Raw genomic sequence first — 72,089 nt, forward strand, 5'->3', positions numbered from 1 at the left:
ATACACTGGACCAAATAGATTCACAGATATATACAGAATTTTCCATCCGAATGCAAATGAATACACATTCTTCTCAAGTGCACATGGAACTTTCTCCAGAATAGACCACATACTGGAACACAAATCAGGTCTCAACCGATACCAAAGGATTGGGATCATCCCCTGCATATTTCCAGACCACAATGCTTTGAAACTAGAGCTCAATCACAAGAAGAAATCTGGAAGAAACAAACACATGGAGGTTAAAAAACATCGTACTAAAAGATGAATGGGTCAACCAGGAAATTAGAGAATAATTAAAAAAAAATCATGGAAACTAATGAGAATGAAGATAAAACCATTCAAAATCTTTGGGATACAGCAAAAGCAGTCCTAAGAGGGAAATACATTACAATACAAGCCTTTCTCAAAAAATTGGGAAAAAAAACAAAACAAAAACAAATAAACAAGCTAATCTCTCATCTAAAGAAATTGGAGAAAGAACAGGAAATAAAGCCTACACCAAGCAGAAGAAAAGAGATAATAAAGATTAGAGCTGAACTCAACGAAATAGAGACCAGAAGAACTGTAGAACAGATCAACAAAACCAGGAGTTGGTTCTTTGAAAGAATTAGTAAGATAAATAAACCCGTAGCCAGCCTTATTAAAAATAAAAGAGAAAAGACTCAAATTATTAAAATCATGAATGCAAAAGGAAAGATCACCACCAATACCAAGGAAAAACATATGATTTTAAAATGTATTATGAGCAATTATATGCCAACAAATTAGATCATCTAAAAGAAATAGATGCATTTCTGGAAACCCACAAATTACCAAAACTGGAACAGGAAGAAATAGAAAAGCTGAACAGGCCAATAACCAGCAAGGAAATTGAAGCCGTCATCAAAAACCTCCCAAGATGCAAATGTCCAGGGCATGATGGCTTCCCAGGGGAATTCTACCAAATGTTTAAAGAAGAAATAATACTCTTTCTACTAAAGTTCTTTTAAAAGATAGAAAGAGAGGGAATATTTCCAAACTTGTCTTATGAGGCCAGCTTTCCCTTGATTCCAAAACTAGACAAAGACCCCACCAAAACGGAGAATTATAGACCAGTATCCCTGATGAACATGGAGCAAAAATTCTCACTGAGATATTAGCCAATAAGATCCAACAGTACATTAAGAGGACTTCACCAAGGTCAAGTGGGGTTTATCCACGGGATACAAGATGGTTTAACAGTTGTAAAACAATGTGATAGATCACATCAATAAGAGAAAAAGTAAGAACTATATTATCCTCTCAATAGATGCAGAGAAAGCATTTGATAAAATACAGCATCCATTCCTGATTAAAACTCTTCAAAGTGTAGGGAGAGAGGGAATATTCCTCAATATCTTAAGCCATTTATGAAAAGCCCACAGTGAATATCATTCTCTGTGCTGAAACACTGGGAGCCTTTCCCCCAAGATAAGGAACAGGAGAGGGATGTCCACTCTCACCACTGCTATTCAACATAGTACTAGAAGTCCTAGCCTCAGCAATCAGACAACACAAAGAAATAAAAGACATTAGAATTGCAAAGAAGAAGTCAAACTCTCCCTCTTCGTAGATGGCATGATACTGTATGCTGTTTTCTATAAAATCAAAAGACTCTACCCAAGACTGCTAGAACTCATACAGCAATTCTGCAATGTGGCAGGATACAAAGTCAATGCACAGAAATCAGTGGCATTTCTATACACTAACAACGAGACTGAAGAAAAAGAAATTATGAAATCAATCTCATTTGCAATTACACCCAAAAGCATAAGATACCTAGGAATAAACCTACCTAAAGAGGTAAGGATCTACACCTTAAAAACTACAAAACACTTCTGAAAGAAATTGAGGAAGACCCAAAGAGATGGAAAAACATTTCATGCTCATGGATTGGAAGAATAAATATTGTGAAAATGTCTATGCTACCCAGGGCAATTTACACATTCACTGCAACCCCTATCAAAATACCATGGACTTTCTTCAGAGAGTTGGAATAAATCATCTTAAGATTTGTGTGGAATCAGAAAAGACCCCAAATAGCCAGAGGTATATTGAAAAAGAAAACCAATGCAGGGGGCATCACAATGCCGGATTTCAAGCTGTACTAAAAAGCTGTGATCAGCAAACAGTGTGGTACTGGTACAAAAACAGACTCATAGATAAATGGAACAGAATAAAGAACCCAAAAATGGGCACTAACTCTATGGTCAAGTAATATTTGACAAAGCGGGAAAGACTATCCACTGGAAAAAGGACAGTCTCTTCACTAAATGGTGCTGGGAAAATTGGACAGCCACGTGCAGAAGAATGAAACTAGACCATTCTCTTACACCATACACAAAGATAAACTAAAAATGGTTGAAAGATCTAAATGTGAGACAGAATCCATCAAAATCCTAGAGGAGAACACAGGCAACTATCTTTTTTAACTTGGCCACAGTAACTTTTTGCAAGATATATCTATGAAGTCAAGGGAACAAAAGCAATAATAAACTATTGGGACTTACTCAAGATAAAAAGCTTACACACAGAAAAAAAAAAAAAAACAGTCAAAAAACTAAAAGACAATCTACAAAGTGGGAGAAGATATTTGCAAATGACATATCAGATAAATCACTAGTATCCAAGATCTATAAAGAACTTATCCAACTCAACACCCACGAAACAAAACAATCCAATCATGAAATGGGCAGAAGACATGAAGAGAAATTTGTCCAAAGAAGACATACACATGGCCAACAAGCAAATGATAAAATGCTTTGCATCACTTGACATCAGGGAAATACAGATCAAAACCACAATGAGATACCACCTCACACCAATGAGAATGGCAAAAAAATAACAAGACAGAAACAACAGATGTTGACAAGGATGTGGAGAAAGGAAAACCCTCATGCACTGTTGGTGGGAATTGAAACTGGTACAGCCACTCTGGAAAACGTGTGGAGGTTCCTCAAGAAGTTAAAAATAGAGCTATCCTATGACCCAGCAAGTGCACTACTGGTACTGATACTGATGTAGTGAAATGCTGGGACACCTCAGCATTTCATAGCACCCCAATGTTCATAGCAGCAATGTCCACAGTAGACAAACTGTGGAAGGAGCAGCAATGTCTTTCAACAGATGAATGGACAAAGAAGATGTGGCATATACATGCAATGGAATATTACTCAGCCATCAGAAGAGAAAAATGCCCACCATTTGCTTTGCCATGGATGGAACTGGAGGGTATTATGCTGAGTGACATAAGTCAATCAGAGAAAGACATTTATTATATGGCTTCACTCATATGTGGAACATAAGAAATAGTGAAAGGGATTATAAGGGAATGGAGGGGAACTGAGTGGGAAAAATTAGAGAGGGAGACAAACCATGAGAGACTCCTAACTCTGGGGAAACAAAGGGTTGTGGAAGGGGAGGTGTATGGGAGATGGGGTAACTGGTTGATGAGCACTGAGGAGGGCGCTTGATGGGATAAGCACTTGATGGGATGAGCATTGGGTGTTATACTATATGTTAGGAAATTGAATTTAAATTAAAAATGTAAAAAAAAATAATTAAAAAAAGAGATAATAAATAGGCTACAGATTGGGGATAAACAGTTTCTAATCAAAATACCAAAAAGTTCTATTGTGGAAACTGACGAGCTGTTTTTAAAAATCTATACATAAGTGTAAAATAAATAAAATCAAGAATTTGAAATTAATTTTAAATAAATAACTGATCTAAAATCAGAAATGTCCCTCCCTTGGTGTGAAATTTCTTTGACAGAAAATAGTGGTTTAAATAAAATGAAAGTCATTGAACCAAAGATTTACAGTAATGAAATTTCATATTTTACTGAGAATCAGCTGTGGAAAACCTAATCAAATGCTGAAGAAAAGCTTAAGCTAACTTTATTTGATGGCAACTACTGACTTGAATAAATTGCCAAGGTTATGAAGCTACAATCATTTCATGTTTTTATAGAAATAGCCACCAATTACTTCAGATAGTTATATTTAAATAAGCACCGATAGAGTGCTACAAGCACAAGAATATGCATGCTTAGTGTAATATCTTAATTTACCTTGGCAAATAATTATTAGATATTTTATTTTTAAATTACCTTTTAATCTTATAAAGTATGATTTTTGCTTTAACTGTATGCTCACTATATCAAAACCTTGACTGAGCTTGTTCTTAGTGAGAAATGTAAGTAAAAACAAAATGTCAGAACATAAAATTTAAATATGCTTAGGAAATGAGAGAATACCTTCATTTAATAATGGTCAATTATAACCAATAACTCTTAGGTAAGGATACATATGATTATTTTTAAAGTGCAAAATGCAGAATACTTCATGATTCTCTTACTTGATTTCAATGTTATGGATAGCAGATCATAATTTAATACCTGTTTATGACCTACCATGTTAAACAAAAGTATTCTAATGATTTCCTTGATATGCTAAGTAATCATAAATGTATGTTGGATTAACCAGAAAAGTTTATCAGGTATACACTAGTTAAACATTTTTCTTTCTTTTTTCCTGAGATAACTTAAATACATGAAGTTACTGCTCAATTATCTGATGATCAAGTAACCTAAAATAATGCCTTTATTGTATAGAGATATATCTATATCTCTATATATGTATATATACACATATATACATAATATTTCTCTTTTCCAAGCTAGACTCCTTTCTTGGTGTACTATCTTGAAGGTCAGACATCATCTGCCAATACCATAACCATAAATTTCAAGGCTTCCCCTTTGATAAATTTCACAAATTTTCTGAGTTTAAGTTTCTAAAACAATAAAATTCATGTGAAAGTCTTTCTCTATACTTGTAGTGCTAACATTCAATATAATTAGCATATTATTTGGTATGCACAATATATCAATTGTGTTTATACTTTCTTGTCTCAAAACCCATCCTGCTCAAGTTCTATGGATTTATTTCTTTTAATTCTGTCTTCACATCATCCTTATTTTTTTTTAAATTTTCTAATGAGGGAAACTTCATTTAAAATCCACAAGCTGTCTCTCCAGACAGTAGCATATTTTGGCAGAGGGGCAAAGCAATGTTCTAAAGAAAAGTGATGGAGATCCAAACACTCCCCTTTTGAGGTTAACATGAACCATACGGTGATCATATGATTTTTTTTTTAGACTGCTGATGTGATAGATTACAGTAATTGATTTTTGAACGTTGAACCAGCTTTTAATGAGATGAATAGTAAATCTTTACATAAAGTGAATAAATACTTATAAAAACCAGGCTACATAAAGAAAATGTAATATTAATTGAAAGAAATGTCCACTTAAAAAAATAAATTATTCTAAAAGTTGAATACTGATAACATCATCTCAGTTCATTAGATAAAAATGTATATTTTTTCATGACTATATATATATGTATGCACTCAACTTAGATTGAAAATCTTATTAATTTATTTTATTATCTCTCAGTTTCTTTTCTCTCTCTCATTTTTTACTTTCACGAAATGTTTTCTTCAAATTAGCATTTCAACTTTTTTTTTTTTTTTTTCTGGAATGAAAGTTTCATCTCCATCAGGCTCTTCCAAAATCTATTTTATAAGATTGATATTATTCAAACTTTGTAAAACTTCTTTAATATATAATGTCATTGCTTGAAAACATTCATTGGCATTCCAGGATACTGAAAAATACTTAAATCTTAGGTTTCAATATGTCTGAGGTTTTTTTAATACTTTAGCTCCAAGAAGTATCCCTAATATTGTGACCATTTTCTCTTACTAAACTTTATTCTAATCAAGCTACTATACCTTTAATTCATGGGTCCTGAATTACTCAGCAATTAACCCAAGTTTTGTACTTTACTCCTGCTGTAATAAAGTATACTTAGCATTTATAGTTCTACTTCTTAACAATGTGATCTCGATCAAGATAGTTAACAAAAATTCAAAACTATCAAGCAGTTAACTCTTAATAGAGATAATGAAGGTATATTCCTTACAAGATTTTGTGAATATTAAATATAGGAATAATACCCAATATAATTTTTTAAAAAAGATTTTATTTGAGAGAGAGAGTGAACGAGGGTGGGGATGGGCAGTGGGAGAGGGAGAAGCTGATTCCTTGCTGAGGAGGGAGCCCAAAACAGTTCTACCTGAGATCATGACTTGAGCCCAAGGCAGATGCTTAACCAGCTGAACCACCCAGGAACCTCCCTAATATAAATTATCTAATTAAGAAAGCAACATGCTGATGTATCCCCATTTCACAGAAAGCAAAACTGAGATATAAAGTTGTTGTTGTTGTTTAAATTGTGCCCAAGCCATTTAAATAGTAACTAGTCAGATCAATCCGGTTCCAGGATCTGAGCTGTATTATTTGTACTGTCTCTCATTCTTCTATCTTTGCTTTTAGTTAAGTGCCCAATACTTTGCAGCTGCTCACAATGTATCTGACATATATGATGAGATAATAATGATGATGATGACAATGGTGATGATGATGATATGTGGAATGACTGAGGGAATGAATCCAATAATATGAATAGATTTCAAATGTCTCAACTGATTTTACAAAGTTGGAAAACATTTACATTAATCAAACAATTTTTAAAAAAACTTTACCATTTTTTCAAGGAATGCATAACTGTTTCTTAAGTTATTATTAAGAATGGAAACACTGAGGAGGGGCAAGATGGCTGAAGAGGAGGGTCCCCAAATCACCTGTCCCCACCAAATTACCTAGAAAATCTTCAAATTATCCTGAATATCTACGAATTCGGCCTGAGATTTAAAGAGAGACCAGCTGGAATGCTACAGTGAGAAGAGTTCGCGCTTCTATCCAGGTAGGAAGACGGGGAAAAAGAAATAAAGAAACAAAAGGCCTCCAAGGGGGAGGGGCCCCGCGAGGAGCCGGGCTGAGGCCGGGGCGAGTGTCCCCAGGACAGGAGAGCCCCGTCCCGGAGGAGCAGGAGCTGCACCGACCTTCCCGGGCGGAAAGGGGCTCGCGGGGAGGTGGAGCAGGACCCAGGAGGGCGGGGATGCCCTCGGGCTCCCGGGGACACTAACAGACACCTGCGCCCCGGGAGAGTGCGCCGAGCTCCCTAAGGGCTGCAGCGCGCACGGCGGACCCGGAGCAGCTCGGGGGGCTCGGGGGCGGCTCCGCGGAGGGGGCTGCGGGGCGGGAGCGCGAATCCAACAGCGCAGGCCCCGCAGCACTGGGCGCCGGGACACAGCCCAGGATCCGGCCTCCCCCGGGACAGGCAGAGGCCGGGAGGGCCCAGGACAGCAAGGACGCTCCTGCCCGGAGCTGAGCAGATCAGCGGCCCCGCCCCGGAGCCTCCAGGCCCTGCAGACCGAGAGCTCTGTAGCCACAGCGGGGGCTGACTCCAGGGCTGCAGAGCTGGCCCCGCCACTGCGGTTGTTCCTCCTGGGGCCTCACGGGATAAACAACCCCCACTGAGCCCTGCACCAGGCAGGGGCAGAGCAGCTCCCCCAAGTGCTAACACATGAAAATCAGCACAACAGGCCCCTCCCCCAGAAGACCAGCTGGAGGGACAAGTTCCAGGGGAACTCAAGGGACTTAAAGTACACAGAATCAGAAGATACTCCCCCGTGGTTTGTTGTTGTTGTTGTTTTTGTTTTTTTGTTTTTTGTTTTTTGCTTTTTGATTTGTTTCTTCCCCCCACCCCTTGTTTCCTTTCTTTCTTTTTCTTTTTTTCTTCTTTTTTTTTTCTTTTTTCGCCTTTTTTCTTTTTTCTTTTTCTCTTTTCTCTCCTTCTTTCTCTCCTCTCTTCTCCTTTTCCCAATACAACTTGTATTTGGCCACTCCACACTGAGCAAAATGACTAGAAGGAAAACCTCACCTCAAAAGAAAGAATCAGAAACAGTCCTCTCTCACACAGAGTTACAAAATCTGGATTACAATTCAATGTCAGAAAGCCAATTCAGAAGCACTATTATACAGCTACTGGTGGCTCTAGAAAAAAGTATAAAGGACTCAAGAGACTTCATGACTGCAGAATTTAGAGCTAATCAGGCAGAAATTAAAAATCAATTGAATGAGATTCAATCCAAACTAGAAGTCCTAACGACGAGGGTTAACGAGGTGGAAGAACGAGTGAGTGACATAGAAAACAAGTTGATAGCAAAGAGGGAAACTGAGGAAAAAAGAGACAAACAATTAAAAGACCATGAAGATAGATTAAGGGAAATAAACGACAGCCTGAGGAAGAAAAACCTACGTTTAATTGGGGTTCCCCAGGGCGCCAAAAGGGACAGAGGGCCAGAATATGTATTTGAACAAATCCTAGCTGAAAACTTTCCTAATCTGGGAAGGGAAACAGGCATTCAGATCCAGGAAATAGAGAGATCCCCCCCTAAAATCAATAAAAACCGTTCAACACCTCGACATTTAATAGTTAAGCTTGCAAATTCCAAAGATAAAGAGAAGATCCTTAAAGCAGCAAGAGAAAAGAAATCACTGACTTTTATGGGGAGGAGTATTAGGGTAACAGCAGACCTCTCCACAGAGACCTGGCAGGCCAGAAAGGGCTGGCAGGATATATTCAGGGTCCCAAATGAGAAGAACATGCAACCAAGAATATTTTATCCAGCAAGGCTCTCATTCAAAATGGAAGGAGAGATAAAGAGCTTCCAAGACAGGCAGGAACTGAAAGAATATGTGACCTCCAAACCAGCTCTGCCAGAAATTTTAAGGGGGACTCTTAAAATTCCCCTTTAAGAAGAAGTTCAGTGGAACAATCCACAAAAACAAGGACTGAATAGATATCATGATGACACTAAACTCATATCTGTCAATAGTAACTCTGAACGTGAACGGGCTTAATGACCCCATCGAAAGGCGCAGGGTCTCAGACTGGATAAAAAAGCAGGACCCATCTATTTGCTGTCTACAAGAGACTCATTTTATTTTATTTTTTATTTTTATTTTTATTTTTTTTTAATAATTTTTTTTAAATTTTGTTATGATAGTCACACAGAGAGAGAGAGAGAGGCAGAGACATAGGCAGAGGGAGAAGCAGGCTCCATGCACCAGGAGCCTGACGTGGGATTCGATCCCGGGTCCCCAGGATCGCGCCCTGGGCCAAAGGCAGGCGCTAAACCGCTGCGCCACCCAGGGATCCCAAGAGACTCATTTTAGAGAGAAGGACACGTACAGCCTGAAAATAAAAGGTTGGAGAACCATTTACCATTCAAATGGTCCTCAAAAGAAAGCAGCAGTAGCCATCCTCATATCAGATAAACTAAAATTTACTCCGAAGACTGTAGTGAGAGATGAAGAGGAACACTATATCATACTTAAAGGATCTATCCAACAAGAGGACTTAACAATCCTCAATATATATGCCCCGAATGTGGGAGCTGCCAAATATATCAATCAATTAATAAGCAAAGTGAAGAAATACTTAGATAATAATACACTTATACTTGGTGACTTCAATCTAGCTCTTTCTATACTCGATAAGTCTTCTAAGCACAACATCTCCAAAGAAACGAGAGCTTTAAATGATACACTGGACCAGATGGATTTCACAGATATCTACAGAACTTTACATCCAAACTCAACTAAATACACATTCTTCTCAAGTGCACATGGAACTTTCTCCAGAATAGACCACATACTGGGTCACAAATCGGGTCTGAACCGATACCAAAAGATTGGGATCGTTCCCTGCATATTCTCAGACCATAGTGCCTTGAAATTAGAACTAAATCACAAGAAGAAGTTTGGAAGGACCTCAAACACGTGGAGGTTAAGGACCATCCTGCTAAAAGATGAAAGGGTCAACTAGGAAATTAAGGAAGAATTAAAAAGATTCATGGAAACTAATGAGAATGAAGATACAACCATTCAAAATCTTTGGGATGCAGCAAAAGCAGTCCTAAGGAGGGAAATACATCTCAATACAAGCATCCATTCAAAAACTGGAAAGAACTCAAATACAAAAGCTAACCTTACACCTAAAGGAGCTAGAGAAAAAACAGCAAGATGGACCCTATACCCAGCAGAAGAAGAGAGTTAATAAAGATTGGAGCAGAACTCAACGAAATTGATACCAGAAGAACTGTGGAACAGATCAACAAAACCAGGAGTTGGTTCTTTGAAAGAATTAATAAGATATATAAACCATTAGGCAGCCTTATTAAAAAGAAGAGAGAGAAGACTCAAATTAATAAAATCATGAATGAGAAAGGAGAGATCACTACCAACACCAAGGAAATACAAACGATTTTAAAAACATATTATGAACAACTATACGCCAATAAATTAGGCAATCTAGAAGAAATGGGCGCATTCCTGGAAAGACACAAACTACCAAAACTGGAACAGGAAGAAATAGAAAACCTGAACAGGCCAATAACCAGGGAGGAAATTGAAGCAGTCATCAAAAACCTCCCAAGACACAAGAGTCCAGGGCCAGATGGCTTCCCAGGGGAATTCTATCAAACGTTTAAAGAAGAAACCATACCTATTCTCCTAAAGCTGTTTGGAAAGATAGAAAGAGATGAAGTACTTCCAAATTCGTTCTATGAGGCCAGCATCACCTTAATTCCAAAACCAAACACCCCACCAAAAAGGAGAATTATAGACCAATATCCCTGACAAACATGGATCCAAAAATTCTCAACAAGATACTAGCCAATAGGATCCAACAATACATTATGAAGATTATTCACCATGACCAAGTGGGATTTATCCCCGGGATGCAAGGCTGGTTCAACACTCATAAAGCAATCAACGTGATTGATCATATCAGCAAAAGAAAAAACAAGAATCATATGATCCTCTCAACAGATGCAGAGAAAGCATTTGGCAAAATACAGCATCCATTCCTGATCAAAACTCTTCAGAGTGTAGAGATAGAGGGAACACTCCTTAGCATCTTAAAAGCCATCTAGGAAAAGCCCACAGCAAATATCATTCTCAATGGGGAAACACTGGGAGCCTTTCCCCTAAGATCACGAACAAGACAGGGATGTTCACTCTCACCACTGCTATTCAGCATAGTACTAAAAGTCCTAGCCTCAGCAATCAGACAACAAAAAGAAAAAAAGGCATTCAAATTGGCAAAGAAGTCAAACTCTCCCTCTTCACCGATGACATGATACTCTACATAGAAAACCCAAAAGCCTCCACCCCAAGATTGCTAGAACTCATACAGCAATTTGGTAGCGTGGCAGGATACAAAATCAATGCCCAGAAATCAGTGGCATTTCTATACACTAACAATGAGACTGAAGAAAGAGAAATTAAGGAGTCAATCCCATTTACAACTGCACCCAAAAGCATAAGATACCTGGGAATAAACCTAACCAAAGAGGTAAAGGATCTATACCCTAAGAACTACCGAACACTTCTGAAAGAAATGGAGGAAGACACAAAGAGATGGAAAAATATTCCATGCTCATGGATTGGCAGAATTAATATTGTGAAAATGTCAATGTTACCCAGGGCAATTTACACGTTTAATGCAATCCCTATCAAAATACCATGGACTTTCTTCAGAGAGTTAGAACAAATTATTTTAAGATTTGTGTGGAATCAGAAAAGACCCCGAATAGCCAGGGGAATTTTAAAAAAGAAAACCATATCTGGGGGCATCACAATGCCAGATTTCAGGTTGTACTACAAAGCTGTGGTCATCAAGACAGTGTGGTACTGGCACAAAACCAGACAATACATCAATGGAACAGAATAGAGAACCCAGTAGTGGACTCTGAACTTTATGGTGAACTAATATTCGATAAAGGAGGAAAGACTATCCATTGGAAGAAAGTCTCTTCAATAAATGGTGCTGGGAAAATTGGACATCCACATGCAGAAGAATGAAACTAGACCACTCTCTTGCACCATACACAAAGATAAACTCAAAATGGATGAAAGATCTAAATGTGAGACAAGATTCCATCAAAATCCTAGAGGAGAACACAGGCAAAACCCTATTTAAACTCGGCCACAGTAACTTCTTGCAAGATACATCCATGAAGGCAAAAGAAACAAAAGCAAAAATGAACTATTGGGACTTCATCAAGATAAGAAGCTTTTGCACAGCAAAGGATACAGTCAACAAAACTAAAAGACAACCTACAGAATGGGAGAAGATATTTGCAAATGACGTATCAGATAAAGGGCTAGTTTCCAAGATCTATAAAGAATTTATTAAACTCAACAGCAAAGAAACAAACAATCCAATCATGAAATGGACAAAAGACATGAACAGAAATCTCACAGAGGAAGACATAGACATGGCCAACAGCACATGAGAAAATGCTCTGCATCACTTGCCATCAGGGAAATACAAATCAAAACCACAACGAGATACCACCTCACACCAGCGAGAATGAGGAAAATTAACAAGGCAGGAAACCACAAATGTTGGAGAGGATGCGGAGAAAAGGGAACACTCTTACACTGTTGGTGGGAATGTGAACTGGGGCAGCCACTCTGGAAAACTGTGTGGAGGTTCCTCAATGAGTTAAAAATGGACCTGCCCTACGACCCAGTAATTGCACTGTTGGGGATTTAGCCCAAAGATACAGATGCAATGAAACGCTGGGACACCTGTACCCCGATGTTTCTAGCAGCAATGGCCACGATAGCCAAACTGTGGAAGGAGCCTCGGTGTCCAATGACAGATGAATGGATAAAGAAGATGTGGTTTATGTATGCAATGGAATATTACTCAGCTATTAGAAATGACAAATACCCACCATTTGCTTCAACGTGGATGGAACTGGAGGGTATTATGCTGAGTGAAGTAAGTCAGTCGGAGAAGGACAAACATTATATGTTCTCATTCATTTGGGGAATATAAATAATAGTGAAAGGGAATATAAGGGAAGGGAGAAGAAATGTGTGGGAAATATCAGAAAGGGAGACAGAACGGAAAGACTGCTAACTCGGGGAAACGAACTAGGGGTGGTAGAAGGGGAGGAGGGCGGAGAGTGGGAGTGAATGGGTGACGGGCACTGGGTGTTATTCTGTATGTTGGTAAATTGAACACCAATAAAAAATAAATTAAAAAAATAATAATTAAAAATAAAAATAAAAATAAATATTAGCCTGTGATCAATCCCAGACTTAAAAAAAAAAAAAAAAAAAAAAAGAAGAAGAATGGAAACACTGCTCAGCTCTCTCAAAGCCCAAATAAACTTTTTGGAAATTAAATTTGTAATTAGATCATTTTCAGTTATATCTATTGACAAAAATATCTACTATTTGTAATAATTGGTAAACTCATAGGGAAAGCATCAGATGTTTATAAATATATTAGGAATATTTTATTAATTTGTGTAATGGTTTTTAAATATTTTATAAAATATTAAATATTAATTATTTTAATAAAATTTAATATTTTAAAAATATTTTTCCTATACAAAAATACATTGTAATAAAAAATATGATTTCAGGTAAATATGCAAGATCTGACAAAATATACAAATAGACAATTGCCAGATGATATATAAAAATAAAATACAACTTGCAGCAACCAGCCCAGGAAGCCAACATCTCAGGAAGCCAACCTACTGTCTATAGTAACCAATCTAAGAAATCAGACTATTATCCTAAGAAACCAATCCAGGAAGACAAACAATAACCACAACTACCATCAGATCAAAACAACCAGGGCTTAACTAATAAGTGTCAGCCCCCCTAATTTTTACCTCCAGTTCAACTTCAGATCAACTAGAGAAAAACAATCATATATAATGCGCCACTTACAGTTGGTCTGACTAAAACTTGTCCATGTCAACAACCTCCAGTCAAGGCATAGCTGAAAGCTTCCCCCTTTTTCTACTATAAAGTTTTCTTGCACTTCTGCATTACTTTTGAGTCTCTACCAAACTCAAGTGATAGTGACTATCACCCTTGCTATAGCAAGTTCTGAATAAATAGCTTTTGTTTGTTTTTATTTTACTGGTCTTCATTTATTTTTATAGATCTTTAGATTACAGTCTTTCTATTATAAAACTTTCAGATAACTTACTTAACCATGTAGTCATTCAGATTGTGTTATGATTGATATACATTGAGAATAAAACATATTCTTTAGATATTCTTTAAATATACTTTCTTATGGTTTTAGTCAAATACATACCAAAAAAAAAAAAAAAACTAAACTTACCTGATTTTTGGAAAGGAATCTAAAATTTATAGCATAAATAAAATTTATTTTTATTTATTTATGTTGTTGATCACATAAATAAGTGACTGAAGGGGTGTCTGGTGGCTTAGTGAAGTACCTGACTCTTGATTTCAGCTCATATCATTATCTCAGTTTCCTGAGATTGAGCACCCCATGAGCTCTGCACTGAGCATGAGTCTGCCTGAGATTCTGTCTCTCTTCCTCCTCTTCCACCTCCCCTTCCACATTGTTCCTACCAATTGTTAAAAAATGATCCCTTGTATATTCTACATTTTTGAAATAAGGACAAAATTTATAGATTAAAAAAAAGGAATCAAATATCAATGATGGACTTCAAGGCCTTTATAGGAAATTACCATAAAAACTACTATAGAAACTTACGTATTGTGCTATGTATGTTGCTATATTAATAGTGATCATCTTTAACACCAGGTAAACAATGTGATATTGGAGCTTAAAAGATATGGACACATGTTTGTACCCAGAGTCAGTTGTGCTATTGCCTATTTTCCACAGAGTAGATAATAGCCTATATTTAACTAAATCTAAAGTTTTTTCAGCCAACAGATTTTGATTTGCTCCAAGTCCCAAGGATGCTAAAAGCCACAGATACTGCAGGGATAGGTCCTTGTAACTTAGGTAAAAATGTAAATTATTGATAGTACATGCAATCTATGGTGACAATGAATTACTTATAACAACAACAAAATTGCATGTGAGATCATTATCCAATAGTATTTTAGAGACAGTGTGTTATTATGGACTAAAATTTATGGATGATTATAACATAGTCTCTCTCTCTTTCTGATTTATGCAGTAAGTGACGTAGAAACTCAGTTCAACAAACTGAGCTTTAGAAAATTTAACTTTAGCCAAAACCACATGTTTTCAAAATTACAAATGGCCTTGCCTATCTAGGTACACAATTTAATTAGGCTTATTAAGAATCTACAATAAAATACATTGTTGGTAACATGCTAAAACGTTCATTATTCAGGAATTTATATAGAAATATAATTAAACTGTACATTTATTAGGGAATCCAGCCACACATAAAAACAACAGTAAGCAGTGATAAGCAGTACTAAGCTCATTTGTTCAATTCTTACAAAACAATGACAAACTTAAAAGCATACATATACTTTACACTTATACCTAATTTTCCATGTACTCTAAAATATTTAAATATAATTTTCTTAGTTTTAATTTTAATATTATAAAATAATTGTTCTTTTCTTTCTCAGGAGTAATCAAATCATAGGAAGAATATACTTTTTAGACTGAGATACAGCTATAAATTGAGACAGGTTGTGTCCCAGGTATGGATTTTTAAAAAAATGTTTGCTTCAGGCTTGTAATCTACTGAATGATGGGTTATGGGCTTACAGGATGAGATTAAATTGATATCATGTCAACATGTTATGCTTCATCTTATATTTGCTGAAGAAGTAAGACCTATTGGTCCTTGAAAAATATGTGACACATTTACTGGGAGACATTTATATTGGCCAAAAATATCAATTCAGTTTTAAAACATGAGCTTTCTGACCATCATACGACATTTAGAGAGATTAGTAACTTGTCTTAGACTGGTTTACATTATTTTGACTGATACACTGAACACAGAAATCCCCTGTGTTTATACTCCAGTCAGGTAAGATCCATATCAATATTTCCAATTTTCAAAATTTAATTAAAACAATATGAATGATTCTGTGCATATATAAAATATGAGCTACACATGCTATTTAGATTTGGAAAAAGCCATCTAGGTACTTCTCTGTCTTTTGGTAAAAATCCCTTAAATCAGAACTTAAATAGAAATAGAGTAAGTAGTATAAGATAGTTTCTTCAGATTTTCAAAGTCAATTGTTTCAGTCTGTGCCCTTACCAAATTTGAAGGATGCAACAAGCAGAACAGACACTGCTCCTTACCACTGTTTCAACTTAAGAGAACCCCAGCATATGCTTTGGAGATGGTCACAGATATGGTTTCAGAAGAAAAAAATACCTGAATGCTTAAAAGCAAACTTGAGAAATAACTCATGAAATCATATAGCTTAGCCTAAAGGCCAAAAAAAAAAAAAAAAAAAAGAGTAGGGATACCTGGGTGGCTTAGTGGTTGAGCATCTGCCTTTGGCCCAGGGCATGATCGTGGAGTCCTGGGATCAAATCCCACATTGGGCTCCCTGCATGGAGCCTGCTTCACTTTCTGCCTATGTCTTTGCCTCTTTCTCTCTGTCTTTCATGAATAAATAAACAAAATCTTTAAAAAAAAAAAAGAGTATAAGATGAAAAATGAGATAACCAATATTATCAGTTTTGTTAGGGTTAGAGCTATGAGAAAAATCAAATTTCTTTTATTCCTGATATTCAATCCAGCTGCCTTACACATTCTCATTAGTTACATTTGCCTTTTTCAAATTTTAAAAATAAGGGTGGCCCTGGTGGCACAGTGGCTTAGCGCTGCCTGCAGCCTAAGGTGTGATCCTGGAGTCCCGGGATCGAGTCCCACGTCTGGCTCCCTGCATGGAGCCTGCTTCTCCCTCTCCCTGTGTCTCTGCCTCTCTTTCTCTCTGTGTCTCTCATGAATAAATAAATAAAATCTTTTTAAAAAAATGCAAAAATAAGTTTCCATAAAGAAATATTATCATACTTAAATTTAGATTTATTTTCTCCAAAAATTATAGCAAGACCAGAAAAAAAATATTCTTACAGAGTTTGACTGTCTATTTAAGTTAATAAAGACTACCTTTTCTTATTAATTGAATAGTTAATTATTACATATCTATTGATAACTTAACCATGCAATTTGCTTTGTCATAGAATAAAATGATGAATTGAAGATTTGTGCATCTCTGAAAATGGAGACAGGCTAAAAACATATACAGAAACATACAAACATAAAGTATGAAAAAAATGAAATTAAAAAGGTTATAGAGTAAATGATGAGCAGCAAATATTTTAATGTAGATTTGGGCAGGAACCAAAGAGATGAGAGACAACTAGTATGTTCTTAATGAAGCACCTCCTTTCCAGAGGGAAATACAAAAGTGATGAAGCAGATATGAGCTTGGTAGGTTTGAACAGCAGCCTAGTTAAAGAACTGAAAGTAAGACAAGAGTTTCATGTATACAGAAGATGGTGCTGGGGATGTAGGCAAGTGTAGTAATATGCAGGACATAGTGCCTAGATTTTATTCTAAATTTGATGAAAATCTATCAAATTATTTTTTTACAAAGTGCTTGCTATGATCTGTTGTAGATTTAAAAAAAATAATAACTATAAGCTGAAAGGTGGTTCCAGCAACCATTCAGTAAGAATTGATGGTGGTTTGGAATGAAGATGTACATAAAAATGTGAACAAAATTAAGGTGTTTTTTAAGGTAACATAAATAAGAACTCTTGATGAATTTTGTAACATGTGTGGCACTTTAAATACACACACTGCATATGTTAACCTATATCTCATTTTACTAATTAGGATGTACTTTTTTTTTTTTTAAGATTTTATTTATTTACTCATGACAGACAGAGAGAGAGAGAGAGGCAGAGAGACACAGGCAGAGGGAGAAGCAGGATCCATGCAGGGAGCCCCACGTGGGACTCAATACTGGGTCTCCAGGACCATACCGGGCTGAAGGTGGTCCTAAACTGCTGGGCCACCTGGGCTGCCCAATTAGGATGTATTATTAACTTCTAGTCCAAGGCTTGGAAATATTTGAGACTATTGAGCTAAATTTATCTTGCTTATCTCTTTCAGGTTTTTTTTTTTTTTAAGATTTTATTTATTTATGCAGGAGACACACAGAGAGAGACAGAGACATAGGTAGAGGGAGAGACTCCCCACTGGGACCCTGCTGTAGGACTTGACCCCAGGATCCTGGATCACGACCTAAGCCAAAGGCAGGCAACCACTGAGCCAGCCAGGTGCCCCTCTCTTTCAGTTTTCAATTTAATTACATTATTTCACTTTACAGATCATCTCACTTGTTTTAAAATCGAAGCCACTGAATAGTTTTGAATGTCTGACAAAATTTATTAAATTGGGGCAGCCCCAGTCGCCGATTGGTTTAGCTCCACCTTCAGCCCAGGGTGTGATCCTGGAGACCGGGGATCAAGTCCCACTTCAGGCTCCCTGCCTGTGGAGCCTGCTTCTCCCTTTGCCTGTGTCTCTGCCTCTTTCTGTGTCTGTCATGAATAAGTTAATAAAATCTTAAAAAAAAAAAAATTTATTAGGGCAGCCCGGGTGGCTCAGTGGTTTAGTGCCGCCTTCAGCTCAGGGTCTGATCCTGGAGACACGGGATCGAGTCCCACATCAGGCTCCCTGCATGGAGCCTGCTTCTCCCTCTGCCTGTATCTCTGCCCCTCTCTCTCTCTCTCTCTCCCATGAATAAATATATAAATATCTTTAAAAATGTATTAAATTGGAGAAATTTAAATAGCTTAAAGTTTAATTACAGTTACAAATTTTTTTTGACCACTGAGCTGCCAGAGATTTCTGTAGACCAAATCACATATTGTTTCTTTGTCCATCTCAAAATCTTTTTTTAAAGTAGGTCCCATGCCTAACATGGGGCTTAAACTCACGGCCCTGAAATTTAGTCACATGCTCAACAGATTGAGCCATCCAGGTCCCCCCATCTCTAAATCTTACTGAAACTTTTTCTTCCTCTTTCTTATTCCCCACCTATTGTCCAAGTGCAATTACCCAGGGAACTTCTAAGTTTTGTACTTTTATTGTACATATCCATTTACTTCCTTCTAATTACTCCTTCTGAATTCAGTTCCTGAACCACTTCACATATTCAAAACTTAGGGGAGAATGGATTTATTTTTAACAAAATGGTCATCTAGTCCACATCCTTCATGAAGAATAGGCAGACAACCTGAGGGTTTGTTTGGGTCGGACTCTCCACTCGGATTTTAGCAGTTAAATATAAAATCCTGGGCAGCCCCCGTGGCTCAGCGGTTTAGCGCCGCCTTCAGCCCAGGGCCTGATCCTGGAGACCGAGGATCAAGTCCTGCGTCGGGCTCCCTGCATGGAGCCTGCTTCTCTCTCTGCCTGTGTCTCTGCCTCTCTCTCTGTCTCTCTCTCTCTGTGTCTTTCATGAATAAATAAATAAAATCTTTAAAAAATAAAAAATAAAATAAAAATAAAATCCTCAGAAATGGAAATCTAAGACAAAATTAATTTTGAAAAAAAAAATTGGTTTGTGTTGTTTTCCTAAACTTAATGTATAAATTAATTATTTATAATTTAAAACATAAAATGTTCATAAATACAAAGTCTGTGTGTATGTGGTAGTCCTTTATTCCAAAGACAAAATTTTATGGGATCCTGGAAAGTATAAAATGGACCGTCCCACCATTTCATTTAAAGGATATATTCATTGTGCAAGAAACAAATTACTTCAGTAGAACCTCCCCTTTCAGATGTTTCACAATTTAAGAACCAAGAATGTTTGGCAGAAGCCCTGAGTCCTCTCTATGGGTCCTATTGTTACATTTTCAGTTTTCATGCAAAAACAAAACAAAATAAAACAAAAGCTCTGCCTTGCCTTTCACTTTTAATAACAATGCATGAAATCTCTGCATTTTGCTGTAATACAGAATATTTAGCTGTACACCAATAATTCATTGGCACGATATTGAAAACTATTGTTAATATATTTCAAATGCGAGCTGAGAAGAATATGGAGGGTTTTTTTTAACATATTCTAAAATATCTTTCTAGAATAAATCAGAGAAATGTGTACAAGGAAAATCAGTGCTTTATTAGTCAGCTGTTGTCTTTACCAAACTGTGTTTTGGATAATTATCCCTACATATGATAGAAAAGAGCAACTTTCACCTCCTTACCTTGGACTATATAGATCTAGGAATAGAGCTAATATAGTATAGAAATTATAGCAGTAGGAATTATTAATTTTGGCAGGAGGAAATTCAATTTCTTTAATATATAATTTCACAATGAAAGTGATACTGTCCCCAAAAGGGTGAAAATTTGTTCTAGGGGAAGAGAGGCCCCTCAAAAAAATCTTACTATTTTATGTATAAATCAGAGGTATACATATAGTACATAAAGAGATATACAGCACATCTGTGTAATTAAAGCTTTCAGTGGAGGGCAATAATGCAAATGAAAGAAGGGGGAACACTATTCTAATGAATGTTAACCCTGAACAATCTAAAAACTAAACTCTTGAGTAGTATAGGGAATCATAACTTAAAGAATGCACTTGCTCTCATCACTGAGTATGATTCTAATTATTAAACTGTTCACTCACTCTGACAGATACAGTGGGACAAGCCATTTATTTCGCAACAAGAAATAGCCTTATAAACCCTATTGCTATTTTTACTGGATGAGTTATTTTGAGGAAATCCATTCATTAAATTATATAGTACTTTAATGTCTAGGGCTTTTTATTTTATTTTATTTTATTTTATTTTATTTTTCAGTAATCTCTACACCCAACATGGGACTCAATCTCACAACGCTGAGATCAAGAATCGCATGTTCCTCTGAGTGAGCCAGCTAGACATTGCTCATGTTTAGGACCTTTGAAAGAAACATAGCCAGGGCCTCAATCCTGAAAATAATCATTTTCTTGAGCATATCTTTGTTTGTCTTATAAACCTTATGGAATCTATAACTGACTTCATTTTCCTCTTCACATTGACTAATCAAACATAATCAAAATTTTGTCCCCAAATATAGAAAGTATAAAAGACCTGAAAACATCTATTCATATTAACCTAATTTTGATAGGTATTTATTGTTTTCTGGAATGTTTTTCTTTGTCTCATTTTTTAATCTATTTTTTAAGTTTATTTAATCTTAAATGAATCTTTTAGTAGTTTGAGCTACCTGCCACCATTTTTGTAATATGAGAGCTATAAATGTAAAAGTAGTTTTGTTTTGTTTTTTAATTTCAGATTAAACTTACCAGATACCTTTCAGAATTAAAATTCCAAGTGAGTAAACTCAGAATTAAATTTGTCATTTAATAAGAATACTTTTATTCAAATGTAAACATCATCTTTTATGATTTTGAGAATGCACTCTTTGTGGGATGAATGTGTTTGTGTGCATATTCTAAGCTAGTCCATTCAATTTTTAAAAGAAATTTAATGAAGAAGTTGTATATTCCTCACCCCTTTTTTGTTACAGAACAGACTGACAGGAAAAAAAAAAAGTAGTCCCCATATAATGCACACTCACACTGTAATGGAGAACTGTGATTTCAACCATATTAGCATAAACTCACTGAAGGATGAGTGGACAATGACTGAGAGTATAAATATACTTATAAGAGAAAGACTTCTGTGTAAAGAGATTTCTATTTCTCAGCTATAAAGTTAAAATGACCTAGATTTAAAATATCATCTTAAATTAAACCTTGGAGGCTACAGCACATGGTTACTCTTGCTTGTGCAATAAAGTGACTATTTTTGGACCAAATAATGTAATTTAAAGAGTCATTATTGTCACAAGGCCCTAACTTCTTAACACATTATCTTGAGAACTGGAGGGCTATGAGTGTTATTAAAAGGGGGCATAAGTTGTATAGAAATTGGAAATATTAAATGAAAATTTAGAGTCTCAGTGTCCTAATCATTAGAGTCAAGTGAAACTTACAAAAGATATAAGGCTGGTGCTATAGCACCTATGCTCCTTGCCCCCAATCAAACTGATATTTGGCTTTATGTTTTTATAAACTATAAATTCAGTTGATTCTGTTAGGGTTTTATTTAGTTTGCTTGAGTAGTTGTCCCTTATTTTGAAAAAAATTCTTTACAATTCTTTAAAATTATCTTTTAAATTCTCTTAACAAAAGAAAAATTCTCAAAAGAAATCAAAATTTCTCAGAATTGAGTTGCTAAATTATATAGATATATTTTTAGATTACACAGTAATCAACAATAGCATTTTTTGTAGTGATGAATCAAGTGCTCAAACTTAAGCTACATGGTTCTTACCTTCCAGGAGGGGTTCTAAAGAAACATGTTTCATAATTTGAATTCATATTAGGTGCTTAATCACAAGACTCTTAAAAATCCTCTATTAAAGCAGAAAATGATAGCCATATGTAAGGAAAGGATACACCACAGTTTAGCTCAAATTGTATAATATGTAGAATATATGTGAGTTTTTTTTTTTTTTTTCTTAAGTCCAATTTAAGGGGTTCCTGGGCAGCTCAGTCAGTTAAGTGTCTGCCTTCTGCTCTGGTCATGATCCCAGACGACTGGGATCCAGGCCTGTGTTGAACAGAGACTGCTTCTCCCTCTCCCTCTACGCTCCCTTGCTGCTCCCCTACGACTTGTGCTCTCCCTCTCTCACTCACTCACTCTCTCTCTCTCTCATAAATAAATAAATAAATAAATAAATAAATAAATAAATAAATTATAAATCTAATTTAAATATCAGCATTACATTTTAGTTGTAGTTCTGCACTTCAATGTGGTAATCATGTTGATGTCACCTTTGAATAGATTTTTAATGTAAACTGCCATTTCAAGCTAGTCAATGAAACCTAATGCAAATTACCTCAGGTGATAGAAAAACAAAAAACAAAAACCTTTGTGTTTCTTTTTCCATTTAGTAATTGATAACTTTTACCTCTATTTTTCTAGTGAAATGCTGTGCCTTCTAAACTTTGAAAATATCATTCTAATAATTCTCCAGTATTTTAGCATTTGAAGAAAAACTAAAGTTTTATTCATGGAATAGAGCTTTTATGTCATGCAATGGTATAAAATGTTTTGATAGCACCTGTTCTTATTTTATAACTCTACTTTGTTATAAAACCACCTAAAATGTTACCTGGATAATAATTTTACCTCTAAATATCACAACCATGAAAAACCAGATGATTTTACATTTACAATTTATATCATATAGAAAAGAAGTAATTAAAATATTTGATATCTAAGGATAATTTCTTTGAAGGAAGACATTTTTAGGTATTTCTGTTCAAGGAACTTGTAAATAGTAGTGTTTGAGAAACATAGCTTCATATAAAAGCAGAAGGGCTTGACAATATGTTTCTAAAATTTTTCATATATATATATAATTTCCTCCAATTTTAATGTATATGTTTACATATATAGATATATCTTTAGATAACTAGAATATGAATTTATTAATATATAGTAGAATATTCTCAACATGGTTTCATTTTAATTTTAGTTTATGTAGAACAGCATATCACAGAATAAGGGTAAAGTTTCAAGACAAGATAGCCTAAGATCTAACCCATATCCATTGTTAAGCCTCAGTATCCAACTGCATCTTATTACAGAGCTATTGTATATATTAAATAAGACAACTGTGTCTCTGACAATATCTGTTTATTAATGCCAATTTTTCCTCCCTTTCTGTATTAACATTCATTTACTCTAGAAGTATCTTTTGGAATTCTAGTCTGTAATTTGCCCTCTAATAGAACTGATGCATAAAATTTTCCTTTAGTTCTGAAAATAAACAGTTCCTAATATCTCATTAAAGTATTTTAGTTATTTATTCAACTGAAAATTTTATTCAGAAGTAAAAAAAAATATTTAGAAGAGACAAATTTGTATTTTTTTATGTTAGTGAAGCAAATCAACAAAAAAATATTTTATTTGTTATATATGCCACTTGGTAAAAATCTGAGGGCAAACAAAAGTTATTCATATTGATAAAAATTTTAATTACATTTTTTTTGTGTGGATACCTTCGGACCAGATTCTAAATCAAGGATTCAGTTCAGGCAATTTATGGGAGGTGCCAGAGTAGGAGAAGAACCAAAAACAGGTAAGGAAAGGCAATGATAATGACTGGTTACATAGTGGAATATGAAGAATACTCCTACATATATAATCCCCAGTATTACTAATGAAGAGGTATGGAAGCTGGTGCATTTATATACATTCACTGACCACTCAGTGATTAAGGATTTCCCACATTGGGAACATCTCAAAACACATCCTGAGGACAGATCAATGCAAAAGGTATAGATGCTGGCTCTTGGAAGTCAGGCTGACATACATGGAAGTGGTTAGATGCTACTTCTGCTACACTGACTGAATCTACTATAAATGCTACTAAAAAAAAAAAAAAATCCAAGTACTTTAAAGTATAAATCTAGGTACTAGGCATTCAAAATAATTTAAATTTAATATTATATGTTTTAAAAACTGAGTTGGATAAGAAGTTTTATTACTCAAAAAACTTTAAGATCATATATATTTCATTTATTTATTTATTTTAGAGAGAGAGAGAGAGCATGTGTGAGTTGTGGGGGCATGAAGGACAGAGGAAGAGGGAGAGAGAGAATTTTAGGCAGGCTCCCTGCCCAGCACTAAGCCTACCATGGGAGTGATCTCATGACCCTTGAGATCATGATCTAAGCTGAAATCAAAAGTTGGATGTTTAACCAACTGAACCACCCAGCACCCCAAGATTATATATATTTTATTAAAATAACAGAATAATAATTGTGTTTTTTTATAAAGACTAGAAAATATAGATAAGGAAAGTCAGAAAAGTGTGGACATAATACTACGAAGAGATAACCACTGTTAACTTTTTATATATATCAATATTTTTTCTAGTACATATCTATATTGCTAACTATAATAGGTATTTAAAATTATTTTTATTCAAGTGTAATTAATATACAGTTATATTAGTTTCAGGTAAATAATATAATGATTCAGCACATAATATATAATCCATGCTTTCTACTTGGTAGCATCAAAGTTCCAAAAAAGACAAGAAAGTCCCAGTTCATAAAGACTTTTCAAGCTTTAGCTTACGTCATAATTGCTAATGTTCTACAGAATAAAACAAGTCACAAAACCAGCCCAACATTAATGTGAGATGGTACAATTAAAGAGGATGAATAGCAAGAAGGTAATAAAATATTATAAAATACTATCCTATATAATTCAATAAAAAAACTATTCTTAAGAAACTCACAGTTTAGTGGAAAGGAGAGAGATAGGGATGACTGGATGGCTCAGTGGTTGAGCGTCTGCCTTCAGCTCAGGACGTGGTCCTGGAGTTCTGGGATCCAGTCCCACATCGGGCTCCCCTCAAGGAGCCTGCTTCTCCCTGACTATATCTCTTCCTCTCTCTGTGTCCCTGATGAATAAATAAATCTTTAAAGAAATTTTTAAAAAAGGAAAAAAGGAAAGGCAAGAAACAAAAACATAGTGTAACTTTAAAAGTTATCATAGTAAAGTTATTGAAACTGACCAAGATGGCCATATCATTCTCTTTAGCTCGACTAAACTTACACAGCTTTCTTTCTGACTATAGGCTCCTGAATTCACTTTCCTTAGAGCATTTACTTTAGAAAATTTGCAGTTGTAAATTCTTTCTCTGATCCTTTTAGATATCAATCTTCTCTCAGTCTCTTGCCAGTTTTACAACACAGGAATGTCTTTCTCAAGGACATCCCTTTGAAATGTAATCATCAAAAACCAAACAAAAAACAAAAAACAAAAAAAACCCTGATCTCCGTGGAAGAATAGGAGCCTAAATTCCATAAGCATCAATTAGCATAACACAGATGATCTAATGACATTAACCAATCTTCCCCTTAACTTCCTTCAGTACTTTTTCACTGCTCTCTTCAGCACTAAAAAATTCCTTCTTTTGTTTCAGTAGAGCTCAGTATATCTCCCTGATTGCAATTGCAATAGTCTTCCTTTCTTAACTTGTCCAGTACATTTTTCTTGGCAGAACCAAGAAGGAAACTAATCTGTCACAGACAGAGGAGTCAACTATGAATCAGGAAAGATTTCTGGTGTAGGTATTGCCGGAGTTCATTGCTTATACTTTGGACTACCTTGGAAACAAGATATGATCTTTCCCTTGAGAGAATCTATTGAATAATGTCTGGGTTTCTTAATTTTCCACAAAAAAAGAAGCAATGATCTGGAGTTTAAAGAAGATATTGCATAATTCTATCTTAATACTTTCAAATCTTATGAATTAAAAAAAAAATCTTGTGAATTACTTTGCATTTTCATAGGTATCTTGATACTAGTAATGGTATATCTTCACCAGGGAACATGCATTTAATTTCCTTAATATTTATTATAAAATTGGAAATTGATACTCTAGCATTCTAATCATACTACTATGAATTTTGATAATAAAAGAGGTTTGAAAGATGCTTCAACAATTTTGTAAGAGCAGATTTTCTAAGAGTGCTACAAACTTTCTCAAAACTAATCCATTCTTTAATATGAGGTTGAATTTTTTCCCCTGATGCTAATTAATTTTGATGTTGAGAAATTCCATATTCCATGTGGCTATGGTCTGTATTTTTGCATCCCTGCAAAAGTCATATGTTGAAGTCCTGATACCCAAGGTGATAATATTAGGAGGAGGGGACTTTAAAAGGTGGTTAGCTTATGATGGTAGAACTGTTATGAATGGGACTAGTACTCTTATAAAAGAGACCTTATGGAGCTCCCTAGTCCCTTCCACCATGTGAGTACCCAGTGAAAAGGTGCCATCTAGGAAATGGGCCATACCAAGCATTGAATCTTCTGGCACCATGATCTTGGACTTTCCAGTTCCTAGAACTGTGGAGAAATAAATTTCTGTTGTTTATAGACAACCTAGTGTATAATATTTTGTTATGGCAGTTCAAAGGGACTAAAATAAAATATTTTAAGAATATTAATAGCCTTAAAGACAGATACAGATGTTGTGTTTTATCTACCATCTTTTGTGTTTATTTGTTTTTGTTTGTTGTTGTTGTTTCATGTGTAGGATTTGGTGATTCATCACTTATTTACAATACCTAGTGTTCATCACAACAAATACCTCCTAATATCCATCCCCCGTTTAGTCCATCCCCCCAAGCAAACCTCAGGTTGTACTCTATAGTTAAGAGTCTGTTTTATTGTTTGCCTCTCTCTCTTTTGTTTTTTTTTTCCCCCTGTGTGCCTCTGTTTTATTTCTTAAATTTCATATGTGAGTACCATCTTTTAAACACATACTGAATTGTTTATACTGATTTCTGCTTGACACATTCATGTCATTTCTTAGTTTTGTCATATTCCTGTGTTCTTGAATTAAACCTTACTCTTCTAATATTGATGCAACACAGTATTTCTAGATTATATTTCCTACTGTTAAACCTAAGAAACTTATATATATATATATATATATATATATATATATATATATATGACTATGTCATTGGTTTATACCTTTTTTATATTAAATTTTTTAATCTTTAAGTTTCAGTGTTAAGCCAAAAGTACAAAATGCATGGAGAATATTTCCACCACTATCAATGATGGGTAATAAACTTCAGTAATGGTTTTTTTCTTTAGAATTTCAGAATATCAAAAATCCATCTAAATATGGACACAACATATTAGTTTTTTAAAACATTTACTCTGATTTCTCCCATGATTATTTTCCTATTACGTTTATTTTCTTAACTTCATTGAATCAATTCTGTTAATGTATTTTTTGAGAAAACAATATAGAATTATATAATGAATTCTTTTTGTCTAAATCTCAGTTACTGCACACATCCTACAAATATCATACATATTATAAAGAAGAGTAAGTGAACCACCGTTGTCCATATCTACAAGTTAAAGAGAGGATTGAAATCACTATTGCCTTCAATTCATAGGTAATAAAAAACTAGAAACAAGGCAGAGTCATTCAAGGGCATTACTGGTGCAGAGAATCTGGTATAGATTTCATAAAAAAGAGGAGAGGACAGGGGGATCAATAATGCAGAAAACACATGAAAATAACTCCAAAATTTCCCTAAGTGGAAAAATGTTAAAAACAAGTCTGAGATATGGTGGTTAAAACACCAAATACTGTAAGAATGAATAGTAATTTTAAGAAATATATTATCTTCTGGATAAAAAGGAGATGACTGGGGAGGAGTTGGCATCGTTTGGAAGCTTGCTGGTAATGCATGAAAAGAAGAAACAAATGAGAATTAGGGATGTTGGGGATTCTTGGGTGGCTCAGTGGTTTGGTTTCTGCCTTTGGCCCACGGCATGATCCTGGAGTCCCGGGATGGAGTCCGGGATGGAGTCCCACATCAGGCTCCTTGCATGGAGCCTGCTTCTCACTCTATCTGTGTCTCTACCTCTCTCTCTCTCTCTCTCATTCTCTCTCTCAAATGCTTATGTCTCCAGCTCCTCCCACCCCCGTGTCTCTCATGAATAAATAAATAAAATCTTTAAAAAGAAAAAAGAAAATTAAGGATCTCAAAGTAACCAAAGAAAATCAGAAAACACTAATCCTTTCCTCTCCAAAATTACTAGTTTATTTGTTGAGATGTTCATCCTTATACATGCCAATACCGACTATTGTTGATCAAAGAAAATATATGACATTTCATAACAAAGAGAATATATTAGGCAATGTCTATAGGAAGATACTAAATGAAGAAAGTCAGATCAAACATTTCAGCTGACAAAAATACTCGGGAAAGCAATCATTGGGGATGATGCATGGCTCAGTTGGTTGAGTGTCAGACTCTTGACTTTGGCTCAGGTCATGATCTCAGGGTCATGAGATCAGGCTCCATGCTCAGCAGGAAGTCTGCTTGAGATAATCTCTTTCCCTCTCTCTCTCTCTGCCCCCCCCCCATCTTTCTTTCTCTCTCTAAAATAATTAAATAAATCTTAAAAAAAAAAAAAAGGAAGAGCGGGCAGCCTAGGTGGCTCAGCAGTTTAGCGCCTGCCTTCAGCCCAGGGCGTGATCCTGGAGTCCCAGGATCAAGTTCCACATCAGACTCCCTGCATGGAGCCTACTTCTCCTGCCCGTCTCTGCCTGTGTCTCTGTCTTTGTCTTTCTCTCTCTGTCATGAATAAATAAATAAAATCTTAAAAAAAAAAAAAAGAAAGAAGAGCAATGTGAAACACAATACTTAATTTGCAGAATGAAAATAATTTGCAGAAAGACAAAATACAGGAATACATGAAACAAGAGTTGACTAAAGTCATGAAAGCAATTGGGGCATGAAAAGAAGAAACTCATTGCAGAAACAAAATTAAATTCAAAATGCATGAGGGAAAGTGGTTCCCACTAAAAATGCAACAAAGGGTATTGAAAGAAAACAGTTAAAAACCAAAAAAAGAAAATGTCAGAAATGTTGGAATAAAGAAGTATAAGAATTAGAGAATTACTGTCAGATTTAAATGATTGACAAAGAAATTCCTACATACATACAGTTAACATCTCTGAAAAAGAAAAAAAAATAAAACAGAAATAGTATTTAAAATGTAACATGATAAATTTTCAGAAATACATTAAAACATTGGAATCTACCAATAAACAGACTCATCGTGTAACTGAAAATCCTGATCCCAAATACTAAGACATATTCTTACAGAATTTCTTGGATCTGGGCAAAAAGATCAAGAAATTGAAATGGAAGGAAAACTATGGTGGTCCCAAATGCTCAAAAAAAAGCAGACAAATGAGACAATAGAACAATTTGAGATTTAAAAAATCTCAAGGAAATAAATTTTGAGCCAAGAGTTTTATATAAAGTAAACTATCCTAAGATGCCAAAACTATTGTACTAGACTTATAAAAACACAAGAATTCAGGTAATATCATATACACAGATTTTCCAGAAAAATCTACTAGAAAACTTCACCCAAATTATACTGATGAGACTTTTGCAGGTCTCATAATGAGGATTGGATATATTTAATTATACAGCTAAAACTAAAGTAAAAGTAAAAATAAGTGCAAGAATAGTATGTTAACATTTTTTTGATCTACCAAGGTAGAAATAACACATATACATTGGAGAAGGGAGAATAGATAAAGCTGAAGAAGCTTGCTGATAAAGTGCTAAGAAAATAAGTGGGACAAGGAATAAATTGCTAGCATTTAAATTTAATAAAGAGAAGCCCGAGTAAAGAAATAAATTACTATAAAAATCATAAAAAGTATAAATATTAAGGAAATCACTAGAAAATTAGAATGGAAAATAATGATAAAAGCAATATAAAAATAATTTAAAAAGTCAACAAACTATAGTCATACTGATACAATAATCTATATAGTAAATACAACCTAAAATAGTATCACAGAACTGAGCCCAAACATAGCAGTCATATCAATCAATGTAAATAGATATAATACTCACTAAAATAATTAAAAAAAAACAAAACAAAACAAAGCCAATATCAAGTCCAAGCTATATACAAGGTATACAAACAAATCAAAACAAAGTTATTTAGAAAGGCTAAAAACAAAGGGATGGGCAAAAGTATATCAGCAAATACAAATATAAAAAGAGCAAGGTTGTCAAGAAATATGAAGAATTCAATTTTACTCTATTTCAAAGTTAACAGATTATTTTGCCAGTCCCATGCATGCTGGAGGAAGATGTGATACTCCTGGGTCACAAAGGACATTATTATTCACAAGTTAGAAGGCGGCACAAACTTAACTTTACATTGATTCTCCTGGACTCTCAAGCTCCACAGAGGTTTGGTAAAGCAACTTAAGTGGATGCTACATAAGCAGAGTCTGTGTATTACAGCAAATAAACCCTGAATCTAGGAAGCTGAGGCTTTTATCATGAACTGCAACTAAGCCTATCTGCCCTTTGCCTTATAAGAGACATAGTCATTATACTAGACAGTAATGGGACCGGTCTTTTGTTTGAGGAACAGACATATTATCATTCAAAGTTTAGTATACAAACATATTATTTTAATCACTCCTTTGATAAAGGAGGGATTCCTGATCTAGGGATATGGGGATGGTCGGACACACTTATAATACTGAGCAGATAAGACCAACAGCAGTTTATTTAGCACATTTACTACCAGCTTATAGAAGTACAAAACATGACACTCAGGGCCCTGTGGGCCTGCAGCCAGAACAGAGGACAGAGGCTGTGGAAGGCTGACTCTGACACCTCACCAAAGAAGATATCTAAGTGGCAAATAAGCATATGAAAACATGCTCCATAACTTCTGTTATCAGGGAAATGCAAATTACAGTAAGATAACACTACATACCTATTAGTATGGCCAATATCTAAAACAGTGACAAACCAAACACTGGCAAGGATATGGAGCAGCAGGGAATCTCATACATTGCTGGTGGGAATGTAAAATAGTACAGTCATTTTGGAAGACAGTTTCTTCTGTCTAGTGGTTTCTTCTAAAACTAAAAATACTCTTACTATATGATCCAACTATTTTGCTTTTTTGTTTTTACCCAAAGTTGAAAACTTATGTCCGCATAAAAACTTACACATGGATATTATAGCAGCTTTATCAAGATTACTAGAAATTGGAAGCAACACATGTCCTGCAGTAGGTGAGTGGTTAAATAAATGCTGGTGTATCCAGACAAAGGAATATTATTCAGCATTACAAAGAAATGAGTTACCAAGTTATGAAAAGGCATAAAAGATCCTTAAATGTGTACTACTAAATGAAAAAAAAGTAATTTGAAAAGGCCATATACCGTATGATTCCAAATATATGACATTTAGAAAAGCAAAAACTATGGAGACAATAAAAAAAAAAAAATCAGTGGTTGCCAGAGGTATATTTGGGGTAGTGGGATGTGGGAAGAGAGATGAATAGATAAAGCACAAAGGAATTTTAGGACAGTGAAAAATACTCTGTATGATACTATAATGATGTATATATGTCATTATACATTTGTCCAAACCTATAGAATATACAATACCAAGAGTAAACTCTAATATAAACTATGGATTTTGGGTGATTATGGATATGTCAATGCAGGTCCATTCCTGGTAAGAAGTCTCATTCTGATAGTGATGTTGATAATGGAAGAAGTAGTGGGAGTATATAGGAAATCTGTATTTTTCCTCAATTTTATTGTAAACCTAAAAATGATTTAAGAAAAAGCTTACTTAAAAAATTAGGTTCCTAAAGATTAAAATTCATAGGGGAACTGTAACATTTATGATACTTCATGGTTAACTACACAGCCACCATCTTCATCTAGATGTAAGGTGAAATAGAAGGAACACAGAAGGAATGAGATTACACATATCACTTTATGGCCTAAAAAGATTAATTAAAGAAAAAGTAAGGAGAATGAATATCGAAACCAAAAATCTATACTTCTTGCCATATGTTTCAAAAATTAAAACTGTAATAATGGGCAAGAAACCTTCAAATGTGAATAGAACATTCAAGAAAATTGACCACAGACAGGTCACATGTGCATGTATGTGTGTATACACACAAACACACACACACGCATTTCCTAAAAAAAGAAATAGTACAAAATTGTCCTGTAACAAAGTAGTAATACTAGAAATTGTTAACAAAAGCAAGCAAACATAGGGTGCCTGGCTGGCTCAGTCAGTAGAACATGGAACTCTTGATTTCTGGAGTGTGAGTTCTAGCCCATACTGGGTGTTGAGACTACCTAAAAATAAAATCTTAAAAAAAAAGAAAGAAAGAAAAAAGAAAAGAAAAAAAAAAAAAAGCAAACAAAAAACAGGAAAATTTTCTCACCTAGAAATTGAAAAGCCTTTATTTAAAACTATTGGTTGACAAAAAAAAAAAAAAAAAAAAAAAGCAAAGAAAATCATTCATTACATCAAAGTTTTAAATCTTTTAAGGAGTATTGAGTTGTACCATATTCTCTTAAAATTTTTATTTTCTGATATGCAAATCTAATAGAGCTTTCTATACTTCAGATTTTAAGATTCATGTGTTGTCTTTGTGATCCTGTAGAAACAATGGCAAAAATTAATCTCTTTTTTAAGGAATGAGTTTGCTAAATTTATCATTTTAGAATTCCTATATTTTCTAACTCACTATGATTTAGCTATATATTTTTTTCAGCTTCTATCAAAGGAAATAAAAACTATAATTATAAAGTATTTTGGAATGATGTAATCAAAGGAAATGTATGCAATACATTTTTCCATTATTAAATAGTTACATATAATTTATAAGAAAAAATATCTCAAACACAAGGAAATAAAAATGGGGAGAATAAAAAGAATAGATTATGGTGTATAAATAATAAACATAAGAACCTGATACATTAATATCAGGCATAGTAGATATTAAGCAAAACAAATGATTTAGGATAAAATTTTCACTATATAATGTAAGCAAGTAGATACAGAAATTAAAATTACCTGATATGCTTCAAGAAATCATAAAGCCAAAATCATAGTGGGAGAATATGACATATTTTTCTAAGTATATGTTAGAATAATCAGACAAAGTAATCTTGATACCTCTAAAATAGTAATATCCATCAAGACCTGACATGAAGCATTTGGTGCCTAAAATTAACACATCAGAATTTTTAAGTCCCTCTTCTATTATTTCCTGGACTGGCACCAACTTTATTTTATCATCATTATCTACATATTTGTGAGAGTTTTTTCCACTCATTTTATTTTATTTATTTTTTTAAAAAGTTATTTATTTATTTGACAGAGAGAGAGAGCACAAGCTAGGGAAGTAGCAGAGGGACAGGGAAAAGCAGGCTCCCCACTGAGCAGGGAGCCCAACATGGAGCTCCATCCCAGGACCCTGGGATTATGACCTGAGCTGAAGGCAGACACTTAACCAACTGAGCCACTCAGGTAGCCCCCTCATATTTTAATATTAGGAAATATTTAAAAATTTTAAATATTATGAAGATATATTTTAAATATTTGAGGATATATTTCAAATATCTTGAAACATTTGAAAGGGCCTTTTTAAGAATGATTCTCTTTATGTTAATTTTACCTGGAACACATACATGCAAGTATAAATTTAATACATGAGTAAAGTTTTCCCCATTTAAATTTGCTTGATATAATACATTTTTCCAACTGAAACCTCTTTTATGCAAATAAATTTTTACTCTTCATTTAGTATCATTTTTCAGACTCATATTTATTTTTTGAATTTATAATTTGCATTTTTAGAAATGGGAATACTGTTCTTTTGATTTCACCAGCTTAATTTATTTCATTTCAAATCTTTCCCTCTTCCAATTTTAGTGGATTTGTATCTTTTTTCCTTACCTGAAGAATCTTCTACTTTACAACTTTCTTTTTTTTCTTTTAAAGATTTTATTTATTTATTCATGAGAGACAGAGAAAGAGAGAGAGAGGCAGAGGAGAAGCAGGTTCCATGCAGGGAGCCTGATGTGGTACTTGATCCTGAGACTCCAGGATCACACCCTGGGCGGAAGGCAGTTGCTAAACCACTGAGCCACCCAGGGATCCCCTACAACTTTCATCTTGGATACTCCCTCTCCCACCACCATTTTTTTTCCAAAAAAAAAAGTAATTTTCATCCTGGCATAAAAATTATCTTTTGTTTTCTTTACTAAATTATGCTTAAGAGTATATTTGTGCTCACACTATGCAAAGTCAAAGAAGCCAGTCACAATAGGCCACATACAGTAAGATTCTATTTATACAGAATGCCCAGAATAGGCAATTTCACAGTCACAGAAAGTAGATTAGTGATTGCCATGGAATGAGAGAAGGAAGAGAGGAAAAGATAGTGCTAATGGGTATAAGGTTTCTTTTGAGGATGATAAAAATGTTATGAAATTAGGTACTGGTGGGCAGCCCCAGTGGCTCAGCGGTTTAGCACTGCTTTCAGCCCATGACATGATCCTGGAGACCTAGGATCGAGTCCCATGTTAGGCTCCCTGCATGGAACCTGCTTTTCCCTCTGCCTTGTACCTCTGCCTTTCTCTGTATCTTTCATGAATAATAAATTTTATTAAATTTTATTTATTTATTTATTTATTAAATAAAATAAATTTTATTTATTTAATAAAATTAAAAAGAAAAATTAGGTACAGGTGATGATCATCAAGTTGTGACTATACTAACAACCAGTGAATTTCATACATTAAAAGGGAGAATTCTATGTAAAGGTATATCTTAATAACATTGTGTGTCTATGTACTTGTGCATACACATTTTATAGAATTTTGATAGGTAGAACAGCCAATTAAGAATATAAAATCTTAGGTCAGTTTTGCTATCTGAAATGACATTTCCTCAGAGTTTCTATATCTAAGAACTTTGAAGACCCACCAGAGTCCATCCATTTGAAATGGAGGCTAGATCTCTTTGGTGGATACTGCAAAAACATCTCAAATAAATACAATAGTTACTAACCTAATTGTCAAAAGAACACAAGCACTTGCCATCACCAAAGTAACTATAAACTGGAGAAAAGGCAATATAAAGATGTTTTGAAATCTGTTACAGTATACCCAATATTCCCACATGTTCCCCTATTTTAGAGTATAGGATTGAGGAGGCCAAATTCTGACCCCTCAGTCTATTGTACAGTGCATCCACTAAGTCTATGGTCCCACTCCTTGTTATTTCCCTGAACCTCAACTGAAATGAAATACTTAGCAGCTTGGACAGAGCCCACACAATGGCTTTTTGACTGAAGGATAATTTACATAGATAAGGCCAAGTAGAAATCCCTGTAACAGTTTTGTGTTCTTATGAGAATAAATACACATCATAAATAATTTTAATAAAACTTAGAAATCAGTAAATACTATAAATTTGGTGTATACTAAGGAAATCTAAGGTAGTATCACTCTGAATCTCATCCTTTAGCAATCATTATTTTAAACTATATTTACTCACTTTAATGTACATGATTATTTGCTGATATGTTTTAACTGTGTGGATTTTATTTTAATTTAGAATTGATCTAAATTTAATATTTCTCTACCCAGGGAGTAGGGGAAAAAAGCAGAAAAGCAAGGACATTGAGAATTGCTTCTTTGATTACATGTCCTCCTCTGCATCATTATTTTAAGTTGTTGGATGCATTCAATATTTAGTTATTATGCTAAATTACTAGAATTGTCCTGATTCTGACTATAAATTCTTATAAGGTCACTCATTCACTCTTGTTTTTATGCATTGTCTAATACCTTTGCATTTCTCTTCAGCAATATTATGTTATATGCTTTTCACTCCATTGCTTCTACTCCTGATCACAATGAACTCACTCATACTACATCACCTTTAATTTTCCTGACCCTTCATTGGGTCCCAATTGGGTCCTAAAATAATAGATAGCACATTCACTGCCTGCTAGGAAACTCGAGATTTCCTGGTGTCTCTACCAGGCTGTAACAATATAGATTCCTAACTTCAGGGTTGTAACTGCCCATCTATTATCTCTGCATAACCAAACCTCTTGCATAATGAGGAATTAGGTAACCATGTACCTGAAACTTCATTAATGCACATGCATGTTCCTGGTTTCCTGGAAAAGTACTACTGGAAAGATTATTCCCTCTTTCACCTTCCTTACCCCAAGAACACACCAAACAAATGGTTACTTTACTATACTTATTTTCCTCACTTTAAATTTCTTCTTTCTGTAGCCAGAACTGAGGGAGATATGTTTATTTCCACCCAGGGAATCGCACATAAGCTTTGATAGCTCCTGGCTCAGGGACCACAGAATAAACAAACTAAAAAGTAGGACCAGGGAGAAAGATTAGCACTGAAGGGAGAAGTTAAAACAAAACAAAACAAAATGAAACAAAACAAAAAATCCTAAAGGAAAGAGCATATCCAAGAATCTGAATAATCTGCCATTTGTACACTTATAATGAAAAAAATAGAAAAAAAATCTTTAAGGTCTCTGACTACTGCTTTGACAAAAAATAATCTATGGAATTTCACATTAAGTTTTCCATGGAATTATCTCACATTATTTTACCAATTCTCTTGCTATAGATAGTTACTGTTATCTCATGCTTCTGCCCAAAATGAATTGTTTACAATATGTTTACCCTATATTTACTGTTTGTCTTTGCTCATCTCTTCTTACTGAAGAAAATTCTCATGTCTTTCTATGATCTCTGCATATTCAAATCCTATCTAGTAGTTCTCAGGGCATCTTTAATGTTATGTCTTGCACAGAGCCTTTCCTGATCTTAGAGATGGAAATGAGTTCTCTTTCCTCCCATTTTCCAATGTACTTCATGTTTCAGTTTTGAGCTTATATTTTTCATGGTATTATTGGTTAACTTAGATAATAACTGGCCTTATGTATTTACTCCTATTTGTTTTTATTTCCAATAGCACCTAGCCTGGTGCTTTACACAGAATATTTGGGAAAAAATGACTATTGACATGACTATGGACATACAAAACCATGATTAAATTTAAGCCACTATAAAATGCCATATGTTCAACAGTAACATCTATTAAATATGATTTGATGGTTATGGCCAAAATGTTTAAGGTCAGCAATTCAAGTAAAATATCCATTCCTAAACTATAAATACTACTTCCTAATCTTAATATTTGGCTTCTCACAACAGGAATAAATATTTTTCACACCATATAGTGTAGCATGAATTTCTCAAATTGCTATGGTTTTCAAGAAAACGCTGCTCTTTTTGCCCATTAATTTTTTTTCAAACACTATCAGAGTATCTGTACTACATTATTTTTAAGTATGTTCAATAAACATCAGAATAATAATTCAAACACATTAAAATTTTGTTGATCCTTTTGATGTGCTATTTTAAAATTTATATAGTATGAAAATGAATATAATATGAAATTTAAATATGAAAGAAACTCATTTTATACACATTGAACCTGAGTGTTCAGGCTCAAATACAAAGCAAATTCAGATGCAGCAATGCATGGATAAGGAAGGAAACCATGATAAGGGAACTCCTGTTTTAGAAATGCTGAAGTTAGGTATATACACTGGAGGAAAGGGTAACCAGCAGATTCAATGTTGATGTTCAAAAACAACTTTCATGTTCAATAGACAGGATATTCAAAAAGCAATTTCCAGACAATGGCAGGTCTTCAGTTCAGACAGATCACCATGTATTGTTTGTACGATGCTTATCCATGTAGAACAGAGCCAAAGTCAGTGAAGTGGGGATTGTAAAGATTTAGTCTGTGTATTAGCATTGTAATAAAAGGAGCTCTGATTTAGAACTAACTCTGCTATGATTCAGATCTGAAATTCAATTAGATTACTGAGGTGGAAGCCCAGTTGTATTAATCAGTCAAACACAACTAACTTCAGAAAATAACACAATTTAGGAAACACAGGAGTATCTTGTCCTTTCTTAGGAAAATAAATTCTGAAAAAATATAATCGAACAAGATATAAAGCCTGTTCCATCCTGTGTATTTTCTCAATGTACGATAAACATAGACACATGAAGAAAAGCCATTAAAACTAATAAACAAATACAGTAAAGTTATATGATACAATATCGAAATATAAAAATCTATTATATTTCTATACACTAACAACTCTCTGAGAAGGAAATTAGGAAAACAAACAATCCCATTTACAATATAATCATAAAGAATAAAATACTTAACAATATATTTAACCATGGAGATGAAATACTTGCACTCTGATAACAACAGATCACTGATGAAAGAAAGTAAAGATAAAAATAAATGAAAAGACATTGCATATTCATGGATTGGAAGACTTAATTTTGTTAAAATGTCTATAGTACCCAAATCAATCCACAGAGTCAATGCAATCCCTATTAAATTCCAAAGACATTTTTTATTAAAATAAAAAAAACCTAAAATTAATATGGAATCACAAAAGACCCCAAATAGCCAAGACAATCTTGAAAAGAAAAACAAAGCTGGTGAATCACATTTCCTGATTTCAAAATATAATGCAAAGCCATTGTAAGTAAAACAGTATGGTAGTGGCATAAAAACAGATATATAGACCAACAGGGCAGAATAGAGAGCCTAAAAATAAACTCAAATGATTTTTGAAAGAGGAACCAAGAGGACACCTCTTTAACAAGTGGTAGGAAAACTAAATATCTACATACAAAAGAAATGAGAAACATTTTTTACATCATACACAAAAGTCAACTTAAAAATGAATTAAATATTTAAATTCAAGACTGGGAACTGTGAAACTTTTTTAAAAAATTTTTTAAAGATTTTATTTATTTATTCATGAGAGACACAGAGAGAGAGAGAGAGAGAGAGAGGCAGAGACACAGGCAGAGGGAGAAGCAGGCTCCATACAGGGATCCTGATGCAGGACTTGATCCAGGTCTCCAGGATCACACCCTGGGCTGAAGGCGATGCTAAACCACTGAGCCACGTGGGCTGCCCAGAACTGTGAAACTCTTACAGGAACATACAGGTGACAAGATTCATGACATTGGACTTGGCAATGATTTCTTGGATGAGACACCAAAAGCACAGGCAACAAAAGAAATATTAGACAAGCAGGACTCCATTAAACTAAAAAGTTTTGGGCTCCTTGGGTGGCTCAACAGTGTAGTACCTGCATTCCTCCCAGGGCATGATCCTGGAGACCTGGGATCGAGTCCCGCATTGGGCTCCCTGCATGGAGCCTGCTTCTCCCTCTGCCTGTGTCTCTGCCTCTCTCTTTCTCTCTCTTTCTCTCTGTGTCTCTCAGGTCTTTGAAAAAAAATAAACTAAAAAGTTTCTGCACAGCAAAGAATGTAATCAACAGAGTGAAAAAAGAGACCTACAGAGTGAGAAAAAATATTTCAAAACCATATATCTGGTAAGGGATTTGTTATAAACTGAATATATCTCTACAAAATTTATATTTTGAAAACCTATCCCTGATATGATGGTATTAGGAGGTGGGGCCTTTGAGAAGTAGTTAGAATTAGATGAGTTCATGAGGGGTAGCCCTTATTAATGTATTTGATACTTTTAAGACTCCAGAGAGAGCCTGCTCCTCTCTGCAGTCTGCCATCGGAAGCTACAATGAGAAGTGGGCTCTATACAAGCCATAGTTCACCAGAGTCAGATCGTCCTATCAATTGGATACTGGATTTCTAGCCTTCAGAACTGTGAGAAATTAATTTCTGTTGTTTATAAACCATCCAATCTATGCTATTCTGTTATAGTAGCCCAAATTAAGACCAAATTAATATCCAAAATACACAAAAAACATCTAAACCCAATAGCAAAAAACACATAACCCAATTTAAAAAATGGGCAAAAAACTTGAATAGGTATTCTGCAAAAAAAAAAAAAAATGGCAAAGATGCTCAATATTAATATAAATCAAACCACAATGAAATGTCACCTTACATCTGTTAAGATGACTGTTAAGAAAAGAAAATATAAGATAAGAAGAAAGAAGAAAGAAAGAAAGAAAGAAAGAAAGAAAGAAAGAAAGAAGAAAGAAAGAAAGAAAAGAAAGAAAAAAAGAAAAAGATAATACATGTTGGAAAGAAGTAGAGAAACTGGAATCCTTGACACTGTTGGTAAAATAGTGCAAGCATAAGTATATAAGTATTTTGTTCTTTTGCAAGATGAACATGGCAGGTAAGTAATGTCATTAGCTACATTTTGTGCCTGAGTTCCTTATTGATAAAATCTAAACCTTTACCATATTTTAACTTGAATTTTTCTGATTTCTTTAAATATTTGGAATTTTGATTTATGTACATTATAGTCTTGAAATAGTTTCTCAAAATATATTACTGTTTTTTTTCAAGGATTTATTTATTTGAGAGAGAGGGAGAACACGTGAGAGTGGGGGGATGAGCACAGGAACAGGGAGAGAGAGTCTCAAGCAGACTCCCCACTGAACATAGAGCCTGACTTGGGGCTCTATCTCAGAATCCTGAGATCAGGACCTGAGCTGAAATCAGGAGTGGACCGCTGAAATGACGGAGCCAGCCAGGCACTCCTAAATGCTCATATTACTTTTGATTTTAAATAAATTTATGATTTTATTCAATTTGCAAAATTTATCCAACTTTAATGTCAGAATTGCTAAAATTGGTAACACAAGAAACAAAAACTGTTGATGAGGATGTGGAGAAAGTGGACTGTTGGTGGAATGCAAACCCATGTAGCCACTGTGGAAAACAGTATTGAGGTTCCTCAAAAAGTTAGAAATAGAACAACAATTGTACTACTAAGTATTTACCAAAATGATACAAACACACTAATTCAAAGGAATACATACAGCCTGATTTAATAGCATTATCTACAATAGTCAAATTATGGAGACAGCCCAGGTGTCCACTGACTGATGAATAGATAAAGATGTGGTATATATACAATGGAATATTATTACTAAGCCATCAAAAAGAATTAAATCTTACCATTTGCAACGACATGGATGGAGCTAAAGAGTATTATGCTAAGTGAAATAAGTCAGTCAGAGAAAGACAAATACCATCTGATTTCAGTCATATGTGATATAATTTAAGAAACAAAGCAAATGAGCAAAGGTTAAAAAAAATAAAAAGAGATGCTAACCAAAAACAGATTCTTAACTATGGAAAATAAATTAATGGTTAGCAGCAGAGAAGTAGGTGGAGGGAAGCTTTAAAGATGAAAGGGTGGGAGGTGCCCGGTTGGTTAAGTGTCCAACTCTAGATTTCAGCCTAGGTCATGATCTCAGGGTTGTGAGATGGAGCCCAATGTTAGGCTCTGCACTCAGCCTGGAGTCTGCTTTTGCCTCTCTCTCTGCTCCTCCCTGTGCTCACTCTACTCTCAAATAAATAAATATAATAAAATCTTTTAAAAAAATACATAGGTGATGAAGACTAAGGAGTGTAGTTGTTATGATGAGCACTTGGTGATAGATGGAAGTGCTGAATCCCCATATTGTACACTAGAAACTGATATTACACTGTATATTAACTACCTGGAATTTGAATAAAAATTTAAAAATATTGTATATATTTAATGTATCATATCCAAGCCCAGCTAAGGAATTTACATCTTCTAAGTTCTCAATATTTAACATTGATAATATATAATGTATATTAGATAAATATAATGTATTAATATATCATACAATAATAATTTAATTAATATGTACTATCATAAAATATAATTTTGTCCTTCACTGGTCCTTTTTATTTGTAAACTTTTTTGTTTATAAATTGTTTTTATATATATTTTATATAGAAGCAATCACTGTTGCATCTCCCAAAAGACACCTAGTCAATGATGAATTTATATTGCTTTTGAATTTTAGTTAGTTTTTTCATGCTCAAACATTAAAATAGGGTTGACATAGAGCATTAACTAGATAAGGGGAAGCTAAAATGCTTGAGAAGGTATGAAGGTGAAACTGAAAGCAGAGATATCCTCACAGTTCCTTCAATTTCATCCTATCAATCCAGTCTCCAATGAGAAGCAAGAGCAAGGAATTGTGGTCACTATGAGTGGTACAGAGCAGAGAGCAAACCAAAGTTTGGCAATATTAAATAATTTGTCCAAGATTACACAACAATTCGACAACGAATGAAAGACTAAAAATTAGACCTTAAGGCTTTTCCTTTTTTTTTTAAGATTTATTTATTTATTTTAGGGAGAGGGAGAGCACAAGTGAGCAAGCACAGATGGAGAGGTGCAGAGGGAGAGGAAGAGAGAAAATCTTAAGCAGGCTCCATGCCCAGCACAGAGCCCAAGGTGGAGCTGGATTCCATGACCCTGAGACCATGACCTGAGCCAAAATCAAGAATCAGACATTTAATCAACAGAGCCAACCTGGTACCCCTGGACTTTAAAGCTTTTCTCTGGACAGTGTAGTCAGATAAGATGTGTGGTCAAAATTTCACTAAGTAGATTGTGGCATGGACTAGGGGAAGTCAAATTGAAAAGGAGGATGATGATGTCATTGACAAAGATAAAAATCTCATAAAGAAATGAAAACACTAAATTTAATTTTGACCTATTACATATGTTTAGAACTCCAAGTAGTATTAGATATCAATACTATTTACCTGCAATAGGATGCAGTAAAAAGTAATTTGATACTGGATTAAGAAAAACAGTTTAAATACAAGGTCTTCTTTGAATTAGTAGATTATTCATTTTTGATGAGTATTATTTTCATGTTCTATACCCTGTAAATAATGCATTCTTGAAGGTGGTTGGGACAATTTCATGACTTATTATACACAAAGTAAGTGCCTCTGTGCTAATTCCACACACACAAAAAAAGACAATAAAATATTTGATAGTGACCATGACGATGAAGATGTTGATGATTAAAAATGATGATGACAAAAACAGGAATGACAACAATTAATGCAAAATAGATAACACAATTTTAAACATGATAGAAGGTTTATCTAAGTTAACATGATTAGCTACTTTTTAACAATTAAACTTGAACTTCTATTTCAAATTTTATTTATTATTACAGTTAGTATGTTATTAAAATGACCGTTTCTTTCTGGTTCAGTCTTATTGATTACATTTGAACATAAAGACTTCAGTTGGCTTAATCAACCCTCATTTATAACCTAATGTTAACAGACATTTAAAAATCCAATGCTATGCTGTCTAAAGGGGTAATAAATATATATAGGTCAATATGTGGGACAGCTTATTAAGGCTCTGTAAGGAAACAATTACATCCTTGGATATGGTAGAGATAGTGCCATGATAATTTCCGTTTCAATTAGTGAAATTATGTAACAAAAGTTAGATTTAGGAACCAGGATTCATACTGTTATATACAAAATTATCAAGTAACTTATTCCTATTTATTAAAGTATTCTGTTTTAGTCATATGACTATTGACATACCAGAAATTGAGACTTAATATTAAATATAATAGATATGTATAGGTTATAGGATATTCTATAGAACAGAAATAACTATTTTTTAACTTACCATATGTGTTTTTCTCTCTCTCTTCTAAAGACCAGAAAATAGCATCATAGTTCCTGGATAAAACTGACAAAGTAGGCATCTCAGAATGGAGCTTATGTCTTCAACTACATAGTTAACAAATGCTGGCACTTTGATATCCCTGAAGATATAATTAACAGCACAAACACTGTTATGTGGATCCTGATTTACTAATAGTTTTCTAAAAATCCATAAGGTATATCACTATCCATAACAATCAGAACAGCTACCAACAAAAGTTGCTAAACCTCTCAATGATCAGTGGGTAAAACTTGCTCAAATGCTCACGTGCGATCATCACATTTACCTCAAAAGTTCATATGGTTACTGTCATAGAGAACAAGCTCCCATTAATCTAAAATCACCTAAAAATAGACAGAAATCCATTCTAGTTAAAAACAACATACTCCCATCTATTTCCCCAGGCAACCAATTTGGCATCAGAAAATATCCATCAAAATATAAAACCTTTGTTCTTTTTTTTCCCCCTCACAATCAAAATAGAAAAAAGAGTCCAGGTCACTGTTCAAATAATTTATGTGAAAGTCTTTATTGATCAAAGCTTTGGTTTTAGTGATTAAATGATTCTAAATAAACTAGGCATTATTTCAAAAGGCAATTATTTTAAATTTCCTTCACTTTGTTTTTTAATTCACGCTGGAAAACTAAATACATTCACTTATACAATATATTTCTGTTGTCTATAGTTTTATTGTGATTTATCTAACTAATATTCTTTTTCTTTTTTTAAGATTCTATTTATTTACTCATGAGAGACACAGAGAGAGAGAGAGAGAGAGGCAGAGACACAGGCAGAGGGAGAAGCAGGCCACCCACAGGGAGCCCAATGTGAGACTCCATCCGATCCGGAGTCTCCAGGATTGCACCCTGGGCGGAACGCAGATGCTAAACCCCTGAGCCACCCAGGCTGCCCTAACTAACTAATATTCTAAAATTTCTTTTACATATAAACTCTGATGCTTCTTTTACCTTGGAGTTTACCAATTACATAAGAAAGTTAGTTTTATACAAGTTTCATGTATCAGTTTTATTTATTTTTTTTACTTTATTTATTTATTTTAGAGGGGGGAGGCACAGAAGGAGAGGGAAAGAAGCTCAAGCAGAAAATTGCCTTAGATGTCTATCCTCCAGAACTGTGACAAAATAATTTCTGTTGTGTAAACCTTGGTTTGTGGTATTTTTTTTTAAAGATTTTATTTATTTATTCATGACAGACACAGAGAGATCGAGGCAGAGACACAGGCAGAGGGAGAAGCAGGCTCCATGCAGGAAGCCAGATGTGGGACTAGATCCCAAGACCCCAGGATCACATCCCAGGCTGAAGGCAGCGCTAAACCTCTGGGCCACCGGGGCTCTCCAGCCTGTGGTATTTTTATACACAAGTTCAAATAGACTAATACAAAAACTTTTTACAATTGTGAAAATGCAAGGCCATATACATTGTTGCAATATTAAAAGTTATGTAAGATATATACATTTAAAAAAATAAAAAAATAAATATATATATATACTTTACCTGCTTACAAAAACAGAGAAGTTCATAGAGTGAAGAAATTAGGTAAGTTTGTGGTTAAAATGGTAGAACACACCAATTAAAATATTATAGATTAAATTAAGACTTACTGGATAGGAAAACCCAGGATTTTCAGAGTCCTTACTGTAGATATAACTATTTAGTAGCAATCAAAACATGTTGTTGATGCCATCTGATGGTCACTGATTTTTTTTTTATCAAAATGGATTTCTATAAAACAGTATTGAATTTGACCACCATTGAAAATTCATCTGTGTTTTTATATAAAGTGAACAAGGGAAAATTTTAATTTATATTTTTACTACTAATTTGACAATTTTTTTAAAAAGCTATGGACAAACTCTTCTCTTACTGAAAGTTAAATTAAAACTAAAATTACACATTGTAGGTTTCTTATTTAAACTGAGTTTAAAAAGCAAAAACTGAAGCTATGTAATTTTTAATCTTTCCCTACTCAGTAAGACTCCATTAAAGGCCAGAGATTTACTACATGCCTTTCATTTGCTCTCCGTGTTAATACTTTCAGTTTGTTTGCTTCTTAAAACGTATAAAACATTCTTTTGCTGGTTGTTAAATGCCAGCTGGTACTGTCAGCTACCATTGTTTCCCAGCTGTCTGCCCTGATATCCCATTGCTTCAGGCTGGCTGACACAGTGTCCTTGAAGCATTTTATTTGACCTCCTATTCCATTTCCTCAATCAGTTTATCAAAGGTACTTAGCATATTTGGTTGTTGAAAGCATCCCACTTTTTCACTATAAAGGAGTTAATACACTTATAGGGATTTGACTTCTAAAAGAACTTGGGTTACACTTTAGTCCTGTAATCACCAAAGTTTTTGGTTATTTACCCCTATCAAGAAGTTCACTTTCTAAAAAGAAACCAGATATATGTTTATTTATGTAATTCTGTGAAGTATACATAGATGTACACAAACATTATACACATTATACACAAGAGATTCCTCTCTTTGCTTGTGCTAGAATATATTCATATATTCGTAGTTGGAATAATAATTATAGTGAGAACAATAATGTCTATTCATTTGGTTTAAAAACGTGGTTTCAATAGATGCCATGGTTGAGAAGGGTAGATAAGCCATATGAAAGAAATGCCCTGTTAGCTATAAATGTCATAATAGACATTTACAATTATAGCTATCAATAACATCTACCAGTAATGGAAGAATTTAGTAGCAAACTTCCAATCATTTAAAAATCAATCAGTATTGTTGAAAAACAGAAGTTACAGCATGTTCATGTTTTTAACGAATGGTTCAAATACACACCAAAAGAATCATCAATCAACATCATCAATCTATCAGAATATTATTTTAAAGAGTAAAAACTTCTGACGCCAATTGTATTTTTTATATATGAAAAAAATGTGTTTTTCCAAAATCATTTAAAATAGAGACGTTGCTCAAGTACCTCTTTTTAACAGCTTTTTTAAAGCCAGAGTTTCCTTTGAACAACTATGACTTTTACATTCATTATTAAAATGTCCACTTTACCTTGAAGAGAAATGCTGAGGATGATTTTTAGTTTTTTAAAAAAGATTTTATTTATTTATTCATGAGAGACACAGAGAGAAAGAGAGAGGCAGAGACAGAGGCAGAGAGAGAAGCAGGCTCCATGCAGGGAGCCCCATGTGGGACTCAATCCCCAGACTAAAGGATCATGCCCTGGGCCAAAGGCAGGTGCTCAACTACTGAGCCACCCAGGTGTCCCATAATTTTTTAAAATATATCACTGGGAACTCAACAAATATTTCTGAAAGAAAAATGAAATCAATGCAATGATTTTTCTATTGTGCTAAATTATGTTTTGTTTAGCCTTTTTTTCCATTCATTCATCCATCATTTAACATGTTTCAGACTCTACTTGACCTAATGTTTTTTCCTATGTCTTTTATCAAAGTATATATTAGTATACTCAGTAATAATTCTTATAAAAAACCATCTTGTGAAATATTTTTTTAGGTGGCCCAGAATCATATTTGAATTAAGTTATTTACATTTACTTCTCCAAAATGGAATGTAAATATAAAATTTTATTAATGTATTAATTGGAAATTATATAAAGTTGTCCCATGTATATGGATTATATACACGAATGTATAAAACTATAAATACTATAAGAATCATTTAGCTATTTTCTTCCAGATTTTACTAGAAAATTGCAGATAACCTTGCCTAAAGAATTTTTAAGAGGAAACATAATGATTCTAAACCTCATTATCTTTCCTTGATATTTTCCATATTTTTCCACGTTTCATGTAGGCTGCAATAAAGTGGGTTTATTGGGTTGCTTTTTGGAACCTGTAATTTCATATCTATTGAATAAATTTTTTAGTCTATGCAACTCTTATTCTCAATTTATGAATACAGAGTTCTATCTAAATCTGAAACATAAGTGGGGTACCTGGGTGGCTACTATCTTCAGCTGGGGTCATGATCCTAGGATCCTGAGATCCAACCCCAAGTCAGTCTCTCTGCTCAGTGGAGAAGTCTGCTTCTCTCTTTCCCTCAGTCCCTCCCTCATCTTGTGTTCTCAAAGTAACAGAATCTTAAAAAAAAAAATAAATAAATCTGAAGCATAAGTATTTTCATTCCCTTATTGTTTTTGCAGATATGTTGGAAATAAATTCACTCTATCCATAGTGACTCCTATTCCTTGGCGCTCTGCCCATGTGTCTCAGGAATTCCATCTTTCTGCTGTGACCCATGGTATTCTTCTGTGGAAAAGGGGTTTTACATATGCATCTCTGTCATTTTGTTAGAGAAGTAGCCATCTGTACAGAAGTCACTGAACTTAGTTAATTTTCTCTTTTGTGTTAGTAAATGTCACTCCTTGTGCCATTAGCTTCCAACATTCTAACAACCAGAGCTTCCTATATATTCTTCATACAGGGCAACTAGATTTAGGACATATACATATATTAAATTCCACTGAGGATTACAAGGTAAGTTGGATATTCTCTAAATATGATGTTAAGCAACTTATCATTTAGTGAAGTTTAGAAAATTAATGATTAAAAACAACTACAAGAACGGTAAATGCAGTAGTTAGATAAAATGGCTCAATGCAATAAAATATGCATATGTTTCCCCCCATTTCCATAGAAAAAGGGAAAGATCTAAAATATTACTTGTCAAGAAATCTTTGATGGTTCTGTGTAGTTAATGCTAGGTGGCTGATGATATGTGTATCATATGTTGATTGATTTTCAGTTTTTGTATCTATGCAAAGTTTCTTTTGCTTTGTTTTTAGGTACATTCTAATGCTGTTATGTGTGATGTGTTGGATTATTTAAAATGTTAGTTAATTCACGGAAGTTTGTCTTTCCATTAAGTTCTTTCAATCAAATGATATAAAAAATAATATATGTGGTTGGCCAAACATATTTTGTACTTTACAGGTTTCCATATTCAAAGATAGTGAGAAGGGGATCCCTGGGTGGCGCAGCGGTTTGGCGCCTGCCTTTGGCCCAGGGCGCGATCCTGGAGACCCGGGATTGAATCCCACATCGGGCTCCCGGTGCATGGAGCCTGCTTCTCCCTCTGCCTGTGTCTCTGCCTCTCCCTCTCTCTGTGTGACTATCATAAAGTAAAAAAAAAAAAAATAAAAAAAAAAATAAAACAAAGATAGTGAGAAGAATGTCTTGTGGTAAGTGGAGACTGGATAACACTGAGCTTTCCTCTTAGAACTCAAAGGGAATAACGTCTTTGTTGTTGCTGTTTCCCCAGGTTCCCAATGGGTGGGAAAAAAAGAGAGAGGCTGCCAAGAGTATTAGAAGAAAAAGAAAAATCAATGTTGTCTCTTTTTTGCCTCAACTAAAGAAATAAAAAAAAAATTCTAAAAAATTTATTTAAACCAAGCTGGTTTATTTAGTAACAGGACAATATCAAATCCCTGTGGGGCGGGGGAGGATGTAGAAAAGTATTTTACCATAATATTATACACTGATAGTCTGACAACAGAAAAATAAATGGATAAATACTCAAAGGTAAAAATAAAGCCAGGACAGACACCATATATTTCTTTTTTAAACTAACATCTACATTTATTTCTTTTATCATTTAAAAAGAAATTTTTATTGGAGTTCAATTTGCCAACATAAAGCATAACATTCAGTGCTCATCTCGTCAAGTGCCCTCGTCAGTGCCCGTCACCCAGTAACAGCAACCCCCCACCCACCTCCCCTTCCACTACCCCTTGTTCATTTCCCAGAGTTAGGAGTCTCTCATGTTCTGTCTCCCTCTCTGATATTTCCCACTCATTTTCTCTCCTTTCACCTTTATTCACTGTCACTATTTTTCATATTCCCCCAATGAATGAGACCATATAATGTTTGTCCTTCTCCAATTGACATACTTTACTCAGCCTGAAATACCTTCCAGTCCCATCCACTTTGAAGCAAATGGTGGGTATTTTGGGTGCAATTGTAAACGGGATTAACTCCTTAATTTTTGTTTCTTCAGTCTCACTGTTAGTGTATAGAAATGCCACTGATTACTGGGCATTGATTTTGTATCCTGCCAAACTGCCGAATTGTTGTATAAGTTCTAGCAATCTTGGGGTGGAGTCTTTGGAGTTTTCTCTGTACAGTATCATGTCATCTGCGAAGAGGGAGAGTTTGACTTCTTCTTTGCCAACTTGAATGCCTTTTATTTCTTTTTGTTGCCTGATTGCTGAGGCTAGGGCTTCTACTACTATGTTGAATAGCAGTGCTGAGAGTGGAATCCCTGTCCACTGTGTTCCTGATTTTAGGGGAAAGGCTTCCAGTGTTTCCCCATTGAGAATGATATTTGCTGTGGGCTTTTCGTAGATGGCTTTTAAGATATTGAGGAATGTTCCCTCTATCCCTACACTCTGAAGAGTTTTGATCAGGAATGGATGCTGTATTTTGTCAAATGCTTTCTCTGCATCTATTGAGAGGATCATATGGTTCTTGTTTTTTCTCTTGTTGATATGATCTATCATGCTGATTGCTTATCAGTGTTGAACCAGCCTTGCATCCTGGGGATAAATCCCACTTGGTCATGGTGAATAATCTTTTTAATATACCGTTGGGTCCTATTGGCTAGTACCTTGTTGAGAATTTTTGCAACTGTGTTCATCAGGGATATTGGTGTATAATTCTCCTTTTTGGTGGGGTCTTTGCCTCGTTTTGGAATTAAGGTAATGCTGGCCTCATAGAACAAGTCTGGAAGTATCCCATCCCTTTCTATCTTTTAGAACAGCTTTAGTAGAATAGGTATGGTTTCTTCTTTAAACGTTTGATAGAATTCCCCTGGGAAGCCATCTGGCCCTGGACTTCTGTGTCTTGGGAGGTTTTTGATGACTGCTTCAATTTCTTCCCTGCTTATCGGCCTGTTCAGGTTTTTTATTTCTTCTTGTTCCAGTTTTGGTAGTTTGTGGTTTTCCAGAAATGTGTCCATTTCTTCTAGATTGCCTAATTTATTGGTGTATAGCTGCTCATAAAATGTTTTAAAAATTGTTTGTATTTCCTTGTATTGATGTTGATCTCTCCTTTTGCATTAGTGATTTTATTAATTAGAGTCTTTACTCTTTTTTTAAAAAAAATAAGGCTGGCTAATGGTTTATCTATCTTATTAGTTCTTTCAAAGAACCAAGTCCTGGTTTTATTGATCTGTTCCACAGTTCTTCTGGTCACTATTTCATTGAGTTCTCTCTTCTGCTGGATGTAGTTGTTTTTTTTTTGTTTTTTTTTTTTATCTTATTTATTTATATATATATTTATTTATTTAAGGATCTTCTCTTTGGAATTTGCAAGTTTCACTATTAGATGTCAGATGTTGAATGGTTTTTATTGATTTTAGGGGGGACCTCTCTATATCCTCGATCTGAATGCCTGTTTCCCTCCCCAAGTTAGGGAAGTTCTCAGCTATGATTTGTTCAAATACAGTTTCTGGACCTCTGTCCCTTTCGGCGCCCTCTGGAACCCCAATAAAATATAGATTTTCCCTTCTGAGGCTGTCATTTATTTCCCTTAACCTTTCCTCATGGCCTTTTAATTGTTTTTCTCTCTTTCTCCTCAGCTTCCTTCCTTGCCATCAAATTGTCTTCTGTGTCAGTCACTCTTTCTTCTACCTTATTAACCTTCATTGTTAGGACCTCCAGTTTGGATTGCATCTCATTTAATTGATTTATAATTTCGGCCTGACTAGATCTAAATTCTGCAGTCATGAAGTCTCTTGAATCCTTTATACTTTTTTTCCAGAGCCACCAGTAGCTTTATAATTGTTCTTCTGAATTGGCTTTCTGACATCGAATTGTAATCCAAATTTAGTAACTCTGTGGTAGAGAATACTGTTTCCAATTCTTTCTTTTGTGGTGAGTTCTTCTTTCTAGTCATTTTTCTCAATGCAGAATGGCTAAAAACGAGTTTTACTGGAAAAAGGAAGAAAAAAAGGGAGAAAAAAAGAAAAAGAAAAAACAAACAAAACAAAACAAAACAAAACAAAAAAAAACAAAAAAAAAAAAAAAAAAAGAAAGAACAAGGAGGGGTATCCTCTGGTTCTATAAACTGTAAATCCCTGGACCTTCCCTGGAGCTTTCCAGGGCTGCTCAGTCAAGAACTTGCTCTTCCCCTGTTTTCCAGCTGGTCTTCTGGGGGAGGGTCTGCTGTGCTGAATCTCAGGTGTGTGCACCTGGGGGAGCTGCCCCGTCCCCTCCCAGGTGCATGGCTCAATGGAGCTGTTTATCCTGTGAAGCCCCTGTTCCCAGGCAGCCCCACTCTGTCCTAGACACATGTGACACCAGGAGGAACAACAGTGGTGGGGCCAGGTCTCCAGCCCTGGAGTCAGCTCCCGCAGTAACTACCGCAGTCTCCCAGTCCGCACTGGCCTGGGTGCTCCGGGGCAGGGGGCGCTGACCTTCACAGTTCGGGGCCACCCAGAGGCTGCAGCATCCTCACTGTGCTGTGCCCTCCCTGCCTCAGCCTGTCTCGAGGGGAGTGAAGGATCCTGGTCTATGTCTCCCGGCGCCTCGGGATCTGGGGCCTGCCCCGCCACCTGAGCTGCTCCTGGGCCGCCGGCCCCCTCCACCCGGAGCCGCCACCTGAGCTGCTCCCGAGGCCCCGCTGGGCGCGCTCCAGCCCTTTGCCGAGCTCGACCTGCGGTGTGTGGCGCGCTCTCCCCCAGCGCGCACCACCTCTGTTAGTGACCCGGGGAACCTGGGGTTCCACTGCCCCTCCTGGGTTCCTCTGCCCCTCCTGGGACCCTGCCCCAGTTCCCTGCAGCGCCTATCCCTCCGTGAAGAATCTGGTGCGATTTTTAAAAATTCCTGCTTCTCCCGGCCGGGCTCTCCTGTCCCGGGGGCTCCCGACGTGGCCTTAGCCCAGCTCCTCGCAGGGCCGCTGCCCCCCACACTGGACTCTTATTTATTTATTTATTTAAAAATTTTTTTTTGCTCCATCTTCCTACCTCGTTAGAAATGCAAACTCTTCTCTCTGTAGCGTTCTAGCTTTTCTCTCTTTATATCTCAGGCCGAATTCATAGGTTTTCAGGATAATTTGAAAGTTATCTAGGTAAGTTGGTGGGGACAGGTGACTTGGGGACCCTACTCTTCCATCATCTTGCCCTGCCCCTCTTTTATCATTTTAAAAAATATTTGTGTGCATACTCTATACAACCCATTTAAGTTTGAAAGTGTTTAAATAATGTCAAATACTATTTTCATACTAAATTGTAAATATCTTTTTGAAAAGTACTGTTTCTTATGCCTGAAGTCCCAAAAGTCCCCTTGTGTGGTATCAAAAATATATTTATTTGTCTGTTTCAGCTCTCTTTCTAGTCCTCAGATACTAAAAGTTAAAAATCCTCATTGTAATATAGCACATTATCACTATCATTTTGTTGTGGTTCTTCCTGCTGCCCTCCCCCTCTCACTTCAGCACCAATCCACTTTCAATCCTACTCTTGTCCATTAGGGACTCACTTTCCTTATTTGTAAGATAAATTAATGGGGCTTAGTAGATGGACATTAGATACAGCTGATGGAAGAAAAAGTAGAATAAATCAGGGATGACAGTTTATATATACATTTTTTGAGTGGTTTCAAAACTATAATACATATTCTTTGCCTAATTCTATGTATCATTTTGGAAATATTTTTATTGATTTTGTGTGATTGTGCTGGTACATTACTAATTTAATGGTTACATATCACCAAGCTTCTGAAAATTTGGGATCCAACACAAAAATTTCCTATGACTAAATTTTAAAAAATAAGTTATCACTAGCAAAAACAAACAAACAAACAAAAAACAAAAATGAAAACAAAACAAAATAATACGTACTTTGTTAACAGCTTTCATCATGAATGGATGTACTTTGTCAAATGGTTTTTCTGTGTCTATTGAAATGATCACATGGTTTTTATCCTTTCTCTTATTGGTGTGATGTATCACATTGATTGATTTGTGAATATTGAACCATGCTTACATCCTTGGAATAAGTTCCACTTGATTGTGGTGAATGATTTTTTAAATGTATTGTTAAATTCAGCTTGCTAGTATTTTGTAAATGATTTTTATATATGTGTTCATCTGAACATATATAGTTTGTGTGTGTGGTGTTTATACCTAGTTTTGGTGTCAGGGTGATACTTGCCTCATAGAATGAATGTGGAAATTTTCCTTTCTCTCTCTCTCTCTCTCTCTCTCTCTCTCTCTTCTCTCCCTCTTTCTCTCTTTGCAAAAGTTTGAGAAGAATAGGTATTAACTTCTTGCAATGTTTGGTAAAATTCACCTGCGAAGGCATTTGGTCTGGACTTTTGTTTGTTGGGAGTTTTTGATTACTGATTCAATCTCCTTGCTCGTAATTGATCTGTTCAAATTTTCTCTTACACCATATATAAAAATAAACTCAAAATGAATTAAAGACCTAAAGACCTGAAACCTTTAAAAATCCTAGAGGAGAGCACAGGCAGTATTGTCTCTGACTCAGCCATAACAACATTTTCCTAGATATATTTCCTGAAGCAAGGGAAATAAAAGCAAAAATAAACTATTGGAACTACCTCAAAATAAAAAGCTTCTGCACAATATGGACAGTCAGTCTAGAGGGTATAATGCTAAGTGAAGTAAGTCAGAGAAAGACAAATACCATATGATTTCATTCATATATAAAATTTAAGAAATAAAACAAGCAAGGGAGGAGGGAGAGGGAGAGAGCCAAACCAAGAAACAGACCTCCAACTTTACAGAACAAATTCATGTTTACCAGAGGGGAGATGGGTGAAGGGATGGGTTAAATAGGTGATGGGTTTAAGGAGTGTACTTGTCGAATAAGCACTGGGTAATATATGAAATTGTTGGATCACTGTCACTATAGTGTACACCTGAGACTAACATAATACATAATAATGTATGTTAACTACTTTGGAAATAAAATTTAAAAAGTTTCAGCCAAAAAAAATCTCTAAAGAGATTTTTCTCTAAAGAGATAAAACTAAAAGAAAAAACAGAACTGGAAAGGAACACATTCAAATAGAGGGTGAAGCCATGGACAGAATAAGTTTTTATTTTTATTTATTTATTTTTTAAAAAGATTTTATTTATGTATTTATGAGAGAGAGACACACACATAAACACAGAGAGAAAGAGAGAGAGAGAGGCAGAGACACAGGTAAAGGGAGAAGCAGGCTCCATGCAGGGAGCCTGATGTGTGGGACTCAATCCCAGGACTCCAGGATCATGTCCTGGGCTGAAGGCAGGCACTAAACCGCTGAGCCACCCAGGGATCCCTAGAGAAGTTTTTAAAATCTTTAATAGCCAATGTCTATACTTGTTTTTCAGTTTTGTACTTTTTAGTGCATTGGTTTCTATATGGTATAATAGGTGTGTTCTGTAATATAATGTCTACTGCTCCCTTAGAAGTTTGTTTTCTTTACAACAGTTTACTCATCAGTAAGGATTTAGTTGTTACAAATCATTTTAGCTATTTTATTAAAGTGAGAAGCTTGAAGGAGTAGGCTTTGGGCTAGATTTTGAGTCCCAATCATACCACAATCACGAAAGCAGGAAAATAGAAGTTTACCCTGGGAATTGTTGACTTCAAGAAAAATCCAGGATTTAGAAAGCTACTAATACTACCACAATACCATCTTGATCTCCACAGAGATGACACTGGAACATAAGGATATTCCTTCATGGGGAAAAGGGTTGTGAATGTCAGGAGTAGAAAAAGCCACAGCAGCCTCACTTTTGTCCCTCAAATCTAAGAAATGTTTTAGCTCTTTTAAAAGAGATATTTTAATTTTGCAGTTTCACAGTATCTGATCTGATACAATATCTAACACAGTTCCTGATACTGTTCTACAGTATCTAAATTTTTAAAAAGAGTGTGTATGTATATGGTAGTGTATCTGTTTGTGTACATTTTTGTACATGTGTGTATGTATATAATTTCTGTGAGTGAATGACAGAAAGTACAGAAAAAATGTGAAAAAAATACCACAGTTGATGTGTGGTGATAGATATTAACTAAACTTATTTTGGCGATAATTTTGCAGTATATACAATTATGGAATCATTATATTGAACTAAAACATTGTTATACTTCCATAAAATGTAATACCATAGTTGGTTTCTATTTATACAAATATACAAAGTCAGAAAATTATAGTAAAATATGAGAGAATATTGGATGTGTGGTTGATGGTTATCCTTAATTTAACTGAACTGTGGTACTTTTTACGGCTTCTGTTTTGCAGACTTCTATGGTAACTAGTATGGAAAACATTGAGACCATGATTCATGGCACTGTCATGTTCCAAAGAGATGCATAATATAGCATAGTCCTTCAACATATGTGTACCATACTTCTGAAATTTCAGATAAAGAGAAATTCTAGTAGCTCCTAGTAGAAAGAATATAGGAGGTATGCTATCTGTGAAATTAAAAAGGAGGTTAGAATTTATTACCAGTGTAGTACAGAAGTATAGAAAAACAAATGAATTATAAAATAAACTTACAGAGGGATGTTTCTGTTCCTAGATCTTTAATACATCCTTTTGCTAATTTTTCTTATCAGAACTCTTTCTGAGATAATTTGGATTTAAGGAAACAATAAAAAAATAAAAAATTTCCTCCAATTCCTCAAGAAAATTGACAAAGAGGTAAAACTTAGAGGTAAAATTTAGATAGTGGCACAATAATAAATATACATTGTGACTACCCATATCTTCCTTCAAGAAAGAACTTGTGCCCAATTTCAAGCAGTATAGTTAGTGGTTTCTAGTTGTCAGCTCTTTTAGAGTCTTCTTTAGAGCATATATATGCCTTGTCCAAGGTCGTATCATGCTTTCCTAGAGCAGTCTTCAGAATGTGCCAGAATGAGGTGAGGATACACGAGTCCAGCTTGTTTGCCATGATGTGGGACAACTCTGACAGGCAATATTTGCTTCAAAATTTTAAATTGAGTTGAGCAATTTTTGATGTGCCTACATTGCAGATTACTTCTCCTTCCACCTAATCCTTCCTCTCCCACTTTCTTTCGGAAGTGTTGATCTCTAAAGAATAATTTGCATCTCAAATCCCATCTCAATATCTGCATCCAGAGCACTATACCTGTCAGGGACATTAGTAGGGATCATAACTGAAGTCTACATAAGTAAGTTCATAATATTTTTTTTTGATTAAAATCTAGGGTGCAAAAAAAATAAAAAAATAAAAAATAATAAAATCTAGGCTGCTTGGGTAAATCAGTTGGTTAAGCATCTGACTTTTGGCTTTGGCTCAGGTCATGAACTCATGGGTCCTGGGATCAAGCTCCATGCTCAGCAGGGAATCTGCTTGAAGATTCCATCTGCCCCTCCCCATCCCCTTCACAGTCTCCCAAAATGAATAAACCTTTAAAAAAAATTAAAATCTATTTTAACTATTTAAAAATATGCTAGTGAACCAACATTTTAAGAAACAGTAAATAAAGGAAAATAATCAAGTATATATCCTGTGTTTCCTATAAAGTCTGCATCACGGGATAAGCAAATATTTAATGAAAGGAAGGAAGTTTTTTATGTATAGAATAATCTTATCCAATAAATTAATAAAGAATAATAGAATTTGAATGCCACTATTTTGCAACCTGAGTTAATGGATCCAGTCATTGAACATAAAGGGCTGATATCACAATAGAGATATCAAAATCATAATTTGCTTTTGGATGGAAGAAATCAACACCTGTAAAGTAATTTTACCATTTTTTTCTCTAAAAAAGAATCTAATTTTAATTAGTTCTCCACCTATAAGTACTAATTTATAAGAAATACAGAAGAATAAGGAACAAGAGAACTGCACTATGGGGATACATTTTCCAAATCCAGGCTTTGGTAAACTCCATAGAGAAAATAACAAAGCTTCATTAATAGATTCATCACAAAGAGTAAAAAAAAAAAAAAAAAAAAGAAAAGAAAAAGAAAAAAAAGAAAAGAAAGATAAAAGAAACATAAATTTAGAGAAATTTAAGAATGTTTATCAACTAATTATAATATACAGACCTTATTTGGATCATGATTAAAAAATAAACTCATCGATGTAACATTGACCAATATTTATAATGTTTACTGGATATTTAATACTAATAATAAATTATTATATTTTATAATTGACAGTGGGATTGTGGTTAAGTTGCAATAAATACGTCCTTTTTTAGTACAAGCTGAAATGGAATGAAATTATATATAGGATTTGCTTCAAGATATACAGAGAAAAGAAGGATATGAATTATGATTCAAAAGATTGGTCTGAATTGATAATTGTTAAAACTGGGTAATGAGGACATGGGGATTAATTAATCTCTGCTGTCTGGTTTTAGTTTTGTTAATAATGGGTTGAAAGATGTGTGCCAGGGTTGGCAAAAGATGTACATCTATTTTATAATTTACAGCCAGCACTGTGGTCAACATCACTCATTGCCCAGAGCAATGCTGTTGCTATTGACTCTGGACTTAACCTCAGATGTCTCCAACACAGACTTCTCATGGCTTCTGTGAATTCATTTGTTACTATGTAAAATGAAGTATAATGTGCAAGTATTAATATTTAATGAACTTCTTGTCTTGGATCAACAGGATAAAACACAATAATATGACTTGGTTTTCAGTTGTCATTTGGGAACATTGTTACTAGAAAATAAAATTTTAATAAGGAAACTCTAGTATATCAAATAATTAATATTTTGGATCATTGTTAGAGGCCAAACTACATTACACCAAGTGGTAATTAAATTTTGCCATGGATTCCTTCAAACTAAAATGTAAACTTAATAAACTTACTCATTGTCTCCAATGCAAGAGATGATACACATTTATTAAAGTATTTTAAGTATAAATTAATGTGCAGGATATTAGTCCAGAATTTATTAACATGGGATAGCTAAAATAATATATTTTATGTGATGACATGTTGGAAACATTTTTAAGACACCTTTATTCAGATTTAAAGTCAATAATAATAACAATATATCCCAAATATTTGTTTACTTCTGTCTAACCCTTTTATTGGTATGAAAGGTTATGTTAAAGATAAAAGTAAACATTTTCAGTTGACTTATTATTCCAGGTGACTATTATTCCTATCTAGAATTAGTCATTTCTTATTAATATGGAAGGCACAAGTTTTATTGAAAGGAAATGTGTTACTTTGTTATAGTATAGATTTCCCAGTAGGCTCCTCCTCCTCCTCTCCTCCTCCTCCTCCTCCTCCTCCCCCTCCTCCTCCTCCTCCTCCTCCTCCTCCTTTTTCTTCTTCTTCTTCTTCTTCTTCTTCTTCTTCTTCTTCTTCTTCTTCTTCTTCTTCTTCTTCTTCTTCTTCTTCTTCTTCTTCTTCTTCTTCTTCTTCTTCTTATTTATTTAATTTATTTATTTGAGACACAGAGAGGAGAACATGAGCAGGAGGAGCAGAAGAAGAGGGAGAGAGTATCTCAAGCAACCTCCTCTGAGCTGGTAGCCCAATGCAGGGTGTAATCTCACAACACTTAGATCATGGCCTGAGCAAAACTAAGTCAGATGCTTAATGAACTAAGCCACCCAGGCGTCTCTCCGAGTAGACTTCTTAGGGCCCTAATGATGTCTTAGTCTTCAGCAGTACAGAGTACAATATCTAAAATGTGGTAGAAACTTAATAATAGTTTTTGAAGTTAATAAATTAGTAAGTACCTAAAGATTAGGCATATTCACTTGATTTGTATTGTTATCTAATTTAGAAAAAATATGTATAAATTTTCCTTAGATATTTTATCACAAACTTTTAAAATCACTTAATAAGAGCTAAAGATATTATATTTTATTATATGGACAAAAGAAAATTCTGTGTTGTTTTCAATATACTTAAAATAATTAATAGCATATTTTGAACTTGAAATTTGCCAGCCTGGATAGTAAAAAGCTTTAATATATTATTTTACTTAAATACAGTGAAATAAGTTGTGTTATTGAGTTCAATCATTCAAAAGGGAGACTGTAGATTATACAGGTTAATTTGCCCAAGATCATACACTTAGAAATTGATGGAGTCTGGATCTGCACCTCTACTTAAAAAGAAAAAAAAATTCCATTAAAGCCTGTACTTTTCCAATAAAACTTGAAAAATACTGAAACACAAACTCAAATGTAGAATTGCAGGCATTTTGCACTATCAGATAAATTTGTGTTAGAAAAATTAGATAAATCGATGATCAATACTTTCTAATAAATTTGTTTATGTCCTTTAGTCAGCAGCAAGATTAGCAAGTACAAAAACTAATATTGTGATGTGTAATCTATAATGGATACAGATCATTAATGTGCACTCCACAAAATAGCAATTGGACAGGAGGGTGAGGAAGAGATGAATGGATTGAGTACACTAATTAGTAAACTGAAGTGTAGGAGTAATAATGTGGCCAGGCAGAGGCTGCAATCAATAAAAATAAATAACGATGACGGTAAAACTGTAATAAAAATAACAAGTATGCTGGGAGACAAAGAGCTGCTATAATGTGATTCAAGTAAATGTTTTTGATTATTACAAGATTTACTTGTGAAAGTGCAAATCAATTAATAGAATGAAAATTAAAATTTGACTCATAAAATATAAACCATTTATGACAAATAAATTGTTGTGGTTCACTTGTATTATTTTCAGCAGTGTTTTTCCTAATGTAAAAAAAATCAATTTTTAATATCACCAATAAAAGATAATGATATAATCTTACAGTAAAGACCAGATTTAGAAACTAGTTGTTTTTGAAAATCTGTAGTAAAAACAAGTAAGCAAATAAGTAATTTTGTATAATTTTGATATAAATTTGTATTTAATATATTCATATCTATGTATGAACATATATTTTACATATATAATTATGGCAGATTGAATTTGTATCTAAGGAATTATTTTGACTTAGATAAATGAGAATTCCACATTATTCAAATTTCAAAACGTTTTTTCTTTTTTTTAAGACATTTTAAATTAAATTAATGCTTATAGAAAAAGATAAGCAAAGATAAAGGACTAGAATAAAAAGATTATCAATATATATTTTGTCAACAGGTGATATGTTTATAAAGTAATTAAAGATAATTTGTGTGTCTGATGCTCAATAATAAATATTTGGAACTATAATTTTGGTGACATCTTAATAATCTGTCCAAGTATTTATCAGCAACTAAAAAATCAACTGAATAAGGTATAACACAAACACAGAAGAAAAATAGAGTTTAAAGTTAAGCAATATTTACATGGATCATAATAAAATAAACTCACTTCATAAAGGATGCATATTCATTGATACAAATTGAAAATCCATAAGTCTCAAAGAAGTTATTTATAAAGAGAATCACATGAAATACATGAATAAGTTTACCTCTCAGAAGTTTACTCAGCTATAAAATGAGCAGCAGATTTCAATTTCCTCCCCTGTCATCCCATGAAAAATGAGGTTTATTATGAAAAGTGTTGTAAACCTTAGCTTACCATTTCAAAATACATGTTTATTTGGCATCCTAAAAATATAGTTTCTATACTTCAAAATATTCATTTGAAAAATGAGAACGCTTAAAAAAATAAAAAATAAATAAAAATGAGAACACTTAGTATAACCAGATCCATTCCTGGGTTCAACAAATATTAACTGAATCTACAATTTTTCAGTTTCCCAAATTCCCATTGTGCTAGTTTCTGATAATAAAATTGAATTAGTTTCAAAGAATATTTCAAGCTTTATGTCTATATGTCCATTTATACATAAAATATTTAAAAACTATTAAAATGCACAATAAGAGAATTTGCAATTTTATCTTAACTTTGACTGCTTTGTAATGAAAAAATATTTCATAAGTTTATAAATGTGTGAATTACATGTGAATATGTAAACTTATGTCCATAAGTTATCTTTTTTATTTTGTATATTTTTTTATTGGAGTTCGATTTGCCAACTTACAGCCATAACACCCAGTGCTGATCCTGTCAAGTCTCCCCTCAGTGCCCATCACCCAGTCACCCAATCCCCCCCTACCTCCCTTTCCAGTACCCCTTGTTCATTTCCCAGAGTTAGGAATCTCTCATGTTCTGTCACCCTCATTGATATTTCCCATTCATTTTCTCTCCTTTCCCCTTTATTCCCTTTTACTATTTTTTATATTCCCCAAATGAATGAGATCATATAATGTTTGTCCTTCTCTGATTAACTTATTTCACTCAGCATAATACCCTCCAGTTCCATCCACTTTGAAGCAAATGGTGAGTATTTGTCATTTCTAATGGCTGAGGAATATTCCATTGTATACATAGACCACATCTTTATCCATTTATCTTTCGATGGACACCGAGGCTCCTTCCACAGTTTGGCTATTGTGGACATTGCTGCTATAAACATCGGGGTGCAGGTGTCCTGCCATTTCACTGCAGCTGTGTCTTTGGTGTAAATACCCAGCAGTACAATTGCTAGGTTCCCCTTTCTCCACATCCTCTCCAACATTTGTGGTTTCCTGTCTTATTATTTTCACCATTCTCACTAGTGTGAGGTGGTATCTCATTGTGGTTTTGATTTGTATTTCCCTGATGGCAAGTGATGTGGAACATTTTCTCATATGCTTGTTGGCCATGTCTATGTCTTCCTCTGTGAGATTTCTCTTCATGTCTTTTGCCCATCTCATGATTGGATTGTTTGTTTCTTTGGTGTTGAGTTTAATAAGTTCTTTACATATCTTGGATACTAGCCCTTTATCTGATATGTCATTTGCAAATATCTTCTCCCATTCTGTAGGTTGTCTTTAGTTTTGTTGACTGTTTCTTTTGCTGTGCAGAAGCTTTTTTTTATCTTGATTAGGTCCTAATAATTCATTTTTGCTTTTGTTTCCTTTGCCTTCATAGATGTATCTTGTAAGAAGTTGCTGTGGCCAAGTTCAAAAAAGGTGCTGCCTGTGTTCTCCTCTAGGATTTTGATGGAATCTTGTCTCACATTTAGATCTTTCATCCATTTTGATTTTATCTTTGTGTATGGTGTAAGAGAGTGGTCTAGTTTGATTCTTCTGCATGTGGCTGTCCAATTTTCCCAGCACCATTTATTGAAGAGACTGTCCTTTTTCCAGTGGATAGTCTTTCCTGCTTTGTTGAATATTACTTGACCATAGAGTTGAGGGCCCATTAATTTCTGGATTCTCTATTCTGTTCCATTGATGTATGTGTCTGGTTTTGTGGCAGTACCACACTGTCTTGATGATCACAGCTTTGTAGTACAACCTGAAATCTGGCATTGTGATGCCCCTGGCTTTGGTTTTCTTTTTCAATATCTCCCTAGCTATTTGGGATTCTTTTCAGATTCCACACAAGTCTGAAGATTATGTGTTCCAACTCTCTGAAGAAAGCCCATGGTATTTTGATAGGGATTGCATTAAACGTGTAAATTGCCCTGGGTAGCATTGACATTTTCACAATATTAATTCTTCCAATCTATGAGCATGGAATATTTTTTCCATCTCTTTGGGTCTTTCTCAATTTCTTTCAGAAGTGTTCTGTAGTTTTTAGAGTATAGATCCTTTACCTCTTTGGTTAGGTTTATTCCTAGGTATCTTATGCTTTGGGGCACAATTTTAAATGTGACTGACTCCTTATTTCTGTTTCTTCAGTCTTATTGTTAGTGTATAGAAATGCCACTGATTTCTGGGCATTGATTATGTACATAATCATGCCACACTGCCGAATTGCTATATGAGTTCTAACAATCTTGGAGTGGAGTCTTTTGGGTTTTCTATGTACAGTATCATGTAATCTGTGAAGAGGGAGAGTTTGACTTCTTCTTTGCCAACTTGAATGCCTTTTATTTCTTTTTGTTGCCTGATTGCTGAGGCTAGGGCTTCTACTACTATGTTGAATAGCAGTGCTGAGAGTGGACATCCCTGTCCACTGTGTTCCTGATTTTAGGGGAAAGGCTTCCAGTGTTTCCCCATTGAGAATGATATTTGCTGTGGGCTTTTCGTAGATGGCTTTTAAGATATTGAGGAATGTTCCCTCTATCCCTACACTCTGAAGAGTTTTGATCAGGAATGGATGCTGTATTTTGTCAAATGCTTTCTCTGCATCTATTGAGAGGATCATATGGTTCTTGTTTTTTTCTTGTTGATATGATCTATCACATTGATTGCTTTACGAGTGTTGAACCAGCCTTGCATCCTGGGGATAAATCCCACTTGGTCATGGTGAATAATCTTAATGTACCTTTGGGTCCTATTGGCTAGTACCTTGTTGAGAATTTTTGCAACTGTGTTCATCAGGGATATTGGTGTATAATTCTCCTTTTTGGTGGGGTCTTTGCCTCATTCTGGAATTAAGGTAATGCTGGCCTCATAGAACAAGTCTGGAAGTATCCCATCCCTTTCTATCATTTAGAACAGCTTTAGTAGAATAGGTATGGTTTCTTCTTTAAACGTTTGATAGAATTCCGCTGGGAAGCCATCTGGCCCTGGACTTTTGTGTCTTGGGAGGTTTTTGAAGACTGCTTCAATTTCTTCCCTGCTTATCGACCTGTTCAGGTTTTTTATTTCTTCTTGTTCCAGTTTTGGTAGTTTGTGGTTTTCCAGAAATGCGTCCGTTTCTTCCAGATTGCCTACTTATTGGCATATAGCTGCTCATAAAAAGTTTTTAAAATTGTTTGTATTTCCTTGGTATTGGTGGTGATCTCTCCTTTTGTATTCGTGATTTTTATTAATTAGAGTCTTTACTCTTTTTTTTAAAAAAATAAGGTTGGCTAATGGTTTATCTATCTTATTAATTCTTTCAAAGAACCAACTTCTCGTTTTGTTGATCTGTTCCACAATTCTTCTGGTCTCTATTTCATTGAGTTCTCTCTCTTCTGCTGGATGTAGTTTTCTTTTTTTTTTTTAATATTTTATTTATTTATTCACAACAGACAGAGAGAAAGAGAGTGGCAGAGACAGAGGCAGAGGGAGAAGCAGGTTCCATGCAGGGAGTCCGACATGGGACTTGATCCTAGGTCTCCAGGATCACAGCCCTGGCTGAAGGCAGTGCTAAACCACTGGGCCTGCAAGGCTGCCCTGGGTGTAGGTTTTATTTGCTGTTCTTTCTCCTGTTCCTTTAGGTGCAAGGTTAGCTTTTGTATTTGAGTTTTTTTCCAGTTTTTTGAGGGATGCTTGTATTGCAATGTATTTCCCCTCAGTACTGCTTTTGCTGTATCCCAAAGATTTTGAATAGTTTTATCTGCATTCTCATTAGTGTCCATGACTCTTTTTAATTCATTTGTAATTTCCTGGTTGACCCTTTCATCTTTTAAAGATTTTATTTATTTATTCATGACAGACAGAGAGAGAAAGAAAGAGACAGGCAGAGGGAGAAGCAGGCTCCATGCAGGGAGCCCAACGTGGGACTCTATCCCAGGTCTCCAGGATCACGCCCTGGGCTGAAGGTGGCAGTAAACCGCTGGGCCATCAGGGTGCCCGACCCTTTCATCTTTTAGCAGGATGCTCTTTAACCTCCATGAGGTTGAGTTTCTTCCAAATTTCTTCTTATTATTGAGTTCAAGTTTCAAAGCATTATGTCCTGAAAATATGCAGGGGACAATCCCAATATTTTGGTATCAGTTAAGACCTGATTTGTGACCCAGTATGTGGTCTATTCTGGAGAATGTTCCACGTGCACTTGAGAAGAATGTGTATTCAATTGTGTTTGGATGTAAAGTTCTGTAAATATCCATGAAATCCATCTGGTCCAGTGTATCATTTAAAGCTCTTTTTTCTTTGGAGATGTTGTGTTTAGAAGACCTATCGATTGTAGAAAGAGCTACATTGAAGTCACCAAGTATAAGTGTATTATTATCTAAGTATTTCTTCACTTTGCTTATTAATTGATTGATATATTTGGCAGCTCCCACATTCGGGGCATAAATATTAATGATTGTTAGGCCCTTTTGTTGGATAGATCCTTTAAGTATCAATAGTGTCCCTCTTCATCTCTTACTATAGTCTATATGAGGATTTATATTTATCCTCTACAATTTATCTATATGAGGATTGCTACCCCTGCTTTCTTTTGAGGACCATTTAAATGGGTAAATGGTTCTCCAACCTTTTATTTTAAGCCTGTAGATGTTCTTAGTTATAAAATGAGTCTCTTGTAATAGCAATAGATGGGTCTTGCTTTTTTAACCTGTCTGAAGCCCTGCATCTTTTGATGGGATCATTTAGCCCATTCACATTCAGAGTAACTATTGAAAGATATGAATTTAGTGTCATCATAATACCTATTCAGTACCTGTTTTTGTGGGTTATTTCTGTGGGCCTTCTCTTTCTTTTACAGAGTCCTCCTTAATATTTCTTGCAGAGCTGGTTTGGAGGTCACATATTCTTTCAGTTCCTTCCTGTCTTGGAAGCTCTTTATCTCTCCTTCCATTCTGAATGAGAGCCTTGCTGGATAGAGTATTCTTGGCTGCATGTTCTTCTCATTTAGGACCCTGAATATATCCTGCCAGCCCTTTCTGGCTTTCCAGGTCTTGTGGAGAGGTCTGCTGTTACTCTAATATCTCTCCCCATATAAGTTAGGGATCTCTTGTCTCTTGCTGCTTTAAGGATCTTCTCTTTCTCTTTGGAATTTGCAAGTTTCACTATTAGATGTCAGGTGTTGAATGGTTTTTATTGATTTTAGGGGGGACCTCTCTATATCCTCTATCTGAATGCCTGTTTCCCTCTCCAAGTTAGGGAAGTTCTCAGCTATGATTTGTTCAAATACAGTTTCTGGACCTCTGTCCCTTTCGGCGCCCTCTGGAACCCCAATAAAATATAGATTTTCCCTTCTGAGGCTGTCATTTATTTCCCTTAACCTTTCCTCATGGCCTTTTAATTGTTTTTCTCTCTTTCTCCTCAGCTTCCTTCCTTGCCATCAAATTGTCTTCTGTGTCAGTCACTCTTTCTTCTACCTTATTAACCTTCATTGTTAGGACCTCCAGTTTGGATTGCATCTCATTTAATTGATTTATAATTTCGGCCTGACTAGATCTAAATTCTGCAGTCATGAAGTCTCTTGAATCCTTTATGCTTTTTTCCAGAGCCACCAGTAGCTTTATAATTGTTCTTCTGAATTGGCTTTCTGACATCGAATTGTAATCCAAATTCAGTAACTCTGTGGCAGAGAATACTGTTTCCAATTCTTTCTTTTGTGGTGAGTTCTTCTTTCTAGTCATTTTTCTCAATGCAGAATGGCTAAAAACGAGTTTTACCGGAAAAAGGAAGAAAAAAAAGAGAGAGAAAAAAAAAAAAGAAAAAGAAAAAACAAACAAAACAAAACAAAATTAAAAAAAAAAAAAAAGAAAGAACCAGGAGGGGTATCCTCTGGTTCTATAAACTGTAAATCCCTGGACCTTCCCTGGAGCTTTCCAGGGCTGCTCGGTCAAGAACTTGCTCTTCCCCTGTTCTTCCAGCTGGTCTTCTGGGGGAGGGTCTGCTGTGCTGAATCTCAGGTGTGTGCACCTGGGGGAGCTGCCCCGTCCCCTCCCAGGTGCATGGCTCAATGGAGCTGTTTATCCTGTGAAGCCCCTGTTCCCAGGCAGCCCCACTCTGTCCCAGACACAGGGTGACACCAGCAGGAACAACAACAGTGGTGGGGCCAGGTCTCCAGCCCTGGAGTCAGCTCCCGCAGTAACTACCGCAGTCTCCCAGTCCGCACTGGCTTGGTGTTCCGGGGGCAGGGGGCACTGATCTGCACAGATGGGGCCACCCAGAGGCTGGAGCATCCTCGCTGTCCTGTGCCCTCCCTGCCTCCGACTGTCCCGGGGGGAGTGAAGGATCTTGGGCCGTACCCACCTGCACCTTCTGATCCAGGGCCTGTGCCCCTGGAATCCTGCTTCTGGGCCGCACAGCCCCCTCCACCCAGACGCCACCTGAGCTGCCCTTGAGGCCCGGACAGGCGCGCTCCAGCCCTTTACCCCACTCGGCCTGCAGTGTGTGGCGCACTCTCCCCTGTTGCACCTCCTCTGTTAGTGACCCCAGGAACCTGGAGGCCCCACCTCCCCTCTTGCGGTTCTGCCTGGTTTCCCTGCTGAGCTTTCCGTCTGGAAAGAATCTGGGGCGGATTTAAAGTTCCTGCTTCTCTGGGGCTGGCTTTCCTGTTCTTTTTTTTTTTTTCTTTTTTTTTAAGATTTATTTATTTATTTATTTATTTATTTATTTATTTATTTATGATAGACATAGAGAGAAAGAGAGGCAGTGACACAGGAGGAGGGAGAAGCAGGCTCCTTGCCGGGAGCCCCACGCAGGACTCGATCTCGGGTCTCCAGGATTGCGCCCTGGGCCAAAGGCAGGCGCCAAACCACTGAGCCACCCAGGGATCCCCGGCTTTCCTGTTCTAGAGGCTCTCTCCACCCCCCTTAGCCAGCTCCTCGTGGGGGGCCCTTCCCCACTGGATTCTTTTTTATATTTTTTCCAACTTCTTACCTTGTTAGAAGTGCAAACTCTTCTCTCTGTAGTGTTCCAACTGTTCTCTCTTTAAATCTCAGGTCAACTTAGTAGGTTTTCAGGATGATTTGAAAATTATCTAGGTAAGTTGCTGGGGACAGGTGATTTGGGGACCCTAATCCTCTGCCATCTTGCCCTGTCCCTCATAAATTATCTTATATTAATACCTGTAGATCTAGAGAGCTATATAATCACTCATACCTTAGTATTTGTAATAGAAATAGAAAATATTTGGAATTTTATATTTTATTAGCAAAGGAAAGAGGTGCTTCATGCGGAATATACTAATTCTGTTAATAAAAAGTGTCCTTTCATGTATTGATAGAAGCTATGAAAAATATTGCTTTCATAGATATTTAAAGGTATCTTTACATAATTTATATTTTTCCATTGTTTCTATAATAATATTATACATATACTATTTTATTTTATACTTGCCAAAATGTTTTATGTAGAGAGCATTTTAACATTAGTCTTTTCATTTGATGTTTAAAATAGGTCTATAATTTGGACAATACTGATACAATTATCCCAGCTTTCAACCAGTGAAGTTAACTTGGACAGGTCATTTAACTACTAAGTGTCAAATAGTTGAAATTTCTGGTAGGTAGTGGGGCCACAGCTTAGGTTCATAGTTCTCTAATTTCTAGTGGAGCACTCTACCATGTCAACATAATGCATATATTGAGTCTTGCCCGTGTATTGGGACAAAAAAAAAAAAAATACAATCTCTATATCCTTTTGAAAGGTTAAACAAAATAAATTTATTTTTTAAGTGATACATAATAGTTTTATGGTTTTAGGTTTTTTGTTTTACCAAGAATTAAACACTTAAAACTTTATGAAAAGAGCCATAGTTTTAGTTGTCATATTTCCCCAATATTTGATCAATCCAATATACAGAAATTGAAGCAAAGTCAAGAACATCATATGCTTTTACTCTCTCTGTTTCTACATTACTAAAGAGGTTTAGAAGTTGGAAATCAGATTATTTTTTTACTAAACCATTTTTTTATTTTCCAAACTTATTTTAGGTAGCAATATATTAAAGAATGGAGCCATGAATGGAGCCATGGTTTTCAAACTTCTTGGTCTTAAGAACCCAAAAATATTTTGATCATGTGGGTTTTTTCCAGTGATACAACAAATATTTAATAACGGACTTTTATGGATGGGAGGCAGATGGTGCGACCAAACCCTGGTCTGTAGCATTTGCTGATTTCCATGATGTTAATATTTCTACTATGTTCAATTTCAAGCTGCTGAAGTGATATCACTGAACACACAAATGGAAAGAATGTGCACAATCAACTTTCACAAGCCTGTGCAAACTAGTTCCAGAACACCTCTGGTTGTATATCTAGATCTACATCTAGAAATGGTATTTCCCATAGTAGAAATTAAAACAATTTTTAAAAATATTCATAAAGAAACAATCTGTTCACATAAATAGCATAATATTTGTGAAAAATAACTCTATTTTCCAGACAAACAGGGATAGTAGAATTGTTTTTACATTTTCTCATTGTTTTATATTTTCTCAGATTTCTAGTGGGTGGCTTAATAGAAGAAAACTGGATTTTCATATCTGATAAAGCATACAATCTGCTGTAACATCACACCTTATATAGTCAGTGAAAGATTGGAGCAAAAAAAAATTACAATTGATCCTTGAATAACATGTGTCTGAACTGCCCTTATCCACTTATACACAGATTTTTTTTCAATAGATACAGCACATTACTGTAAATTAATTTTTCTCCTTTATGACTTTCTTAATATTTTCCTTTCTCTAGCTTATTCTATTGTAAGAATACAATATACACTACATATAACATGCACAATCTGTGTTAATTGACTATTTATATTATCAGGAAGACTTCTGGTCAACAGTAGGCTATTAGTAAAGTTCTTGGGCAGATTTTCAACTGCAAAAGGGTCAGTGCCCTTAACCTTTGTGTTGTTCAATAGGCAACTGTGAACACAAAAAATAGTTTGATCTTAGAGACCTACAGAAAGAGTTTTGAGAATTTCAGGATCTTTGGATCACATTTTGAACTACTGCTATAGAGAAACAGGTTGAACAAAAAACAAACAAACAAACAACAACAACAACAACAAAAAAACAGCAACAAAAAAGCAGCCTATGTGGAAATTATCTAAATAAAAGGAAAACGGAGCACCATGAGTATATGTCTTCTCTGGAAAATGAGAAGGACCCATGAGACATGCTTATTATGGAGTACAGATCTTTCTCAACTTACAATGGGGTTACATTCTCATCAACCAATTGTAAATTGAAAATTTACTGTGAGTCAAATATTCATTTAATACACCTAACCTATTGAACATCATAGCTTAATATAGCCTACCTTAAATGTGGTCAAAACACATTAGCCTACAGTTAGGCAAAATCACCTAATACGAAGTTTATTTTGTAATAAAATGTTGACTGTCTCATGTAATTTATTGAATAGTGTACTAAAAGTGAAACATAGAATGATTGTATGGATACAAAATGGTTGTAAATATCTCAATTGTTTACCCTTACCACATGATTGGCTGGGAACTATCACACACTAGCTGCCCAGCATCACAAGAGAATATCCTCCCATATATCATTACCCCAGGAAAAGAACAAAACTCAACATTTGAAGTACAGTTTCTACTGAATGTGTATCAGTTATGCACCATGGTAAGAACAGAAAAAAATAAAAAATAAAACCATCTTAAATTGGGGACTGTTTCTTGTTAAAAGTTCATTAAACTTATCATGCAATCTGTGATCTTCTCAGCAAGGGCGGGAGCCATGAAAACCTAAAGCAAAAAGTAGAAATTTAAATTATATTTAGGGATTTAATTGTAGGAACAGTATCCCTCTCTTCTATCCCTCCAAGGTTTTTAGGAAACTTACTGATATACAACAGGAAGTTACAAAATTTTTAGTACAGGCGACTTCAGTTAAGTGATGATAACAAAATTTATCTTAAAATATATTTTTAATAAATCTAAAATTTTCCAAGAAAAGAAAGAAATAGCCGTTGTCAAGGGAATCAGATAGTGCATCTATTAGGTGATACAAAGTTAAAAAAGAAAGAAAAAAGAATATGACACCTGCGAAAATTGATGATCTCTTCCAAAGAAGTTAAATTAATCTATATAAAGTATTTCAGCATAGAACCAATATTTGTATTGCTAATAGGTCTATATGATATTAAACACATTGTGAAGATGAGATTCTTGGATATTATCCATGAAGATAGTCATAATTGACTGAACATTAAACTAGTCAATCAGATCAATAATTGTTCAAATGAAAATTATGAATATACAGCTAACAAAAAGTACATTAGCATAAGTCTTTATTATTTCTGATTGATTCTAAAGGTATAAATCAAATTTTCAGTGGAAACTGGCTTTTTTCTTTATAATCACTTATTATCTGACTCTATATTTTATTGAAAAGACAAAACATGCCAATTTGAGGACAGAAATATTTTAAAAATTAAATATAATTTCCCACTAATAGTTTATCAACATAATAAAGCATTACAATTAATTGCAATTAATATTAGTAGACATAATAATATATTTTAGATTATGTCCTTACAAAAGGAAATTGAATATACAATTTTGCTGTAGAAGCAAAAATCCTCAGAAATCATTGCTGTAGAAAAAAATACTTCAACACAGTGCTGTTTGAT

General features: G+C 34.9%; 1 long non-coding RNA gene across 4 annotated transcripts; it reads left to right on the forward strand.

The window, feature by feature from the left end:
* The first annotated feature begins 6,535 nt into the window (after positions 1–6,535).
* LOC140636802 (uncharacterized) lies at positions 6,536–49,575 on the forward strand. Of its 4 annotated transcripts, XR_012034019.1 has the most exons (5): positions 24,890–25,083; positions 31,423–31,518; positions 42,534–44,060; positions 45,100–45,251; positions 49,167–49,575. It is a non-coding gene; the product is annotated as an uncharacterized lncRNA (long non-coding RNA). The 4 variants fall into 4 exon arrangements; XR_012034017.1 differs by lacking the exon at positions 49,167–49,575 and having other exon boundaries at positions 45,100–49,160; XR_012034020.1 differs by lacking the exons at positions 24,890–25,083; positions 31,423–31,518; positions 49,167–49,575 and adding an exon at positions 6,536–6,854 and having other exon boundaries at positions 45,100–49,160.
* The last annotated feature ends 22,514 nt before the right edge of the window (positions 49,576–72,089 follow it).

This window comes from Canis lupus, chromosome 7 (assembly GCF_048164855.1).
Source record: "Canis lupus baileyi chromosome 7, mCanLup2.hap1, whole genome shotgun sequence".
NCBI lineage: Eukaryota > Metazoa > Chordata > Mammalia > Carnivora > Canidae > Canis > Canis lupus.